The 72,089-nt window shown below is 41.3% G+C and overlaps 1 protein-coding gene and 1 pseudogene across 1 annotated transcript; both read right to left on the minus strand.

Moving 5' to 3' along the window:
- Positions 1 to 8,746: 8,746 nt before the first annotated feature.
- MEX3C (mex-3 RNA binding family member C) lies at positions 8,747 to 29,731 on the minus strand. Its single transcript, XM_065932750.1, has 2 exons — positions 28,600 to 29,731; positions 8,747 to 11,768 (listed from the first exon to the last, which is right to left on the minus strand). The coding sequence occupies exons 1-2, from the start codon at positions 29,381 to 29,383 to the stop codon at positions 10,543 to 10,545; spliced, it is 2,010 nt and encodes a 669-aa protein (XP_065788822.1). The 5' UTR covers positions 29,384 to 29,731; the 3' UTR covers positions 8,747 to 10,542.
- Positions 29,732 to 68,963: 39,232 nt separating this feature from the next.
- On the minus strand, positions 68,964 to 71,129 carry LOC136167401 (AP-3 complex subunit sigma-1-like; annotated as a pseudogene).
- Between the last annotated feature and the right edge of the window lie 960 nt (positions 71,130 to 72,089).

Consider the following 72,089-nt stretch of genomic DNA (forward strand, 5'->3'; position numbering starts at 1 on the left):
CAAGTTGACTGGCTAAATGAGGGCTTGGTTGAATGTTTATTTAATAAACTCAAATATTTTTCTAAAGTAGTGGTTCTCACTTTGCTATACGCCTGAAAATAACTCAATGTTGTAAATCAACTATACTCCAATAGAATGAAATTATTAAAAAAAAAAAAAAGCAGTGGTTCTCAATCGGGGGCAATTTTGCTCTCCAGAGTACCACTGGCGATGTGTGACTGCATTTTGGATCATCACCACTGTGTGTGTGTGTGTGTGTGTGTGTGTGTGTGTGTACAATTGATATCTGATTGGCGGAGGGCAGGCATGCTACTCAACAATGCGCAGGACGGCACCCACCACCCCCACGCCTGGGTCCTGGTTACCCAGCCCCAAATATCCACAGGGCTGAGGCTGAAAGCCCCTGATGTAAAGGGTGAAGCTGAGGCTAGCCCACTCAGATGAGGGGAGTGGGGGAAGCAAATGGGACCCCCAAGTCTCGGATCTGGCAGCAAATGAAATCTCTTGAACACATCCCTGAAAATGGAACCCTCTTCTCAATTAGGACACATCTTAGTGGTTAGCACTCACAGGGTTAAGTCAGGGAAACTGGATTCAGAATTAAAACTCAGTGGACTGATTCAAAGAGCTTTTTGGGAAGCTGCAAATTAAAAGCAGTAAAAAATTAGAGGGTCAGAAAGGGAAAAGCAACTGGGGGTTGAAATGTGGTCCGGGGGCGGGGGGAAGGCATCACATAGCGGTAAAAGAGAGGAGACGTCTCTCCCATTTCTTAAAATTTTCTTTCTAGGGCAAAACAAATTACATACTAAGAGACTGTAAGTAAAGGAAAGTTTCCATGATTCTGGAAAGACTAATGCCTCAGTAGGTCAACAGCTATCTGATTGGGCCAATATCTGCTCATGGCTATGGTCTTAACGAAGAAATTAGAAACCTAAAGTGAAAATCCTGGTTTGACTACAGTTGCAGCCAATTTTGACATTCCAGTTGCTTGTCAGAGCACTTCAGTGCCCAGCCTGAGTCCACAAATCAGTTTTGAAAGAAGACATGATGAGCTTCCATGGTGGTTCAGTGGTGAAGAATCCTCAGTGTAGGAGACACGGGTTCGATCCCTGGTCCGGGAAGATCCCCCATGCTGTGGAGCAACTAGGCCTGTGTCCTAGAACCCAGGAACTACTGAACCCACGTGTCGTCATGACTGAAGCCCATGCAGCCTAGAGCCCATGTTCCCCAAAAAGTGAAGCCACTGCAATGAGCAGCCCTCACACCATAACTAGAGAGTAGACCCCTTTTGCTGGTGAGAGAAAAGTTCAGGTAACAACGAAGACCCATTACAGCCAAAAAAAATCCATAAATAAAATTAAAAAAAAGAAAATGTGGAGCCTTAATCCAGTCCAAGTCCTTCATGCTCATGATAGTTTGAGAATATTTACAAATGAACCCAATTATATTAAGAAGTACTGCTGAAGTTTTTTGATTGGCATGCCCAGGAATTTGAGGACCACTGTGTTCTGTGAAAAATGCTCATGCTGCAGTTATAAGAAACTCATGAGACATTTCCCATGAAATCTTCCTGAAAGTGCTTTTAGATTTGGGGTTTTTTATCTTTATCTTAAGTCAGTTACTTAGATTCTCAAGCTTAAGCTTTTTTTTTTCTCTGCAAAATGGAGATAATAGTTCCTACTCCTAGGGCTGTGGTCAAGATTAACTAAGATTACGCACCAGAGTTCGCTCTGTACTGACTGGGTCACTCAATTAAAGGTCAAACTTTCAAATAGGAAGGTCCTTTACTTTTACTTCATGTTGCTCTCAGCAGCACCTCAGCATTTTCTTTCAGGGTCATGCTGGGTGTTACAAAGAGCCAAAAGAACAAGAAGGATGGTGCCAAGGAGGAAAATGATTTCACAGTGTCTCCGGGTCTTAGTTTCTTACTTGGATTTCATGTAGGTAAATCATTTCCATTTTGTGGAAATAAGGAAAATGAGATTCAAAGTACATAATCTGTCAAGCATAGCAGTAGATGCCCTTTATCGAAGCCAGATAATAAGAGAACTGGAATTGAAATAAAGCCCAAAGCTGGAAAATAGGCTGTGTAGGCCCAGTCCAGGAGCAATTCCCCACTGACCAGGAAAACATGGGAAATGACTGAAAATCAGCCATGATCAGTCGAAAATCACCTGTAAAAGGGGGGCACACCCAATTCCCTTCAGTCCTTTAACTTGAATTTGAAGGGCTCTGAGAGAGACTTGCAGTTCAATTGATTCCATGTTTTACCCAGAAGGGCTTACGTGTGTGTGGGCTCAGTCATGTCCAAGTCTTGTGACTCCATGGTCTATAGCCCACCAGGCTCCTCTGTTCATGGGATTTTTTCCAGGCAAGAATACTGGAGCGGGTTGCCATTTCCTCCTCCACGGGATCTCCCCGACCCTGGGATCGAGACCGAATTTCCTGGGTCTCCTGCACTGGCGGGCGACTCTCTACTACTGAGCCAGCTGGGCAGGGTTCACCTACAGGCCCAGATGGCAGGTGCAGTAGGATCGCAGAAGGCTACTGTTTCCCGGGGAAAGGTCAAAAAAGGAAGGCGCGAGGGCTGAAGGGAGGTGACTGAAAAGGCTGAGAAAAATGGAATAGAAGAGAGACTTTAGAGAGACTTGTCTGCTAGCAGAGAGAGTAAAAGTAAAGGAAACATTTCTGTCATCCTTGACCACAAATAGAATCTTTGATTGAGGGCATAGTTTCCCAAAAGTACTAGGCATCACTTGCTTGGGAAGAGAAAACATAAAATATGATTCTGACTCAAGAGTGCTCACCACAGTCACAGGAAAACAAGATCTCACTGGTTTTCATGCGGCTCAAGAAAAGCCACAGCGACCAGGCCAGGAAAATTAGACACGATTGGAGTTTGTTCTTCGCACTTCCAGTGAGATGGTGGCTCTCTGAGAACGTCCATCTGGGTACTGAAAAGACAAACTTAGGAATGTAGGTCCGGCTTCAAGATAACTGGAACTACCAGAATTAAAGAGAAACACCCTCAGCCATGGCGTTGGGTGACAACATGCAGTTTTCAAGTCCGTATTCAGCAATGTATAGAATAACAAAGGAGAGTTGCTTTTTAATCCATATACAACCCAAAACCCATTCACAGTCCATTCTTGGTTTTTATCAATATGGGAGAAAAAAAAAAGTCCTTAACTGAAGTGTTAAATGTGCTAAGTCGCTTCAGTCATGTCCAACCCTTGGCGACCACCCCATGACCGTAGCCCACCAGCTTCCTCTGTTCGTGGGACTTTTCAGGCAAGGATACTGGAGTGGGGGAGTGGTGGTTTGCCATTTCCTCCTTCAGGGCATCATCCCAACCCAGGGATTGAACCCTGTGCCTCTTACGTCTCCTTCACTGGCTGACGGGTTCTTTACCACTAGCAAGAAAGTAGTTTTAAGAGCCACTTTAAGAGAAAACCCACATAATTACTTTCACACACAAAATTTTTAAAATTTACAGTAAGGTCTTATAGTAGACTCCACCAATGTGGAAGAAATGAAACAGTCCATCTCTCCAGTTTTTCTCTGTGATCTTGCTTTCAGAAAATCTTACTTTATGAAGAATTCCAGTAACAATTTCTTAAGAATAGTAGGTTTGGCTCTTTCTTTAGTTAAGAGGCAAGGTTTACCTACAGGTGCCCAGGTTACCCATATTAAACCATATTAAAAAAATTGTCAATTGTAAAGTAATTAGCCTCCAACTAATAAAAATAAATAGAAAAAAAAATTACCAGAGCTTTTAGAAATTAAAAAAAAAAAATTGTCACCCAATAGTGAACATGAGAGGCTTTATATCTAGGTAATTTACAAATATTTAACATTAGTGAAGTTCATAAGCTATCAAGTATTCCCTCAACCTTTGTGGAAATCTTAGCTCTCAGTTTTAGATTTATCTTTAAAGTACAATGCCTAATTTCCATACGTTAGCATTTTCCATCTATGACTCAAGTAGACTTGAAACCTCTACCCCACTCAGTTCTCTTGTTAAAATGCCTTTGGTAATTCCCTTGAAATTACAGTAACAGATCCTATAAAAAATTCCACCGTAATGTCATGGAATTGATATGAACCTCGGTGTTTTAAAATAGAGAAATACCTATAATTTATTTTCATTTTAAATAATCATTATATTCATATAGTTCCAGGATCACATTTAAAAAAAAAACCTCAAATTTTCATTTTGAATAGAGGTTATTGTTGACTTCTCCAAGAACATTCCGTGGTTGCTTCAGCAGCACGTATACCAAGAAGAATATTCCACTTTAATAGAACTTATCTGTCTCAGCATAGGTCATCTCTGTATTTTGAGCATATTTTTTGTGCATCCTTTAAGATGGTGATTTTTCCCATCTTGGTGTTCAAAATTAATATATGCAGTAAATTATGCATGACACTGCTAGATGCTTTAGGTAAATATTGAAATGTTGCTGGTAGGCACTGAAGAAAAGATTTATATAGTCTTGGCATTAGTTGTCTTTTTTTTAGTTTATTGAAATATTGAAGTATGCTGATTTACAGTATTGTTACTGTCTCTTAAACAAGCAAGATTATTAAGCCAGTTCTTTTCAGTTTTTCACTGCTGTTTTCAGCTGAGTGTCATAGCTAAGATTTTCATACTTAATAAGGTATTTTTGTATACGCTTTTGCAAAATTGAAGATTTGTAATCACAAAGGCAGCAAGGACTCCCTTAGGTGTCAGGTGACAAACATCTCCATTTCCCATGAGCCCTCTAAAACCACCTCGAGGGCCTAAAAATGTAGTTCCTCTCCAACCGTTTTCCTCTTTTGCCTTCTAATCCTGATCTCTGATCATTGAGCTCTGTTTACTGTTAAAGACACCTAGCCAAGAGATACGGAAGGACTCTTGCACTGGGGTGCAAATGCTTCTTATAAACTAGATAAAACATTAATATGGAAACAACATAGAAAATCCCCAAATGGCAAGAAAATGTAACGTTCATACCTTTCAATTATTTCATGTGGTCAGCTGAAGACACTTACTGGGAGTAATTACTCTGTGACACTCAAGTAGGAGGGCCGGCAGTTTAAACAGAACAATTCTTAATTTTATTAAATGGAATCTCCTCATTAGGTTTCTCAATGTCTTTTCCTATTTCATCAGTGCTGCACTACCTATAGTTACTTACCTGCTAATAGAAAATGGTTAAGGTATGGAATAGCCATAAAACAGTATTACTGCAACCACTAAATTATGCTACGAAAGTATACTGACAATGGGAAAGAGGTTCACAAGACACAGGCATACCTTGTTTCATTGCATCTCGCTTTTCTGCACTTTAAAAAAATAAACTCAGGGTTGGTAGCAATCCTGCATTAAGTCTGTCAGCACCGTTTTCCCAACAGCAGTTGCTCACTTTGCGTGTCGCCTTTTGGTAGTTCTTGCAGCACTTCTGTTTCATTATTTTATCCGTTATGATGACCTGTAATCCTTGATGTCACTGCTCTGTTTTGGGGTGCCATGGCCTGTGCCTATAAAAGATGGCAAACCTAACTCATGAATTGCTCCATCAATAAGAATGCTTCCATCTCTCCCACTCTTTGGGCCTCCCTATTCCTGGAGACATAATTTTGAAATTGCGCCAATTAATAACACTACATAAAAAGCTAGAAATGATGTAGTGTGGAAGGCATGTCAAGAGCAGAGACAGGCTGAAAGCCGGCTCCCTTGTGCCAGTTAGTCAAGTTGTGATTCCGAGGGAAAAGTTCTTGAAGGAAAACCAACCAGTCACATTTCCTTAAGTCAAAGCCTAATCCAGAGCAAGGCGCTTTCTTCAATTCTATGAGGGCTAAGCAAGTTACAGAAAAAAACCTCTGAAGCTAGCAAATGTAGGCTCATGGGATTTAAGGGAAGAATCTGTCTCCATAATATCAAAGTGCAAGGTGAATCAGCAAGTGCTGTAGAAGCTAAATAGCAAATTTATCCAGAAAATCTAGCTAAGGTAACCAGCGTGGGTGGCTATACTAAACAGACTTTCAATGTAAACAGCCCTATATTGGAAGAAGATGCCATCTAGGACTTTCCTAGCTAAAGAGAAGTCAATGCCTGGTCTCAAAAAGTTTCAAAGGACAAGCTGACTCTCTCAGTTACTAACGTGGTTGGTGACTTTTAAATTGAAGCTAACACTAATTTACCATTCCAAAAATCGCAGGGTCCTTAAGAATCATCTACATCTGCTCTGCCTGTGCTTTACAATGGTAGCACACTATTTATAGCATGGTTTACTGAATATTTTAAGCCCATCACTGAGACTGACAGCTAGAAAAAAAAGGATTCCTTTCAAAATATCACTGCTCATTGAAAATGCATCTGGTCAACCAAGAACTCTGATGGAAGCTGTACAGTGAGATGAACACAACATTCACTCTGCAGCCCACGCATCAAGGAGTTTCAACTTTCAAGTCTAATTTTTGGATAAACGTATTAGGACTATAGCTGCCATGGATAGTGTGCTCTCTGATGGATCTGGGCAAAGTCGACTGAAAACGTAGAGGGAGTTCTTGATGCCATCAACAACATTCGTGATTCATGGGAACAGGTCAACATACCAACATCAAGAAACTGGAAGCAGTTGAATCCAACCCTCATAGATGATTTTGAGGGATCAAGACTTTAGTGATGGAAACAACTGCAGATGTGGTAGAAACAGCAAGATGGGTGGGATTAGAAGTTAAGCCTTGAGATGTGACTCGGTTGCTGAGGAGTTGCTTATGGATGAGTAAATAAAAAGGTCTCTTCAGATGGAACCCACTCCAGGCAAAGATAACATTAAGGCTGGTGAAATGATGACAAAGGATTAAGAATAGGGCATAAATTTAGTTGATAGAGCAGCATGGGATTTGAGATTTGACTCCAAATTTGAAGGAAGTTCTACTGTGGGTAAAATGCTACTAAACAGCCTTACATGCTACAGAGAAATCTTTTGTGAAAAGAAGGGTTAACTGATGTGGCAAACTATTCTTTTCATAAAATTACAAACTTCAGCAACCACCACCTTAGTCAGCAGCTATTAACATTGAGGCAAGACCCTCCAGCAAAGAGATTATGACCCACTGAGGCTCAGGTACTGGTTAGCATTCTTTATGAACGAAGTATTTTAAAAGTAAGGTAGGTAGTACATTGTTTCTTTGATACAATGCTATTTCAAACTGAACACCAGTATAAATGACTTTTATATGTGGTGGCCTTGAACTGAACAGAGCTATGCCTGTATTATACATACTACTATCCCGCATTATTTGTAAAGAGTTTTGGAACGAGAAAGGGAGAAATTTGAGGGAAGGTTGGTAGCAGATTGAGAACATGTCTTTTTATGCTAACACACCCACTGGTAAGAATAATTTGAAGTATAACATTCATGTACCTATTTTTTAAACCTAACCCTTCTAGCCTTTCTCACTCTTACTAAAAACCTATTTTGCAAGGGGATACTTTTTGATAAAGTCCTTTGTAGAAAGAATCACATATCATTATAACTAAGCTGCTATCTGATCCTCATGTTTGCAGTTCAGCATCTAGCCTCTAAGGCCATGTAAACGAATAATGTCAAGGTCTCAACAAGTTTGTCTAATCCTTGATTATCCACACTGCAGATTGTCCAGTCTGGTGCAACAATTCCCTGGGAACGCTGGTCCATGGGGTTCGTGGAGCCCCTCTCCTGGCACTTCGTTAAACAAGAAAATGGATATAGACATATGAGGAAAGGTAGGTTCAGACGGAGACCTTGGATAAATGTTTATCAGTTTTGCTAACATTAATTCCAGACAAAGTTTTGGCTTCCTCTGGCAAGGAAAGCCTTGGAGATTATTTTCAAGGTCCTCTGAGAGATCTTGACCTTATACTATGTGCAAGTTCAAATTCATATTCACCTCTCAGTCTATGCTGGAATTGTAAAACTACAACATAGTTGAATAATTTGACTTTCATACTTCTGGAGGCTAATCCTAAAATGAGTGAAACAGTTCCACAGGGCAATGATCCTGCCCATCACCAAATCTATACATTCCAGAGTTGTCTAGCACAGCCTGAGAATCTGTTCAAAATTTATGATGGAAAGATTTCCTATGGCTGTGTAATGCCTCTAAGTATTAAGGACAGAATTTTGGTTTTAGTAAAACAATCTAGAAGTGTCTTTATTCTTGCTTTTTACCAAACAGCAACAATTTATTCTAGTCAGCAAAGTCATTTTCATTAATGGAGCAGTATTTTTTTTTATCAACCACAAAGTCTTTCAGAAGGTACTTTAGAATTAAAAGTTAAAAACTTGCACCTTCATATTAGAAAAAATTAGTTTTGGTGATAAAAGGACAATCTGTAACAATGGATAAAAACTAAGTCTAAGTTGAGTTCAGGATGTTAGTTAACATTAATATGTACAAATTACTCACGATTTTATTCATATTAGATTAAGGGTGACTATGTTGTCAACTATATAAACATGCAACTATATAATCTAAAACTAGCCAAATCTCTAGATTTACTATAATGTGACACTATTTAAAGAAAAAAGCTACATTCGGATAGGAGCATAAGCAGCACATTCCACACCTGGAACAGGGGTCACTGGCTAGGGAAGGGGAAAGTCTTGTTAAAGGACGTTTTCAATTCTGGCAAATAGCAGTCTTCCAGTGTAAACTACTGAATACATGAAAAACACCAAGGAGAATACATTCAAGTTAATGGAAACAAGTCTTTATTAAGTAACTTTTAATATCAGAAAAATAAAACTCTTATAATTCTCTTTACAGCAAATATATAATATCAGTGCTTTGGCCATCTTAAGTTAAAGGCCCTTTATCATAAAATATATGGTTTTAAACTTTACTCAAATTGAATTTATAATCCCTATGACGTCCCTACATATACATAACAAAAGAGTGTAGTAAAATTAGCAAATACTAAACTATATTGATAATTTATCATTCTTAGTTTGTGGTTTTTAGAAACAGTACACGCACCTAATATATGTCGATTCCTTGGCTTATTAGTTGCAGTGTACAATGCAACAAAATACAAAATACATGCTTGGTGAACATTCGTTTGTATCTACAAGACGGCAGCTAAAGATTAGGTTTCAATACTGACATTTAACTATTCTACAAGCAATTAGCATTACATCATAATATGCCATCAAGGCAATTTTTTATACTGAAAAAATCAAAATAAAAACCGTTATTTGTAAACTTTTATACGAAATGTAACTCTTCAAGTGGAAATAAAAAATAAAATTTGTCTATTTACTATTCAATACACATAGGATTTCAATTTTTGTTATACTGAGAAAAAAAGCTCTTTTGTGTTGGGAAAATAACGCTTCAAAAAATAATTAGTAGAAAAACCCACCAGTATAATGTTTTATCCGTTCAATGCCAGCAGATTTGGGAACAAACTGAGGATGAAAAGTCACAGACATCCACAGGTGAAATGTAAAAAGTGTATCTTAAAGAAATCTTTCCTTGTGATTGGAAATAAGTTTTGAAATGAAGTAAACTGATTGGAGGTCGTCACAGCTGCTTCTGTAAATATGCTGAGGGCATTGTTACCCCTCTCTCCCTCCCCCTCCCCTAGATTACTAAAAAATAAAAATACATTTATAATGTGCAAGACAAATATGGATTGAACATAAAATGTTTCACATTTTGATCTATAGTCTAAAAATTAATCAATAGCTTGATCAGACTAATGAATGGAATGTTCGTATCCTCAATTATTAGCCAATACAGGTGCACCCCAAAGCCTTTCCTGGAATGGAAAAACCCAGGTGGCCATTTCCACATTCACCGAGGGAGGCAATGGGTAGGAATTCACGATCGACACATCTGCATTCCTGCTCCACTGATCAGACCAGCCGGGAGCACTCTGGGCGAGATGAAGGTCAATGCAGCAGTTTTTGTCCCAAATTATAACCAGTGATTGAGTAAACCGCCATCAGCCCTATTATTACCAATAAGTAACCACAATGCATTAAAAAGTTACTTGCAATCCTGCAGAATTAGGCATAAGTTGTTGTAAAATAAAAAACAAACGGACCTGTTTTGTCAAAACTGGCAGTGTAAAGAAGGCAGCCCTGGAAGTGTCTGAGTCATCTGTAATGCCGCGTACCCTCCATAAACTCTTAATGTGGTTAGGCTTTGGGACCCATCATTTGGAAATCTTAGACGTATACATTTTTCTCATAGGTTCACACAACCTATGATAATCTTCATTCAGCCGAGTTGAACGTCAGCTTTAGCAATTTTTACACAAGCTATGTCTGTCTCTGGGTCTACAGGATAAGATTAATAATTCAAACCAAACTAAGACAAGAGACCACTTAGGTTTAGTGTTACCATAGCAGCCTTTTATAAGTTTACTAACAACTTTAGCCTAATCCCAATAAAGCCTGATAACAGTCATAAGAATTCATTAGGAAGTTTACTGGGGGTACCATTATACCCATGCCTTTACGAGTCCATATAGAGATATAGTATTTATGTATATATATATAGTTAAGAGTGAATTTGGATTGCCTGAGTAACAGCTGTCTGGCAAACTGGACATGATGGCGTTCTCTTTTCACAGATCTTGTTGGCACATTCCATGCAGAAGAGGTTGTGGCCACATGGAACTAGGGCAGCAATAACTTCATTCTCAAAGCAAATCACACAGTCGTGCTTTCGTCTTGATTCTGGAGGTGAGCTAGAGGTGGAGCCACCATTGGAAGAGGAGTAACTATTGGTACCATTAGAAAAAGCAGGGATGTATATTGGAAGGCCAACATGGTTGCCTGTACTAGGTGGGTCGCTCCTAACCCTCCGAGCAAGTGGGTGTTCAATGCTCTCAGGAAATGTAGGAGACAGACGAGGAGTAGATGGCTGACTTCCTCTACGCTGAGTCTTCATGTTACCAGGAGGATCACTCCCAAAGCCAGAGAGTGGGTTAACTGGTTCAAACGGAGTCCAGATAGTTTGAGCGGATGTTGGTAGAGAGTCAAAGGCAGGAGAATCAACTGCAAGGTCTTCTGAGCCTACAGAAGGTAGTGTATCTCCAAACCAAAAGTTTCCTGTGCTAAATGGGCTTGTTGGACTAAAGTCAGCCAGCCTATTGCTTCCAAAGTAGGAATCTGTGGAACCACTTCCCAGGGAACTGGAACTATCATTTCGATAATTGGAGATCATTCTGGCGCGGCTAGGAGGAACGGGATTGGAGGAGAGCCACGCAGAGCCCAGGGTGCCACCTTCAAAGCTGACGTCGGTACCGTTGTAATGGAAGTCATTCTCTTCGTTGAGCTCAATGTAGTTTCCCGTACGCATGGCAATATGCATTTCAATTTCTTCTCGGGCTCGGTCAACATTTTCGGGCATCCCTGTCACTTCAAAGACAGGCTCCTTATCTCTGCTCGGAGTTACTATGTACGTGTGGGTCTGCTGCTGGATTCTTTTGATGGTTGCTCCTTTGGGTCCAACTACCAGTCCTACCACGCGATAGGGCACCCTGACTTGAACAGTGGTCTGACCCGGCAGATTAGGACTGCATGACAACCCTCCCAGGGCAGGGCCATTTTTGTTTCGAGATGCACGAATCATGGAGAAGTGCTCTGCAGCTGACAGGATTTCTCGTTTGGCCATGGCAACATCTTCTTTCCGTCCAGTGACAACAAAAATGGGCTCTTCACCACGAACCGGTGTTTTGATATACGTGTTCGTCTTGGCTCTCAGCGCTTTAATTTTACAACCTGTTAGAAAGAAAATATTTCATTAAGTATCAACATCTACTTCAACAATATTGATAAAGACAAATTACAGAAAGTTCCTTTCAAGACAGCAGTCTGTTTTGGGGCAGTTCTTCTTTCCCTCTGTAAGTTTGAGAGTATTTCTTTATCACAAAAACTTATCACTAAATGCTGGTAAAGTTTTCCTAGTACCACCATGACTCCTGGATCCTGAGGGGTACTTTCCTGGTGATCTCATTCTCAGCAAAGAGGTGACGCCTCCACTGAAGGCCTTCAATGCAGAGGACAGGCTTATAGTTTTCTTCCTCTTGCTATTAGTCATTGCAAATGATGCATGAAATAGGCCAGCCCTATGAGTGGATCTCACTTTCAGAACACTAATAGTTTACTACATTTCAGGGTGTCGGTGGCAAAGAAAAAATATTAACGTACAATGTGAGATGATACCTGTCATCTTATTTCATCTATATAACAACCCTAAAGACAAGACTATTACATTCCTTTTATTGCTAAGGAAAATTAAGCACAGAAATATTGTGTAACGTGTCTAAGTTCACACAGCAAGTAAGAAACAGAGCCAGAATTAAACCTAGTCTGACTTCATAGTCTATAGTCTTTTTCTATTGGTCCTGGAACCTCAAATTCCACAGAACTATACTGCATGATAAAAGTTCTTCAACTGACTTCCACTTAACTGTCTTGTCATTCTACCTCAACATTCTTCTTCCCTCTGTAAAACTCGATTGATGACAATAGCAAAGTGCTCAAAGTGAGCACATCATCTCATTTCTGTTCCATCAGTTGGATTTTAGGCTTAACTAAGAATCAGTTGTCTTTATCCCCATCTGTTTATGCTAACTGAACTCATGCATTAACTAAATTAATAATTACATTTAAAGCAGTGACATATAAACTCAAGACATGGAACTTGTATCAAAATTGATTATTTTTAAAAATTTCAATAATGATGAGTACCTTAAAGAAAAAAAAAAGATGCTGTTGAAGTATGGGTGAGACAACTGTAAACTTCTGGGGTAAAAAAACTGGCGCAGAGTAATTTTGTATTCATTGTGAAGTTCTTGCTAAATTCCAAAGAAACATACTGGAAATTGTATGGAGAATGGTCACTGGATGTGGTTTTACTGAAGGACTATGCTGGTTGGCAGCCCCATTCTCAAATAGAAGTCTTTGGTTCTAAATCCTAAGTATATTTAAGCTGACTAAATAAAATATCTAAGATACATATGTATAGCTACCCAAAGATTACTTTTTGGAGTAATCAGCCAATTACTTTCGAACAGTAATTTAAGATGCCAGATTTACACTAAAGGCATAAGACTCTGGGGTTATGCTTTTCAAAGATCTTAAAGTGAAGCTTGCCAGAACAGATTTCTTCTTGTGACTGTATCATGCTATTCCTAGTTTCTCAAAATAAAGCAGTTAGATGCTACTGAAAAACACACACCACAACCTGAGCAGATCATTTTCTTAAAACTTTTTTTCCCCTGCCCCCAACAAAGTCACAATGTACAAAAACTAATTCTTTCTGGACATGATTCCCAACCTGTGTGACTGCACTAGCACCCTCCACCCCACAGTAACAGGCCTCCTTCCCTCCATGCTCGCCTCACTCCAGTCGGTTCTCTGCCTTCACTTTAGGTAGATGATGCTCTCTAAACAAGCACCGACCAAAGGCTCACTTCTTTGCATAAGGCCTTAATGACTCCCTTGGACTGTCAGGATAAAGTCCAGACAGTGTGGCACATGGAAGGTGACCCTGTGCTTGACGACTACCCTCTCTCGCCTTATCTCTGCGCCCCTCCTTCCCCCTTGCTCACTGCTTAAACTGTGGTGTGCTTCCACCACATGCCGACCCATGCTCCTTGCTTCCACGATCAGAATGTTCCTTTATCCACGCCCCTTTGCTACCAGCTCTGCTGAATTCCTGATGGCCCTTCAGACTTTAGTTTATTAGGTGCCTCATTCTCTGCGAAGTTTCTGCTGCTTTCCCTGAGTCAGGTTTACCCTAACCTGAAGGTTATATCTGAGAAGACCAGGGGGGTGGGGGTGGGTTGGGTGGCACAGCTAAAAGCAAAACTGCAAGGAATGCACGTAGTGGAGGAACCAGAGGAGCTAAGCAGGGCAGGGTGACAGAGTGGGTTGGGGGCTATCAAGAAATTACTACAATTAGTCTAGTTACGCTACTATAAAACACAAAGGTTATTACAGAGCGCTGCTGTAAGTTTATATCTACAATGAACTACAAGATTACATTGACAATGTGACTTCTGCGTATAGGAAAATCTATACCTGCCTCTGCTCCACCACAGAAAGTGACTTGGAAGACCATAAAACTTCCACATCCACTTATCATTCACGCAGGCTGAATCTAGGAAACTCCCTCACTCAGCAGAGGAGGTGTTGCTTGAGGCCGAGAACGACAATCATTTCCATTGGCCAGTGTGTGACTGATGGAGAGACTCCTAGGAAAGTCTGAAGGGGTGGTGAGAACGCCTAATTCTTCCTATTGCACCCTCAGAGGAGTTACTATCGTTATGTGGATACATGAGCTTCTTCTCGGCACTACAACCTAACAAGAAGGCAGTCTGTTAGAATCACACGTTTCTAACAAAGAGGGCCCTGATCATCCTAGAGAAAAACACTTTGGAAACTCTATTAAGGACGAAGGGAGAGTTAGTGTGAGGGTCTAGCCTTCTCAACCCTTACGGCAGTGAACATTAGAAAGCTAAATGAAGAAACTTCTCGAAATGCTTCTGAGACAATAAGCAATTGTCAGATGAACCTTAGTAGAATACTCTGCTTGATATACCCAGTAGCTGTAATATTGGAGGGGGGCATGGCAACCCACCCCAGTATTCTTGCCTGGAGAATCCCCATGGACAGAGGAGCCTGGTGGGCTACAGTTCATGGGGCTGTAGAGAGTTGGACACAACTGAGCGAAAAACCTGCCCATGCCTAAGTCAGATACTCCTGAGCCTATGGTTGTTACTAATGAGTATGTGTCTGACAGTCTCACTAGGAAGACAGAGAAGGCAGAATGTGGACCACCTCTAAGATAGGGGTGTAAGATAGCCTACCCTGCCCAAAAGGCCTACTTACCAAAAACAAGGTAAAAAAAAAAATTACTTACAATTCACATCACAAATGGCTAATTTCTCTTACACAGGTACCCATACACTTACCCTTGTATCTCAACACACCAAAACCACAAAAAAAATAGGTAAAAGAGCTCATAGAAAAGGAAACATATAAAAGGCTCTGAATACGAAAATTCCCATTTTCATGTGAACTGAGGTATCATTTCCCACCTATAACACTGTCAAATATCAAACAGCGCTAGTGAGAGTGGGAAAAAGCCGTCACATTTAGCTGCAGAGTGCTGTCCATCAAAATTACAGCCCTGTATCCTCCTGCCCCTGCAGTCCCACCCACGGGAGCAAGTCTGCAGGAATACTTGCCCAGGCACGAACAACCTCTGTACTCCTGCTTGTATTAGCGGGAAGTTGGTTCAGCTATGTAAGGGAATACTTTGCAGCCATGAAACTGGGAGACTAAGGGAGACAGGTAGGGGGGTGACTTAACTTCCCTGGTATACTTTTAAATTCGTACAAATTTTGGAACCATACGAATGTGTTATTTTTTTTTAAAGAAATGTTATTAAATTAGAAAATTTTAAAAATTAGAGATGAAGAAGTGACAGATTTTACTAGACTAAATAAGCACATCGATCAGACTTTTGACTAGTTCTGAGATTTAGATTTAAAAAAATTATGAACAGCAGGGTAAATGATTTCATAACCTCAAAGTTGAATAAGGCATTTTAAGTCTAACAGGTAGGGACTAACAATTGTTTTCTCATAGCTACAAATAAATATATGGCAAGTTGTATACCAGACTGTGTAGAGATTAAGAACCAGGACAGCACTGATGACTTTCATGGTTACCATTTTATTTTGATTTGGAAGTAAATTCCCCCAATAAAGTCTCTAACTTACCTCCCTCCTGTAGGAACCCATTTCCCCTTTCTGTATCACTGTGACTAGGGCTGTGATTCACCTTAAAACTCTTTAGCTGCAGCCAGAATTCTGGTCTTCTCACTTCCTGGTATAGCAAATAGTTGGGTCTGGCTTCTCCAGGGTAAAGAGTCTCTCCCACCACTGCCTGAGCAGTTAAAAGGGAGAGGGCCTCTGTTGCTGGGATAGGAGTTTAAAGAAAAGGAATTGAAATGGTCTTGAGTATTTCTCAAACCATGGTCTGCAGTATCAATTTAATAGGTTCCAAATGTTTTGATGAAATATGTGTACATTGACTGCAAAATAAAATGTTCTTTTGATGGGGAGTGAGGGGGGGGGGGAATGTCACAGAAAAGCTTAAAAGCACCTAGACTAGACCTTTAAGACTGCTTTTTAATTCCATGAAACATGTGGAATGATATACTTAGAAGAATCAGATATAGAATTATAGTCTGCAATGCAGATATAATTACAGTCCAAATCAATTCACCTTAAAACAGGAAGATTATCCAGATCACAGGGGTGGGCCTGACCTAATCACAAGTTTACAAACAGGCTTCAGAAGTAGTCAGATGTGCTCTGGCTTTTCTGGAAGAAAGCAACCTATGCTTGACCTGCCCGTGGAGGCCTCATGGCAAGGAACTGTAGGTGGCCTCTGGGAGCTGAGAGCTAGGAGGAAAATGGAGGCCTCAATCTAGAAACCTTGTTCTGTTCTTTACTTTTATTATCTGCTTTAGTTTTCTAATGCTGCCATAACAAGTTACCTCACACAGTGCTTTCAATGTCACAATTTTTTTATTTTACACTTCTGACATGGGTTTCAACAGGGCTAAAATCAAGGCGTTTGCAGGACTGTGTTCCTCTCTGGAAGCTCCAGGGAAGAGCCTGCTCACTTGGCTTACTGGTAGAATTGAGTTGTCATCATCACAGGACTGAGCGCCCGGTGCTCTTGCTGACTGTCTGCTGAAGGCCATTCCCCACCGCAGGAGGTCACCAACACAGCCTGTGGCCCTGTCGCTCCATCTTCAGTCAGCAATGGGGACTGAGCCCTTCTCGTATCTGACCTAGCTGGGAAGTTCTTCTGCACTGAAGGACTCATGTGGTTACACCGGGCCCAGCTAATCTCAGATAACCGTTACACCTCAAGGTCCATACTCTACATCTGCACAGTCAGGGTTTCCAGGGATAGAGGGTAGAGGCATCTTCAGGGAAAGGGGGTTTATTCTGCCTACCACAACACCAATTTTCCGTTCCTCCAATCTTATCCATTCTTCCAGGCTCCTGGCTTTTAAGCAAAGGAAAAGTATTGGATTCAGAAAAATCTGAAACCCTAACCCAAGAATAGTGACCCACTGTCCAGAGCAGTAGCGAGATACAAGTACAAGAAAAGTTTGGGGATCACAGGCACTGAAGTAGGGTGAAGGGGTAAACTACTGACAAAAATCAAAACAGGTCGAAAATAAAATATAAGCCAGGGTGTTGATGCAGACAGGGTGTTTATGTTAAGAGATGAGTGATTTGGTAAGAAACTGACAAGTGAACCTGGTCTCCACTTGTCCTATGGGATGTGGCTAAGTGTTCCTAGCTAAACCATTCCTTCGGCCCAGAACATCCACCAGCCTGATGCTTCAACTTACCAATTCAAGTATCAAGTTCCCTAGAAAGGTGCAGGTGGCTAATTCCAGGTGATATACAGAAACTACAATAATTTCTGCTCTCCAGGAGCTGACAATGTAGAAAGGAAATAGTCATGAAAACAATACTGATATAAGGCACCTGCTTTAATGAAAACAGGCATACAAAGCAATGTAAGCACAGAAAAAGGCAGGGCTTTACTGCTTCCAGTGGAGAAGGAAATGGCACCCCACTCCAGTGTTCTTGCCTGGAGAATCCCAGGGACGGTAGAGCCTGGTGGGCTGCCGTCTGTGGGGTCGCAGAGTCGGGAACGACTGAAGCGACTTGGTTTGGCCTTATTGTTTACAGAAGATGAAAGAAGGCTTCAAATGCATTTGAACTTAGGTTTGAAGAAAGTAGTTCTGCCAGGTGGAAAGGAAGAGTCAAGAGAACTGCAAGTGCCAAAGCAGGAATCAAGAGCCCAAGATGGCAGCCTGGATACCACACCTGGCTCAGTGCTGTGGGAGCTTTAGGTCAGATGGGGGATGATTTAGTTTAACAAAGGCATGGGAGTTAAAATTCTGTCTGGTAGGTGCAAAGAACTTGTTTTGTTTTTAAAGAAAGGAACCCCAAATGCTATGGGAAGTGTTGCTGATTTTCGACAGAGGGTTTTGTTTTCCAGAAATCAAATTCATTATATTTTCCACTCATTTCATAAATTAGCTACAAATATAAGGTGATTTAAGAAAGCTAAAACCCTTATAAACACACCAAAACTAAGGTCTATATATTTTCACTTTGGGTCATCCTCAGGTATATCTTTCTTCAGAAATTTTCTCCAAGAGGTTTTATTTTAAAAGGGAAATGAGTGTACATGCACATACACAAACATACCTGCTTTAATAAAAGTAGGGAGGGGAGAGTGAAGCAGTTCTTTTTATCTTCAAGAAAAGTAGAATGCTGGGCTTGATATTAAAAATTACCTCCCCATCCCAACTCCCTTTCCCCATCTTTCTCCTAACTAAGTGGCATCACCTACCTTCTCCCAGACTTCATCATCTCCTAAATGTGCCTGGCTCCTCCTGTCTCTACTCAGATATTTTCCGAAATAATCTGGAAAATCCTCCTAGCACTCCCCCCTCACCCTGTATCTTCTGAGTAACAAACACAGTCATTTGGAAAAGATGAGACTGTGTGTTGAAGGCTCTATGAACTCAAGAATAATAAAAATATAGATATGACTATTACTATTACAGTTACAGCTTACCAATACTATTCCAAGGTCTAGTTTAAAGGAAATGTAAGGAGCAAAAAACTGATTATCTGCTGGACTGGGCTCTAATCTACCACTAGTTTGCTTGTGGTTTTAATGTTAGGTCATTCAACCTCTAGGTCCTTTCCAATGCTTTTATTTTTGACCAAGTCCCTCTTCTCCTGGGACATACAAAATCACTTCTTTCTGAAAGCTATAAAGCACATGGGACAATCTCACATGTATACACATCTATTCTTCCTTTCCTCAAGAAAAGTAGGTTGAGTAACAGCTGGAAGCACACGACTTTGAACAGACCATCACTAGCCACCTTTGTGAGCTCTAGCAGGCCACTAACCCTCTCTCTCTCCTTGGTGTGTGCTGAGTTGCTTCAGCCATGTCTGATTCTTGGCGATCCCATGTACCACAGCAGGCCGGCCCCTCTGTCCATGGGTGTCTCAGGCAAGAGGACTGCAGTGGGTTGCCCTGTCCTCCTCCAGGGGATCTTTCTGACCTAAGGACTGAATCTACATTTCTTATGCTTTCCTGCATTAGCAGGCAGGTTTTCTTTACCACCCGCCCTGAGGTCCACCTGGGTGTCACCTTGGAAGCCCAGAAACTATAATGAAAGTTACTCCTCTCACTTGGTTGTTGCAAAGATTAAATGAAATAACGTATTAACAATACTCATCACAGTGCCTATTATTCAAGTAGGTGCTCAGTAAAGGACAGCTTTTTAGGCTATCAAGCCCCTCTCCCCTCTCCACCCCCACCACTTCAAGTGTTTCATAAGTAAATGGAGCCAAAAGGATTGCCTTTGAAATAATAAACCTGTAATGCATTTTCCAGTTTTCAAAACTTTCCTATATTTTCATTTAACCACCATAACAGAGTGATGAATAGCTTAAAAGCTTTAGGAAATATAGGAAACAAACTGAAAGAGATTAGAAGGATCTCCCAGCTAGAAAGCCAGATCTCAACACAAGTTGTCTCCACACTCCTCCATACTATTTTTCTCTAAAAACATTAGAGAAACACATTATTTTATATGTATATTTCATGATATATTAGAATTAACAAGGGGGGATCAAATTCTTTAATGATTGTACATATAAATAAGACCCTTTTCCTCTTGGAATAATCTTGACAGACTATTCAAAAGCGCCTACAATTTTATAGGGACTCGATTTTTCAGTATTATTAGCTTCAAGGACTGGTGAATATCAGATAAATCGAGTAAGAGAGTGTTTCTTACACACACAACTTAACTCGACATTTAAATAAACTGTTTAGATAACAGTGTAATAGATTCCTAAATGTACAATACAGAAATAGCTTTCCTTTCCCTGCTCAAGGGTCCTTCTTGTAGCCCCAGTCAAAAATTGCTGAAATTTTCTGTTAAGAATACAGTTTCACATTAGACATCACTTCGTCAACACTTCTGTTTCATTTATGTGACTTTTTAGATTTGCTTATTACCAGTATTCATACGGACATATAATGCCCTAAATCAAGTAGCATCTAGAACAAACAGATCCAAACAACTTTTGGTTGACTGACTCCTCAGGTAAAGGGTTAGAGATAAAGGCAAGAGGGAAGAAAACCTCACAATATGAAAACTATAATGATAAATACTAAAATGGCAAGTCTGTAGTCCAATAGTTCAGTTCAATAAAATAAATAGCAAGTATCTGCTATGTTTCAGGTAATTTAACTGAGATTAAGATGACTGAGATTCAGTTCTGCCCTCACTGACCTGTATCCAACTTCAAGCATCAAAAGGATCTGCTGACTATATGTGTTCATGTACAGATACTGATCTATCATTTTCTTTTCTTATACTGTTGGCTGGTGGCGGTGTTCAAGTCCTCTATATCCTCGCTGCTTTGTCTGCTTGTTCTACCACTTATAGAGTTGGGAGCATTGAAATCTCTGATTCTATTAGCTTGAGACCCTGGGTAAGTTACTTACATCTCCATAGACCTGTTTCCTTATCTGTATGGTGCAATAAGAATGGATCAAATGAGATGACATACAACTTGACACATTTAAATGTAATTATTTTTAAAGAAAAACTCAAATGAATCGATTTTCTCTAGGAAGTTAAAAACATTAAAAAAAACCTTTAAGTCCTAAAGATAAAACTTATATTTAGATTATTAAAAATGTTTAAGATATTAATTTTACAAAAAAAACTGGGAGGAGATATGTCGAAGTCAATCTAACTGGTAATTTTAAATCTGGTTTACTTTCACATGATTTTAGGCGCTCTTCTTGGACAAAGATAAGAATATAAGGGTTACAGGAGATAATCTAGTCCAATCTCACTTTATTTGTGGAGAAAACTGAAGCCAAGAATTGTCCAAAGTTATAAACTAATGACCCCGAAATACCCCAATTCCCTAAACACGCCACTTTCTCAACCTGCCTTCTTTTCCCAGTTGATTCTTAGAAGCGGAGAATTCCCAAAATATATGAGGTAATTTTAAAAACAGAGGTTTAACTAAATTTAAAATCCCCCCTCTCCTTTTTCACTTAGTTTAGATAAGAGGATCCACATATGCAACAAAAAAAGGGCTCCCATTTGGCCTTTCACTAAACCTGTGACACCCAGAAGAGGGTGTAAATTGGTGATGAGAGGTAGAACAATTTTCCTAACTGGGGATTTTAAAATTATGTTCATGTCCATTAGTGAAGTTGCTCAGTCATGTCTGACTCTTTGCGACCCCATGGACTGTAGCCTACCAGGCTCCTCCCTCCATGGGATTCTCCAGGCGAGAATACTGGAGTGGGTTGCCATTTCCTTCTCCAGGGGATCTTCCTGACTCAGGGATTGAACCCAGGTCTCCTGCATTGCAAGCGGACGCTTTAACCTCTGAGCTACCAGGGAAGCCCATTAGAGGATGTTAATAGAAACTTAGAGTTACTTCTGTTTGGGAACCATATAACGGAATCAGATTCATCTGTAAATGATTCTCTTTCAGACTATAGACTGGATGGAACAAGTTTTTCCCCCAAGAGGAAACTGAGACTCAGTCCACGGTCACAGGCAACAAATGGTAACACCATGTCTCTAACAAGTTTAACTCCAAGTTCAATGTCCTTACTGCAGGTACTGGTAGAAAGGTAGAAGATAAGCCAAAGGCAAGGGGACAGTGGTATGGAAAGGAGGTCAGCCCAAAGGGTAAACATTTTACACTGGTAACCTTCTAGAAGTTTGCAACTATTCCCTCCCCACTCTTCTCTAACTGTGTTTAAGATGAAGCTTTATGCTTATCTTCAAGTATATCTGCAGTTCATTAAATAATTTTCTTTACTATTTTAAGGCCCAGTCTTATTTTATTTCATGATACCACTTTACTTATGGTCAAACCAGGTTTCCCTGCATAAAATGAACTGCAGTTTCTGCTCACTGGACAAAGGCAACAAGCCATGCCCACATGAATTGTTCTTAAATCCTGAACCCTGGCATGAAAGAGGCAGTACAATTACGCAGTGTAACTTAGAATTCTCAGAATCAATCACTGAAATAAAGACTCAAAAGGATTCAAAATAACACCTCGCTGTACATATTCAATTTAGTATAGCTTGGCTTGATATTACTAATGTTAGAAAATCATTTTAAAAGCTTAAATATCAGATGTAATCATTATAAATGTCAATAGAGTACCTAATGGTAATACGGGGAGAATAGTTAAAGAGTAAACATGCAACATGGTATAGTAGCCATTGGGAAAGATTAAGATGCAGTTTGATAAACATATCATTTTAGAATCACCTGAAGATCAATGAGGTTTTAAAATAGATTATTCATAATCTCTTTGGAGTTTCCTAAAGGAGTTTTGTGTTTTTGTTTTTTTTGACCACAGCATGTGGGTTGTGGGATCAGATGAGCCCTCTGTAGTGGGAGCCCAGAGTCTTAACCACTGGACTGCCAGGGAAGTTCCTCAAGGAGTTTTAAACTGCAAACACACTTCCTATTTAGTATCTTATGAACATTTTTATCTCTTTATTTTCATTTTGAGTTTAAATTACAAATGCTATTAAGGCATAAATTACATTAAAAAAATTCTGTCACAATCCCATAGACTTTAAAAAATAATACTGTGATAGTCATCATGGCTGTTCATGAATATTCTGGCTCTCTCCTGTGGGCACATGATTGCAATGCAATTTCTCAACACACTTGAAGTTAACAGTGGCCAGATAACTTGTTCTGATTAATGAAATATGAGTGGATGTGATCACCACGTTACTTCAGGTCTAACATTTAAAGACTGTTGTGTGCTATGCCACTGTCTCATCCTTCAGGCACAGAAAGGAAGACCAGCCAACACTTGAGATGGTGGCAGCTTTGTTGGTCTAAGACCCTGAATGACCAAAATGAGCAGAGCCCCTGTGAAAAAGAAATAAGTCACTGGTCATTTTAATACTGAGATGTTGGGGTTCTTTGTCATTACAGCATCATTTATGCCTATCTGGATAGAAGTTCCATGTGTCTAAAAGGCATTTAGGTATCAGTTCCTTTCAGTTCTGTCACATTAGAAGGATACAGTAATGTGTGAAACTGTCTGCTAAAGCAGAGAAAAGGTGAATGAGATTAACAATTAATTTCAGATTTAACTTAACAACAGTAGTATGTACTTTATCACTTAGTTTCATATATGTCAATTTATTTGTTTACAATTCACAGTCCCTAGAGATACTGTAGATATACCTATACCCAGCTGAAGAAGAGGAATCTAGATCCTAGGGAGTTTAAGTGATTTGTCCAGGGCCACAAAGTGACTTACTGTCACAGAGTAATCAGAATTTAGGAAGTTTAACTTCTGATTGCTATCTCTTTCCAACACATCACAGCTGAGCAAGGACTGCTACGGGCAATATGGGACAGTTTTCAACATGTATTTTTATAGTAAAACATATATTCTAAAATAATTTTTGTCTTCAATTTAAGACACAAGCAACAAATTCTTCCATCTGTGCAAATATTAAACTCATTCAAAACCAGATCCACAAAATATTAAGCACGATCTTATAACTAAATTCCACCTTTCCTTGAAAATGTAAGATGTAAGAACTGTCTAGAATTCCAACCCACAGACATTACTGGAAATCTTCCTTGAGGAAATCTCTATAGGTCTCACATACTTGACTCCCTGCATCAGTTTTAGGTCACTGGCATTTCTACCAGGGGGCAGAAAACACACCCTTGAATTACCACTTTATTTTCCACTTCCTCCTTAGTGAATCAAAATAGTTTATTAGCTCAATAAGGCAGGAAGAAAAGGCAGTGGATTCCCCACCCATTTGCAAAACAATTAAGGTTCCAGAGCTAATATTAATTATTATTTGGATCTTAAAGTCTAAAAAAATGACAATGTTTAATTTTTAAAGCTAGCATGTATATACATACAAATTAACTTTCTGAATTATAAATGATAGCGAATTTCTAGTTAGACATAATAGAAGTAGAATGTTAGAACAATACTTGTGCCTTCTGGACACCAAAATCTTATTAAGTAAATTAATTTGGATAGTGATGATGATATTTTAAGCTATGCGTATTAGAAACACAGTATCCTAAATCATGTTTGGGATTGAAATTGACCCAAAATATTATTCCTGAGCAAAATGCTTAATACTGAGGCAGCAATGTAGAATTGAGAACTTTATCCCCATTATCAAACAACTGGTCTAACCCCAAGATCCACTACCTGAGCAAGATACCTATTAGCACCTCAGTTTCTATGTCTGTAAAATGGGGATAACCACCTACCAGAGTTAAACACCAGGTAATACAGTACCTGAAACTGAGAATGCCAACAACCCTCCTCCCAAAAGAAAAAGCCACTGTGCTTTAGCATCATTCTGAAACTATTTCTCCTCATGAAATAGATATTTCTTCTTAAACAGGGAATTTATGTACAATACCAAACTTTCTCTTTTTAGAACCTGAAAACTTGTTCCACCCTAGGAAACTGGGGAAAATTTTCCCAAGGATGTGTCATATTACCTGTTTTAAAAAGTGGCAATATACACAATCACTGGAGATCAATGGAAACAGTAGCTCAATAAAGAAAAAAAATTTCTAAGGAGGTCTAGCTCAGTAATAGCCAAACCAGGGTACAAGAAAAGTCATTGGAGTGCAGGAAAAAAAATCAAAACACTCCAATTTCCATCTTTAACTCATCCTTTTAAATTGTTTACATGTTTTAAAAATGTATAGCATATCAGCATATGTATTATTCATAAATATTCATATTGAGATTATCAACTTAAATATTTTTTTTTTTAATCAACTTAAATATTTTTTTGACAGAGCGTACAACAAAAGAGGCTTCCCCAATGGCTCAGCAACAAAGAATCTGCCTGCAAGGAAACGCAGGTTCCATCCCTGGGTCAGGAAGATCCTCTGGTATAGGGAATGGCAACCCACTGTAGTATTCTTTCCCGAAAAATCCTATGACAGGGAAGCCTGGTGGGCTACAGTCCAAAAAGGTCGCAAAGAGTCAGACACAACTGAGCTACTGAGAGGGCGCGTGCGCACGCACACGCACGCGCGCACACACACACACACACACACACACAGCCAGAAACAGCTTTTCTCAACTAGGTTAGAGAACACACATATACCATCAAGGAAATCACTCATGAAAATAGTTAAAGATGTACATTAATCTTAAACTGTACTATAAAACCTTGGGTTACAAGTCTTTAAAACAAATGAACTTATGACATTCAATATTTATTTATACTATCGCTAAGTAGAGTTGTACTTTAATTCATTTTTCAGTCTAACTGGTTCTCAATGACTATACAAATTGGAGCAAAGTCCACTGACTTAAATTAAATGTCCTGTTAACCACTGTGAATGTATCTTGCAGGTACTACATTTTAAAAAAGTTAGGTCTTAAATCTGTTGTCAGGTTTACTTTTGCTGTCTATATTCCAGAACTTCTTTGATTATCAACAACCCTCTTTAGTGCCTGACTTTATTTTACAGTACTGTTGGTTTCAAAATGAGATGCAAACTTAAAAAGGAGGACCAATTTAATATTTGCAAATGATTTAACCTTCAACATTTGCTGCTGGGGATTATAAATATGAGATCAACACTGCCAACTTTCATTGCTATCAAAAGCAGTAGTTTGTTTTTCTGAAAGACACTGAAACTAGAGGCCATCTACAGGAGTTGCTAGTCTCTATGACTCAGAATTCCATTTGTCCTACTCTCTGCTTCAGAGCTGAAGTCACAGATGTCTCCATCTGTGACATAATTATTTCCAAAACCAATTAAGAGATGTCAAACAGAAAATTATGACTTCAGGTAATGAATAAAAATGGCAGGAAGGGATAATTCTTAAGGAGGAAAATTCTGTTCCAAAGCAAAAAGTAAATGAAATGATTTGCCCCGTTTATTCACTTAGGGAAAGGGAAAATTATCACACTGTAAAAGGATGCAAACATTAGAAGTTGCCTGGTCCTTTGTGCAAGTGGGAAAATAACTTTACAGGTTTTATAATGGTGCAGCTGAGGTTGGGGGTGGCAAAGGGGTCAATGATCCACTAGTTGAATGGTTCAGAACAGGAAAAGGGTAAAACTTTTTGCTCTTAAGATAAGATAATCTTGAGAATGATGACATACTTTTAACAGTACCGTCAACTCTGGGAAAATATTAAGTGCAAAAGAACAGTCAGCAATTTGTCTCTATGTCCTAAGACATAAATAGACTCACATTTCCTTATTAACTAATAAGCTCTGCCTTAAGAGGAAAAACTTAAGACTTTATTTCATTGCTATAATTTGGTGCAAGATAAAAACCTGGAATTCAGTTTACTTTTAAATAATAGACTGGTATAAAGGTAATTGTCTGCCTAATTAAGGGCCATTTTACCGTGCTTTAAAGGGTATAATACAGAAGACAAAAATTCATATTAAACTAAAAGCTATCAGTATCTTGTCCCTTAGTAAAACTGGCCTCTAAGCGTTTTCCTTTGTTGTCCTAAACTGTCACCATAAGCAAACTGAAGTAACTTGTGCTGAGGAAATTCCAGCCTAGCAGGGCCTGCACACACACCTTGCCATCACCTGTTCCCCACTCTGTTAAGTATCAGACTCTAAGTATCAAAACAAACAGTTCCCGTCACAGCTTTCCAGCCATGCCTAGAGATTATTTCTCCACACCCTTCCTCACCGTGTCCCTCAGTCTTTCTTCCACCTTCCATTTGTTAAAGTCCTATCCATTCTCCAAGGGCCCCCCACAGCTGATGCATGTACAGACTTTGTCACACACTACAGTTAAGGACATTAATTACAGATTAGTGCCACTCCGCTGTTTTTAGTAGACTGTTGGCCTCTTAAGGGTGGCAAGTTAGTTGGAACTAATCTCACATTCCCAACTGCCATAAACTCAAATGCCTGGCAGAATGTAAGCTTGATATATAGCAATTCCCAGATGCTGTTAATGGAATAACCAACTCATTCTGGATCTATAATTTGAGATGTTATAATTTTATCCTATGTGAGGTGAAACAGTTCTTTCCGGGACTGGCATCTTCAGTACTGCAAAAACAAAACAACAAAACAAACCAAAAAAACCCAAAAAGGCAGGCAAAATTTATTCACCAAACTATGGGAATAAACTCTTAAGGGAATGGCATCAGCTTTGAACACTGTCTTTAAGTACCAGGCAGTCTGAAATATGCTATCTCCTCCATCCAGATTTCAGATGGATGGATTTTTCATATTAAAATCCTAGGGGTAAGAAATGAGCCAACTCTGATATTTGAAACCACCATTTCGACAGACCTTATTTATGTGTACTTTAGACCACTTGGGAAAGATGAGATCATTTAAGCAGCAGCGCCATCATTTCTTTTTATTTGACCCCAACAATGCTCTCAACCTAACAGTAGACAGACATGCATCAACCAGGTTCAATCATATTGTATAAGTCAGCTGCAGAGAATATTCACTCCTTCAATAAAGGGGGGGGGAAGCTACACTAAAGAGCATAGGACCTTCCCTAAAAATGTCGGATAGAGAGGTACTCTGGGCATCCCCTTCCCCCACCTTCACAAATCTACTCCTGGAATCTGAGACATAGGTCCTTTGTCTGAACAATGTGGGAGGAGTCTGTCTGCAGTACTGGTGTGCTGGCAAGTGAGGAGAATCTACTGAAAACTGTATGAACGCACAAAGTTCCTTAACTCAATTACTTTACTGTCCAATTTTCCTTCATTGTGTACCCTAAAGCGTTCTAAAAGGTAGCCACTCTCTCCTTTCGAGAGTTAAAATGTATCGAAAATAATACCGTAAGATCGATCAACAGAGTTAGCTAAGAAGCTAAGTTTCTGAACAGCGAGGTGGGGGGGTGGTGGTGGCGGTAAGAACGACCACTTGAACATCCCCTCGTCCCTCGCGAATGAGCTCCCCCCCCCCACCCCAAGTCTCCATTTCTGTCAATTTCTTCTTCCTAGCAAGTCGTTGAAAGGCAGGCTGAGAGCTTTTTATAAAGACAGTAGTCGGCTGTGCAAACTTGCTATCTCGAAGCTTTTCGTGCACGACACCGAATCCACCGACCCGACCTTTTACCACCTTAGGTTGTTTCTGGTGCCACGCCAGCCGGGGTGTTCCAGGAATATAGCCCGAGTCAAGGGGACACCGCCGGGCTGGGTGGCTCGAGAAACTTATCGCCTTGTACCGTGCAGGAGGAGAGGGATACCGTGGGGGGGAGGGGGGCGGTTCGCAAGGTGACCCATCTTCTCGTCTCTTAGCCCCTCGGCTTCCTCCCATACCCCTTCCCGGTGGACCTAGGGGCCTCGCCAGGTTCGCCTTTCCAGCCCCAAGCTCCTTTCCTTCGTCTCCCCACTCATGCCCGGGGCCCAGCCCGGTTGGACAGCCCCCCCGCCAACCCCCTACTGGCACTCACCCTGGCGACCGACAATCTCGGCGACATGCTCGGAGCTGGGCACCGGGACGCACTCGGTGGTGTTAACGCTCTTCCTCCGGAGCAGGGCCGCCTGCTCCCCGTTCAGGGCGGCCGCCGCCGCCGCCGCCGCCCCGCAGCCGCCGGGGCCGTAGGCGTGGGACAGCATCGCCGCCATCATGCCCTGGGCATCGTCCCCTCCGTAGAGCACCCCCGCTGCCGCCGCCGCCGCGGCCGCCTCCCGGGCATCGAAGCCGGCGGGGGGCAGCAGCACCGACCCCAGGGACCCGCCCGGGATCGGCTGGGTCTGAGAGGCGGCGGCCGCGGGCGGCGACAGCAGCAGAAGGGACGGCCGGCCCTCCTCCTCTGCCTCCTCCAGCTCCTCCTCCTCTAGCAGGTCTCCGTCCAGCTCCGCGTCCTCCCCCTCCTCCTCCTCGTCGTCGTCGTCGTCGTCGTCCTCCTCCTCCTCCAGCTCCAGCTCGGCCGCCTCCGAGACCCCGGGTCGGCCGGGCGGCGCCCGCTCCTCGGGTGACGGCCCCGCCGCCCGCCGGGCCGGGCCCTGCGCCGCCGCGGCCCGGATCGCCGGGGAGCCGGGCTCCGCCGGGCTGGGGTCATCGAGGCCCAGGGCGGCCAGGCGTTCCCTCAGCAGGAGCCCGTCCCCCTCGAGCTCCGGGCCGCCCGCGGGGGGCGGCGGCGGCGGCGGCAGCGGCGGCGGCGGTGGGGGCGGCTGCGGCAGCGGGGCCGGGGCCGCCGCCAGGGCCAGGGCCGCGGAGCTGCCGCTCGGCATCGCGGCGGCGCGCTGTCAATGGCGGCGGCGGCGGCGGCGGCGGCGGCGGCCGCGTCAGGCGCGGCGGGCGGCGAGCCCCATGGCGGACAGGGCCCCGGCCCGGCTCAGCGCGCAAACACTTTTCCCCAGGGGAGGCGGCGGGGCCGAGCGACCCGGGCTAAGCAGCGCCAGGGCCGCCCGGAGAGCGGAGAGGGCGGGGTGGAGGGGCAGGGGAAGGAGGCAGAGGCAGGTAACTAGGTGGGTGGGTGGGGACGGCAGCGGGGCGGGCAGACGGAGGTTCGGCCGCGGCTCCCCTCTCAGGGATTCTTTTGTTTCATGGCCTTAACCAGCCCCCGGCGCGCGCGGCGGCGGCGGCGGCGGCGACGCCCCACGCCGCTCTCCGAATGAAGCCGGCGCGCTCTGATTGGCCGCTTTTAATCTCCGGGAGCCCGCCCTCTCCTCCCCGCGGCCTTCTAACTCCTGTCCCTAGCCCCACCCCACCACCCGGTTCTTGGGCCCCGCCCCGCTCCTCCCCAGAGCTTTCTGATTGGGTGACTGGGACGAGCCCGCCCCTCAAAGCCTTCTCCGTCCGTCCTCTGCCCTCCCCCCCCACCCCGCCCTCCCCGTTCCCTACTGGCTCACGAGGAGACGGACTGTAATTGTTCGCTTTATACGTCACTCTTTGTGACGTACAGGGTGGAGGCGGGGCGAAAGCAAGGCCGCAGAGGGCTGAAGCTGGAAGCCTTCTGAAGGGGGTTCTCGCGCAGGCGCGTGCAGTCCAAGCGCACACCTGGCTGTCTGCGGTCCTGGGCATCCCTTGGGGCCCACCTGGGTGGGGTCTTTCAGCTCCCAGTGGGGGCGGCTTTGGAGGTGTAGCGTAGGCATGGGCCCGGAGGGCATGGTTGAAGAGGTGATTTCCCTCTTTCAGAGTAAGGGCCTAGGGAGAGTCATTGAAGGAGGAGCCAGTGAGGTGTCCTCCTATCCAGCCGCGGGGGTGGTTTCCTGAGCCGCGTGGCTCCTGGGCCTTCCTTGCACCACCCCGGGAAGCTCCTCCTTCCCGGGCGGGGCCCTCCCACGCCCTGTCGGCTCGCCTCCCAATACCAGCCCGGTTGGTTCCATCAGGAGCCTTCAATGCTAAACTCCAGTTCTTTGGGGGCTTTTCTTCCTCCAAGACGTTCTTCGCACAGTATTGTCCGGGTGACACCACACAGTGGCTCTCTTTTAGAGGGATTTATTTTTAAATGGTTTGTTAAAAACAAATCTTATTACTTTCCTTCATCTCGGGCTATGACTGTCATCCCCCACTCCCTTGCTCCCCTCCCCCCAGCCCCCGTTAGAATCTCCTCAGGGAGTCTTCCCCAGGTTACTCTTAATCACCAGCGTTGTCTTATGAAGGTAGAGTGTGAACATGTAATTTTAAGGTTTCTAGTGTCACCGTTATAAAAGAAGAAGCAATTTTAATAAATATGAGTTCAGTGTATTCCAAATATCATTTCAAGATGCGATCGATATAAAGTTACTAATGTATCTTATAGTTTTTTTCACGCTCAATCTTTGAAAATGGTATTTTGCATTAGCATAGCTCAATATTCACTTCATGCTGGCCATATTTCAAGTACAAGATAGTAGTGTTAGACTTCTTGAATTCTGAATTATAAATTGATACCCTATTTTGGATTTATTATGTCTTGTTCCCTGAAACTCGTTTCTTATGATGAGCTTGAATGAGTGCCTACTTTTCTAAATTGCCTGAGGTGCTACAAAGACAGTCTAAGAGAAGGCTAAGGTATGTGTTCTGTTGCTCTATTTTATGCTCTTCTATCCGTGTACACAATTCTACTTCAATTTAACCACCCCTCTGGGAACTGGAGTATTTCCTGCCATATCAATAGCCAGAGTGTCACAGTTATCAGCAATTCCAGCTCTCCAGGGCAACCAGGAAGCAGAACCGCCAACTGTTAGGCTGCAGCCACTCCCTATGGTGAGCCCTGAGGAAAAGCTCAGGGTACTAGCTCCAGATAGGTAACATGCATGAATGGAATGATCTCAGTGAGCCCAGACTCTTGCATCTTCCTGTACATAGAAAAGTGCTAAATTCCTTAACTTGAGGTATCTGGTTTTCTTTAATTCACAAAAGTACTTCTGATGTTCAGACTACCTGCCCTTTGTTGCAAGCTTCTATATAACTTGACTCCTCACTGGCCCCCCTCCTGCCTCCCTGGAGCAGTTCTCTCAGGGTCACTTGAGATGACCTGTCTCCTAAGCTTGAAGTCCTAAAATTTCCCACTGAATAAAATATAACTCTCAACTTTTAGGTTGTGACTATTTTTCAGGTCAACACTTCCAATCAAAGGTATAGAGCATTTTATCTAGCACTAACCTTTTCTGTTACTCCACTGTATCCCTAGTCTTTCAATCACCCTATAAGTTGCCTCTCTAACAACTCATTTATAGCAGTGGCCTCTGGAGCAGTGATTTCAGTCTTGGTTATATAGCAAAGTCAAGAAAGGCTTTTTAAAAAGGTAAATGAAGAGAAAGAAGGAGAAAGTCTTAGATTTTGTTATAAAGTGCATCTAGAGTGGGAACCTGGACATGCTTTTTAAAAACTACACAGGGTTGAGTGTACTGATCCAGGGTGTGAGTTTGAGGTTTACAGAAGAAAATCTTGCTATTTACTGAAAAGTGATCTTCTTCTCCCCTACCTTCCCAATTCAGAGACAGAAATGTCAACCCACTCCCGAATTCTTGCCTGGAGAATTCCTTTGACAGAAGAGCCTGGTGGGCCACAGCCCACAGGATCGCAAGGAGTCAGACACAACTGACGCGACTTAGCATGCACACACCTTCCCAATTAGGTACTATTTTCACGGATTTACTATGTTTATACCCTTTTAGTGATATATCCCAAGGACATAATATTTTGTGGCATCTTAGTAAAGGTGCTGAATATATTTAAAAAAAATTTACCAGTGAATAGCTTGTGTAACTAGACATTTACTTATAGAATATGCAGCTATGTTTGCAGTCTGATATTTCTGTTTAAGCAATAATCATTATTTGAAGGATAGATTTTTCTAGCAGAACAAATCTCATTTCAAGGGAGAAACTAAAACACATAGTGGCTACTCCCAGGATATTTTTGTCAGGAGGAAATGCATAGCAGAATTACAAATGAAACTCAGAAGTTCCTTTCCCTGCCTCTTTTCATGACTTGTCATTTATTGCTCACATTCACTTCCCAAGAACTCAAAGCAAAAGCTGTAGCAAAAGCGATAGCTCCTCATAGTTTTCTTTCAAGAGGGGGGAGTTGTAGATAAGATCCATTCAGCTAAGATTATTTTTTTTAACGCTAAGTGGTTTAATTTATGTGTTTTTAACATAAAAATTGCTTCCTGCTTCAGTCTCATGTAATAAATGAAGTTTCCTAAGTTCCTATAGACAAATGTATACATTCATGCATTAATTTACATTTGATCAATATTGTGATTTATGAACAAGGTAGGAATTATTGAAGTTCAGAGACCTTCCCTTTTGGGTCTAAATTTATTGTCTTATATTAAATTTTGTTTATGAAGCAAGTTTAAGATTTGGTTTTGGATCTAAATACATGACTGAGTCTCTTCCATTTAAATCCACTAAACAGGCTATTCCCCTCCACCCTCTCACAACCACACAGCATTAATTTGCACCTGATTTAGTTTTCCCTTTCATTGTCTGCTGTTGTTTAGGACATAGGTTCATACACTGGGACAGAGGGGTTGCTTTAAAGATCCTGGGACTAAAAGAAAGTACAGAAATGGCTACATTTTATCAACTAGCAGGCTGACTGCTAAAACTTTATCAACTAGCAGGCTGACTGCTAAAACCTGATTGTAAGGATGTTAAGGTTGGAACAATTGCAAACTAAACAGACCTCCACAAAGATGTTTGTCCTAGTAAGGAGAAATTTAGATAATAACTTTGAAGCCATGTTGTAAAAGCAACCACAAAAGTGGGGTGAAAGACTTGGCTGACACTGTCACCTAGAACCCCCAAAGAAACATCTGCTCTGTTTTAATCAGAATGAATTTCTTTAGGGTAGAATGTCCCTTAAAGAGCCTCTTCATGAAAGTGAAAGAGGAGAGTGAAAAAGTTGGCTTAAAACTCAACATTCAAAAAACTCAGATCATGGTATCTGGTCCCATCACTTCGTGGCAAATAGGTGGGAAAACAATGGAAACAGTGACAGACTTTATTTTCTTGAGCTCCAAAATCCCTGAAGTTGGTGACTGCAGCCATGAAATTTAAAGATGCTTGCTCCTTGGTAGAAAAGCTATGACAAATCTAGACAGCATATTAAAAAGCAGAGACATTACTTTACTCACAAAGGTCCATCTAGTCACAGCTATGGTTTTTCCAGTAGTCATACGTATATGAATGTGAGAGTTGGACCATAAAGGAAGTTGAGCACCAAAGAGCTGATGCTTTTGAATGGTGGTATTGGAGAAGACTCTTGAGAGTCCCTTGGACAGCAAGGAGGTCAAACCAGTCCATCCTAAAGGAAATCAGTCCTGAATATTCATTGGAAGGACTGATGCTGAAGCTGAAACTCCAATACTTTGGCCATCTGATGAGAAGTGACTCATTTGAAAAGACCCTGGGACAGATTGAAGGCAGAAGGAGAAGGGAATGACAGAGGATGAGATGGCTGGATGACATCACTGACTTGATGACCATGAGTTTGAGCAAGCTCCGGGAGTTGGTGGTAGACAGGGAAGCCTGGCATGCTGCAGTCCATGGGGTCACAAAGAGTTAGACATGACTGAGCGACTGAACTGAACTGAGGATGTCCCCTGAGAACAGGAATACCCTGCTCCATGGTAAGTCTTACTCAATGAACATATCACTCTCCTGCTTCAATAGCTTCCAACTGTTTAGGAATAAAGTCTCCTACATGAAATTCCTAGGCCTTCCACATGCTGGGACATTCTTCTAAGTGCTTGAAATTGTTATTTAAACACACTCAAATCTCTGCTATATTAACAGAAACTCTTCCTTTGATACTGCATCTGCCTCTTGTGACCACTTGGTTCTCTCCTCCAAATCAGCTTCTCCAATAACTGCCTGCTCTCCTTTACTGCATAATGTAGAGTGCCTGTGGCCTCTTGCTGCTTCATTGAAATATCCTTATATTATCATTGTACCCAATAAGCACTTCTTGTCCTTATTCCGCTTCACCTTTCCATGTCAGGATTGGACACCAATGACTGTTCCTCAAAGCTCTGTCTTCCTTTGCCTGCCTTCTGCCTTCCTTCCTGCTCCATATTCCTGCTTCAGTCTTCTTCACAGGCTTAGTGTCCCAATCTCTCCTGAGGTATTTATTGAGGATTTGTCTTGGGCCTGCTTTCTGCTTACACCATACTCTCCACCTAAACATCTTATCCTTTCCTAAGATTTCTTCTTCCTTATTGACAAGTTCCAGACCTCTTGTCACTCCCGATCTCTCAATTGAGCTTCAGACCTAGAAATCCAGTGTTTTAGGTATGTTTCCAGTGGGCAATTAAAATTCAGCTCAAATTTCCAAACGGAAATCTCAGTTAAAATGTTTTTTAGCTTCATTTTGGATAGCACAACTCATCTACTCCTTTCTTCTGGCCCTGAGCCTGGTGGCCATTCTTGACTTCTCTTTCAACCTCCATAGCCAGTCAAGGCCAGATCTTGGCCTTGATTCATACCTCTGAACTCTCAAATACATCTATCTTTCTCCATCTTTACCACTATTACCGTGGTCTAGGCCACTGTCATTTAGACCATGAACTATTGCAATAGTCCCCCAAACAATATCTTTATATCCAGCCTTGCTTTCCTGCAGTATATTTTTCATGCTGCAGCTGGCATGATTTTAATTCAAGTTTACTCTACCCACTTCCCTGTTGTTGTCCTTAGGATAACACCCCGGTTTCTTAACATCACTTAGAAAGTTTTCTGCATCTGGGTCCTGTTTAACTCTTTAGCCTCATCTCCTGCTGTTCTTCCTCTTGCATTCTTGACCTCAACCATAGAGACATTCTAGGAGCCATTCCTGTATTCTGTATACATACTCCCATTATGCCTCAGGGCCTTGAGTATGGCTCTCTTCTGCTCACTCTCAGCTTAGCTAACTCCTACTTGCCTTTCAGAGCTCAGCTTATGTGTCACTTCCTCTAGGATGTTCTCCCTAACCACCTAGGTAAGGTTAGGTGACCTTGTAATAGGCACCAATTGCATCCTGCATGTCCCTAGCCACACTCTGCCTACTTGCTTAATTGTCTCTTTTCTGTTTTCATCCTAATAAAGCCAGTACCTACATAGTCCCTGGTGCATAGGAGAGGCCAGTATGTACTTACTAACTGACGTTTCTTCCAAATAAACTCAATACGTTAGCTACTTTGAGCTTTTGACCATTTTTTCAAAGATGTAGTGTAGTCTCCCATCTTTGGGCCTTTGCTTGTGCTATTTTTTCTGCCCTGATTGCTCTCACCTTTTATCTCCACCCTCCCCATCTCTACCTGTTTTAAGGCCTCAGCTTAGAATGTTGACTTCTTTTGACATATTTTCCTAATCACTACAATCAAGGGTAGTCCTTCTCTCCCTCTCCCCTGGAAAATGCACATGAAGGTGACATTGTGCTTATGTCTTCTGAATGCTTAACAACTCCCCTTTACAGTCTATCCATGGATCTTTTGGGATTGCTCAGACCTGTGACTCAGACTAGCTAGATATTCACTAAGCCACTTCCTCTTCTTCCTGAGCACACAGCCAGACTACATTTCCTGGCTGCTGTTGCAAACTGGGGCCGCCATAGACCCAGTTTTACCAAGGGTGCGACAATTGCAGACCTAGCCCTGAAGAATCCCTCACACAGTATCTTCCACATCCTCTTCCCATCTGTGATGCAGATGAGTATGATGACCACATGTTAAAAGTGGCAGAGTCACGAGATAAAAGGTACATCACCACATGGGGGGAAAGGTGCCCTGCAATCTGATTTGGTGTTTTAAACTTGGCGTGAAATAAAAAAAATTTTTTTTTACTGAGTTTGAGGTATTATATACTTTTGTGTACATTTGTTGCAGTGGTTAACCTATCTTAATTAATATAAAATGCTAAGTTAACAGGGAACTCAGCTCACTATTCTGTAATAACCTAAATGGGAAAAGGATTTGAAAAAGAATACTTACTTACATGGGTATAATTGAATCGCTTTGCTATACTCCTGTAACTAACACATTGATGATCAACTATAGTCCAATATTAGATAAAAATTAAAAAACAATACTGGGTTGAAAACCTGTGGTTTGGTGTATACCATGGAGCTCAACCTGGTGCTCTGTGACCTAGAGGGGTGGGATGGTGTGGGGAGGGAGGCTCACGAGGGAGGGGACATATGTATACTTATGACTGATTCACATTGTTGTACGGCGGAAATCAACATAGCATTGTAAAGTGATTATCCTCTAATTTAAAGAAATCAGAAAAAAAACCCCTGTGGTTTGTAAGGAAAAAGTAAAATGAGCAGTGATTAAGGGGTTAAGAGGGGAAAAAGGATAAACGTGTGGGGCACAGAGGATTTTTAAGGCAGTGAAATTATTCTGTATGTAATCACAATGGTGGATACATGTCATAATATGTTTGTCAAGACTCATAGAAGATAGAGTACCAAGAGAACACTGCTGGCTTTGGGTGATGACGATGTATCAGTGCAGGCTGCAGATTGTAGCAAATGTCCTTCTGGTACAGACTAGTGATAGTGGGGGAGGTCATGCTCTGGGAAGCCAGGGCATGTGTGGAACTTTTTGTACTTTCTGCTCAGTTTTGTTGTGACCCTAAAACTGATATTAAACAATAAAATCTATTTAAGCAAAAAATACACAAAAACATAAATGTTTGTCAATTGATGGCACTTAATTTGAGCTATTCATTTGCTCTGGTCACAAATTGCCTGGGACTATCTCACTTTGTAGCCTCTGTGTGTGTGTTTCCATGTGCGCACTAAGTCACTTCAGTTGTGTCCAACTCTTTGCGACCCTATGGACTGTAGCCTGCCAGACTCCTCTGTCCATGGGATTCTCTAGGCAGGAATACTGGAGTGGGTTGCCTTGCCCTTCTCCAGAGGATCTTCCCCACCCAGGGATCAAACTTGAGTCTTTTTTTTTTTTTTTCCATTTATTTTTATTAGTTGGAGGCTAATTACTTTACAATATTGTAGTGGTTTTTTGCCATCCATTGACATGAATCAGTCATGGATTTACATGTATTCCCCATCCTGATCCCCCCTCCCACCTCCCTCTCTACCCGATCCCTCTGGGTCTTCCCAGTGCACCAGGCCTGAGCACTTGTCTCATGCATCCAACCTGCCACGCGTCAGGATGGCTGCTATCTAAAAGTCTACAAGCAATAAATGCTGGAGAGGGTGTGGAGAAAAGGGAAACCTCTTACACTGTTGGTGGGAATGTAAACTAGTACAGCCCCTATGGAGAACAGTATGGAGATTTCTTAAAAAACTGGAAATAGAATTGCCATTTGACCAAACTTGAGTCTTTTATGTCTCCTGCATTGGCAGGCAGGTTCTTTAACACTAGCACCACCTGGGAAGCCACTTTGTAGCCTAGAGCCTGATAATATTTATTGTCAATCCACCAAGATGACATAGCAATCATAAATTTATATGTACTAAATAACAGAGCTTAAAAGTATATGGAAAACAAATGAATTAACAAAAACAGAAAATCTGATAAGGCTAAAAGGAGAAATAGATAAATTTACAATTGTAACTGGGGCCTTCCCTTTCCATCAATTGATAGTGCTATTAGACAGAAAATTAGCAAAAATATAGAAGGACTGAGTAATACCATCAGCCAACAGAATCTAATGAATATTGATAGATTGCTGCATACAACAGTATGATATGCATTGCTTTCAAGTGCCCATACAACATAGACTATATCCTAGTCTGTAAAACTAATTTCAGCAGATTTAGAAGAAATGAAATCATATACAGTATGCTCTCTGATAATAATAGAATCAAACTAGAAATCACTAACAAAGAAAACAAAAGAATATCAAAATACCTGGAAATTATACACTTCTAAAAATGCATTGAACTGAAGAAAAATGAAAATAAAACATACCAAAATTTGTGGGACACAGCTAAAGCAGAGATGAGAGAATAATTTATGGCACTAAATGGTTATATTAGACAAGAGAAAGATTTAAAGTCAATAATCTAAATTCTTATCTAAAAAAAGAACAAAATAAGCCCAAAAAGCAGAAAGAAGGAACTAGTAAATAGCTGGAATCACTTACATTGAAAATAGGAAAACAGGAAAATCAAATCAAGAAACTGATTCTTGCCCAAAATTCAATAAAATTGATAAATCTTTAGTAAGAATGACAAATTTGAGAGAAAACACAAATCAACAGTATCATTAATGAAACAGACAATAGCACTATAGATTCTACAACCATCAACAGGATAAAGGAGAATACTGCAAATAATTTTATATTTAAAAATTTGACAGCTTGGAAGAAGTGGGCCAGTTCCTCAAAATCCGCAAACTATCAAAATTCAACCAAGACAATTAAAGTAATTGAACTCTTGAAAAGGAAAGGAAAAGATCCTTTCAGGAAATCTCCCAAACCTAATGGTTTCACTGGAAAATCCTACTAAATACTTAAAGAGGAATATAAGACCATGTTATACAATACCACCTAGTAAATAGAAGGGGAGGGAATACTTTGCAATCACTTTTGAGGTCAGTAGAGATGCTAAAACCAAAGACAATTCAAAGAAAACAAAGCTACTGACAAAATCTCTCATGAGCAAAGACGAAAAGGTCTCAACAAAATATTATCAAAATCTAACAACACATAATAAGAATAGTATACCACTACCAAGTGGCATTTCTTTCATGTATGTAAGGCTGTTCCAATACTTAATGGGGTAGTAAAGGTGGCTTAGTGGTAAAGAATCAGGCTGTCAGTGCAGGAGACTTGGGTTCAATCCTTGGGTCAGGAAGATCCCCTAAAGGAGGAATGGCTACCTGCTCCAGTATTCTTGCCGGGGAAATCCCCTGGACAGAGGAGCCTGGCTGGCTACAGTTCATGGAGTTGTATAAGAGTCAGACATGACTTAGCGACTGAACAACAGCAAACATAAGTTCACACAAAAATTTGTACAAGCACCAAGAGAATAAAATATAAAGGAAATTAAAAAAAAAAAAAAACTTGTACAGGAATGTTTGTTGCGGCATTATTCATAATGACCAAAGAGTAGAAACAACCCAAACATTCTCAACTGATGGATGGACAAACAAAGTGTGGTATATTCACACAATGGAATATTATTCAGCCATAAAAAGAAAGAAGTACTGAGACATGCTACAACACAGATGAACCTTATAAACATTAGGCTAAGTTAAAGAAGTCACTTGCAAAAGGTCACATATTGTATAAATCTATTTATATAAATACTCAGAATAGGCAAATACATAAAAATCAGAAAGCAGATTAGTGGCTGCTAGGGTCTAGAGAGTGAGAAAAGGAGTGGCAGTCGAGGAGTCTATTTTTGGAGTAATTAAAATGTTCTGAGATTAGTGGTGATGGTTCGAAAACCTTGTGAATGTACTAAAAACTATGAACTTATATGTTTAAATGTGTGGATTATCATAGTATGTTATTTATATCTTAAAAAGTCAATGAATGTAATCTACCATATCAACTGTCCAAAGAAGAAAAATCATATTATCCTATCAATTGGTGCAGAAAAAGCACATCACAAAATCCCATACCCATTCATGATAAAAAACTCTCAGAAAACAAAAAATGGAGAGAAACTTCTCCTTGATTTACAAAAAGACTTTAGCCACCATTATAATTAATGACAAAAGACTGAATACTTATACCCTAAAATAAAAAATGAGGCAAAAATGTCCACTCTTACCACTCTCATTTGACACAGTACTAGGAGTTTTAACCAGAGATGTAAAGCAAGAAGAAGAGATTTAAAAAATACACAGACTGGAAAGGAACAAATATTTATTTATATGTTTGAATTATCAAATATAAATAAAAAGTGGAAGAGAATGTGAGTGAAAAATTTCAAGCTTCAAAATAAAAGGAGAAAAATCACCAGCATTGATCTCCAGGTTATATGGAACTGATTCTAAAAAGCTCAATGTAAAACAGTAGCTATGGCAAAAAAGTAGAGTCAAGAAAAGCAAAAAAAAAAAACAAAAAAAAAACAACCAGCCCAAAACCCCAAAAACCAGGGACTTCCCTGGTGGTCCAGTGGTTAAGACTTCACCTTCCAATACAGGTGGTGTGATTTCAATCCCTGCTGGGGGAGCTAAGATTCCCACATGCTTGGAGGTGGCGGGGGTGAGGGTAGGGGAAGGAACATAAACAATAGGAGCAGTATTGTAACACGTTCGATAAAGACTTTAAAAATGAAAATGAAAGTGAAAGTCGCTCAGTTGTGTCTGACTCTTTGCGACCCAATGGACTATACAGTCCATGGAATTCTCCAGGCCAGAATACTGGAGTGGGTAGCTTTCCCCTTTTCCAGGGTTTCTTCCCAACCCAGGGATCGAACTGAGGTCTCCCACAGTGCAGGTGGATTCTTTATTAACTGAGGTATAAGAAGAAATGATCCACATCAAAAAACAAAAAATAGCCAAAGAAGAAGAAGAAAAAAGCCATAACATATAGGTACCAAAAAGTTGAGAAAGATAGAGAAGAATCTAATTGGCCAAACTGTTAAGGCCATTGAAACAGAAGGATATGCTATAGCATATAACACACAAAAAGATGTAAAACAGTAAAAATTCATTAGAAAAGTAAAACTAGAGAAACTAAAGAAGAAAAGGAAGTGCAAGTTGTATAAAACAGGGAAAGAGAAAAACAATGAGATGAATTTGGAATCTATAAATAAATATTAGTTGATTGAGAAGCTAAGGAAAATGTCTATAAGGTTAAAAAAATCTGATAGTACATTGCAAATTAACAACATGATTTGAATACATCTTAAATTTATGTTTAATAATAAACCATGTAAAGAAATTTGATTAGTAAGTATATAAGTAATTGCATTCTTTTTTCTTAAATTTCTACCCTTATTTTGGACGGCATTAACATGGCTTACTCTCTTGTGGTCTCCACTTTTGATTATCTATCCATTTTAAAAGCAGAATGATTCTGAAAGGATGGTTTTTCTAACTTCCGCAGTCTGTCAATTCAGAATTCAGCATCTCACCACTAAGTTCTAACCCACTGGAGCACAATGCAGTTTTGAATAGGGTGGTCAGGGTAGATCAATTGAAAGGGTGATGTCTGAGCAAAGACTTGGAGGTTAAAGAGTTGGCCAAGTGGAAATCTGGGGGGAGCATGTTCCAGGAAGAGTCTCACATCTAGTGCAAAGGTCTGAATTGGGAGTAGATCACACAGACCTTTGTAGGCTGTTTAATAGGCTTTAATTTTATATGTGAAATGAGAAGTCATTGCTGAATTTTCAGCAAAGTGATGTTTTCAAAGGCGTGGAGGATCTTTGCTGTAGGAGGCATGAATAGGAGTGGGGTCATAAGGAACCGTAGGATTTGGGATGTATTTTTGAAGAAAGTGCAAACTGACTCCAAGATCTTGACCCGCCGGAGAAGCCAGAAAGATGATGATGCCATCAGAAGGGGTTGTTGCAAGCAGACCAAGTCTGGGCTGAGTGTAGGGTTTCATGACCTGGGTGGCCTCTCTTGCGGCTTGAGTCCAAAGTCTTCATCTCTGATTTGATGTTTCTCATGATCCTTCCTGCCAGTTCTCTTCGTCTTTGCAACCTTCGAAGTCTTAGCTTTAGGGAGAAGGAGCAGCCTAGTTTTCTAGACAGCCTGTTGGCTGGTTCCTCTTCCTCAGTACTTCATTATAAATCTGCTAAACATTCTCCCTGTGGGACAGTGGTCCTAGAGAGGATATAAATGACTCCTGGTTGGAAAAAGAAAAAAACCCTACTAATACTTTCAAATTTTCCTTAAAATTTTTTCATAAGATTAATTTAAAAAATATTTTTCTTAAAATAGTATTTTGCAATAATTTAACTTTTATTTTTAATATTTATATATATTTATTTTTGGCTGTGCTGTGTCTTCGTTGATGCACACAGGCTTTTTTCTAGTTGTGGTGAGCAGGGAGTCTACTCTCTAGTTGCAACGTGCGGGCTTCTCATTGCAGTGGCTTCTCTTGTTGCAGACACAAGCTCTGGGGCATGCTAGCCTCAGTAGTTGCAGCTTCTGGGCTTCTAGAGCATAGGCTCAGTCATTGTGGTACATGGGCTCCATTGCTCTGAGGCATGTGGGATCTTCCCAGATCAGGGATTGAACTGGTGTCTCCTGCATTGGCAGGCGGATTCTTTGCCACTGAGCCACCAGGGAAGCCCCTAATTTAACTTCTAGAAGCAATTTAAAGCTCATTTTGCAATACTAGAGGGTTAAATTTCTGTCGGTAAGGAGAATAGGGAAGCATCTCTTCTTCCAGTTCTTAGCAAAATATTTGAATCTTGACTGTGAAAAATTCCTCTTAAGGATGAGCATGGAATACACTTTCCCTATCAATCGAATCTGACTTCTTTTTTCTTATTTTTGCAAAAATGAGTGTTTAATAAAAATTAATATATTTAATTTAATAAGATAAAAACAGTCATTTTACTTTTCTGTTTTATTTATTTATTTTTAATTGAAGGATAATTTCTTTACAGTATTGTGTTGATTTCTACCAAACATCAAGATGAATCAGTCATAAGTTTTAGCCAAAGGTCCGTAGCCAAAGGTTCATAGCCTAAGGTCCATCTAGTCAAAGCTATGGTTTTTCCAGTAGTCATATATACGGATGTGAGAGTTGGACTATTAAAAAAAGCTGAGTGCCGAAGAATTGATGCTTTTGAACTGTGATGTTGGAGATGACTCTTGAGTGTCCCTTGGACTGCAAGAAAATCCAACCAGTCCATGCTAAAGGAATATTTATTGGAAGGACTATTTATTGGAAGGTCCTGAATATTCACTGGACGGACTGATGCTGAAACTGAAGCTCCAATACTTTGGCCACCTGATGTGAATAACTGACTCATTGGAAAAGACTCTGATGCTGGGAAAGATTGAAGGCAGGAGAAGGACACAACAGAGGATGAGATGGTTGGATGGCATCACTGACTTGATGGACATGAGTTTGAGCAAGCTCCGGGAGTTGGTGGGGGACAGGAAAGCCTGGCTGCTGCAGTCCATGGAGTTGCAGTCAAACACGACTGAGTGACTGAACTGATTTCGTTGATTTCTACCAGACATCAAGATGAATCAGCCATAGGTTTACCCATGTCCCCATTGACTTCTTTATTTTAGGTCATGTGCCGGAGTTGTTGAGTTTACAATGGACAGAATGAATTTTGAAATACACCAACTATCCACTAGGACTTGGCTTGAAGCCATGAAGTTATTTTATTCAGGTCCCTGTGTAATTGTGATAGAGGCATTGGTCCCCACAGTCAAATTTGCACTAAAGTCATTGCACAGCAAAACCTCCCCAAGGCTACATTTTTATGTTTCATTTTCAGACTGTTGGTGCCAATGGAGCAATTAAAATTCGTGAATAATGTCTGTTTCTCCCTTGATAAATAATGTGAATGGCCGGCAGTCTGTTCATATTCATGGCAAGGGATTTAACAGGCTATTGTGTTAGTAACAATGTGGATGCAAATTATAAACATTTATCATTCCAAAGTTTCATACAGTTTTCAAAGCAATATCAGTTGAAACAGATGCTCTAAAACCCCCAAATAAAACAATATTCAGATGATTTTCCCACACTCTCCAAAACCATTTTGTCTCTCAGTGACTTCTATTTATTATATCAAATAATATTGTAAAATCTACTAAAAAGTGATGAGTAATGGATAAAAAGTTTAATGCAATGTCGTCTAAAATTGATTTCCTATCTCTGTAGATGCTATGAGCTATTACTATATCAATAACACCTTACGTATGCTGGAATATAATATGTTCCCTCTGCCTATTTATCAGCATGTTTATTAGGAGGTGAACTACTTATTGCTAGTGAAAATTTCCTGATATAATTATCTATTTATTTCAGAAATTTACAACTGATACTATCTTCACTCCTGAATCACTCATCCTAACAGGAAATGTCAAAGATTGAAATCTTAAAATTGAATGGATATTTTTCCAAGAGGGGAAAACTCTTTAAGAATCATTATTTAACACAGCTCTTAAATAATAATGTTAACATTATTTAACATTGCTCTTAACACAGCAGGTTGGAGGAGACAGACAGGGATCAACAAGTATTTCTTTTTTTTTTTAATTAAAAAATTTTTTATTGGCTGTGCTGTGACTTGTGGGATTTTAGTTCCTTGACTAAGGATTGAACTTGCATCCCCTGCCATGGATGTGCAGAGTCCTGACTATTGGACCACCAGGAAATTCCTGACTAATTTCTTCTTATGAGGCCTTGGACTGAGCATGTGGGGATACAAAGAAACATAAACTGTGGCCTTGACCTCAAGAGGCTCATAATCTAGTCAGGATAGTCAAAAGTTAGAAATCTGGCAAGATAGTCAAAAGTTGAAACGTGCGTGGGCAGAGAAGATGTAATCTATTAAATAATAAATTAAATGGATGTTGGAGAAGCATATTTTAGGTATTTTGAGAAGGAATATTGTTTTTGTGATAATCAAGAAAGACCTTATGGAAGAAGTGGAATTAGGTAGAGATTCAGGAGAGGTGAGCTCTGAAGAGCTGAAAAGCAGGAGGTAGGCAGCGTGTTGGTGAAAAACATTCCACATGAAGGAATAAGAGAAGCCCTCAGTCTTGGGAGTAGTGGTGGTAGGATCGTGGGGTGAGTAGACAAGTCTGATTGAAGTGAGTGATAAATCTGTGGCGATGAGCAAAAGCACAGCCTGGTAACATGGAAAAGGTGAAGGCATTTAGACTCCACTGTGAGGCCCCTCTACTGTGGAAAGGTTGGTTTCTTGTGTTAGGATTCAGGCAGAATGGAGATAAAGTCCCTGCTCCACCACATATGAACAGTATTTTACTTAGTGATTTAACTTCTTTGAACATCAGTTTGCCTTCTTGCCAATGGAGATCATATCCACCAAACAGATGTCAGGGCTGCATAAATAACATTTCACCATCACATTGGCTGTCACCCGTCCCCAGTAAGTGGGTGGGGCGGGGAGGCCAAAATAAGTGCTTGTGAGGAGGAAAATGACATCATTAAAGGGACGGGCGTGGTGCTTGGGAAATGCCAGTTTTGTGATGGTGTGCAGGGTGAACTGAAGAAGAGGCACATGTGTGTACTGGAGGTGAGAGGAAGCAGGAAACCAAGCTTATTAGGCCATACACAAAGAGACAGGGTCCTAACTAGCAATTTTAGCTATGGCCAAGCCAGTAGAAATGATGAAGTGACTGTCAGAAGGGAGGAATGAAGGGATTTGGTGAAAATAGGGCCAAAGGTAGAAAATGAAATCCAGAAGAAAAATTGATTTCAGGATGAAGATAGAAGTATCAAACTAGTAGAAGAAAGTATTGTTTTAAAACCTTCCAATGAATGTTTCCGCTTTGTTTTGCTTTGTCTGCTCAGTACCTGCTCTTTCCTTTGGGTTAGCTGCTTTCTTCTCTCTCTGAACATGTCTTTATCTGGAAAATCAGAGCCCTTTATTGTCTTGGCACGATGGTTGGTCTGGAGATCAGGCCAGCCAGAGTCCTTCCTTAGGATTTTTCTACCTGAAGATAAATCCACTTGACCTGAGTATAGAAACTAGCAGGATCTCTAGAGAAAGCTGATGGTAGGAATGCAGGAACCCAAATGGAAAGCATAGGAAATCAGAGGAGAAGCAGAAGGATGGATTGGAGGTTTGGTAATGTTGATACTAGTTTCATTTCCCAAGATCCACAGGGTTGCCCTGATTTTGGTAGAATCTCTTTTAAAATTTCTGTGAACTACAATCCTTCTAACAAACCCCTTTCTGTTTAAGCTAGGTTAGGCAACAGAAATACCAATAGATGTGACTGTGCAAAAGTTAATGTTTCTGCAAGCCAAAATATTTTAAAATTAAGTCAAATAAACTAGATAACATTTGCAACAAATACAATATGTGAGAAAAGGTAACTATTCTTATTGCATGGAGAGAGATTACATATCAATAAAAAAATGTTACTGTTCCAGGAAAAAAGTGAGCAGAGGTCATGAGCAGACCATCTGCAGATGAAGAAATACAAAAAGTGAATAAGTAAGAATCTGCTTCAATAACAAGCACAGAAATATAAATCAAATCAGCATCCATTGATAGATGACTAGATAAAGAAGATGTGGCATATATAGGGCAAAAATAGAGACACTGAAGTAGAGAATGGACTTGGGGACACTGGGAAAAGAAGAGGGTGGGCTGAATTGAGAGAGTGGCATTGACATATATGAAAGTAAAAGTGTTAGTCACTCAGTCGAGCTGGACTCTTTGTGACCCCATAGACTGTAGCCCTCCAGGTTCCTCTGTCCGTGAAATTCTCCAGGCAAGGATACTGGAGTGCATTGCCATTCCCTTCTCCAGGGGATCTTCCCGACCCAGGGATCAAACCTGGGTCTCCTACATTGCAGGCAGATTCTTCACCACTGAGCCATCGGGGAAGCCCGTATATACATGTTTACACCACCATGTATAAGATAGGCAACTAGTGGGAAGATGCTGGATGGCACAGGGAGCTCAGGTCGGTGCTCTGTGAGGACCTAGAAAGGTGGGATGGGGGGGTGGGAGGGAGGCTCGGGAGGGAGGGGATGTATGCACGTTTATAGCTGATTCACATTGTTGTACACCAGGAACTAACACAACATTGCTATACACCAGAAACTAACGCAACATACGAGGGCACGTATGTATGCCTATGGCTGATTCCTGCTGATATTTGGCAGAAACCAACAAAATTCTGTAAAGCAATTATCCTTCAATTAAAAAATAAATAAACTAAAAAACAAATCAAAAGGGCTAGATATGCTCTTCATTAATCAAATTGCAAGGTGAGAAATATGGTAAAAATGCTTGCATAAATGTATGTGTTTGTATTACTCTACATTTCTTGAGGGCTTTTCTGCTTTATGTGTTAAGACCCTTTAAAATGTTCATAACTTTTGTTTGAAATATTATTCTAGGAATGACCCTAAGGGTATACTCAAAGGTGTACATAGGTACTCAAAGGTCTACTCAAAAGGTTACATATCTTTGAGTACATATACTCAAAATATACATATCCGGGATTGTTAACTGCAGTGATATTAGCCTAACTGTAAATGTCTAATTGGGTGATGGTTTGATAAATAATGAGGAATGGGAAGTCATATGATGAAATATTATGAGCCAATGTAAATCCCAGTTTTGGAAAATATTCCTTGACATGGGAAATGCTCATAACATTAATGGAAATCAAGTAGAATGCAAAATGATGATATGGTCCCAATTATTATTATTTTATGTATATGTGTATGTATATATGTTTTAGGTTGTGAAATGGGACTTTTTGTATTATCTGGAATTTTCTCGGCCACAGCCCAAAGCTGAGTAATTGATACAAAGTATCCTTACATACTCAAGAAGGGGGTTAGACACAGTCCCACAGTATTTACATTAAAAAACAAAAGCAAAAAGGAATGAAATGTGTAGTCACTGTTACTATAAGGAACAGTCTGTGAGATTTCTCAGAAAGGATTATTTGAAGTGAATTTTTTAGGGTAGCATGTGCTTTTTGGCATAGACCCTGGTGCCTGATGCTGCCTTGGAGGTATCTGAAGGTGGGAAGCTGCTTGGAGCAGTCCACGATGGTAGGATAAGAGATGGGAGTAGCAGCGTCCTCAGGCCTTCCTTTCCCCCTTGGATTCTTCCAGGGGTTGAGTGGGGTGGGGCGAGGAGAAGGAAAGATCAGACCATTCGTTACTTCCTCCTCTGCTCTGAGTCCCTGAACTACAGAGAGGCCAGGGCTCAGGGAATAGGGAAGCACTGACTTGATGGAGAGTGAACGAGACCTTTTCATTCCTGCACGAGAAACAGTTCCCCTCCCTGAAGGTGACAGAAAGAAAAGCTATGGGCTGTGTTTGGGTTGTGGCTAAGGGCAGAGAATGGAGAAATGCAAACTGGAAGGAAACGGTAGGAAAAAATGTCAAGCCGCTTCATCTTTGTACACCACTGTGTCCATTCTATGAAGTCATCACTCCTAATCACATCCATCCATCTTGGAAAAAAAAAAAAATCAGTATGTTATCTGAAGTCATTTCTGAGTGGTTAGAGCAGAGGGCCTTCTTAAATGCCTTCTTTATATTTTCTTCTATATTTTTCAAATTTTCCAAAATAAAACACGTATACTTTTATAAGAATAAGAAAAGACATAAAAAAAAATGGAGAGGAAATGGCTCAAAAGAGAAGAACCAAGACCAAAGTTTTAAAAGGAGATGAATTATCTCCCACTTAGTCTAACAAGTATGTTATTTCTGGATTTCTCTTGAGATGTCTTTAAATTTCTCCGTCTTTTCATAGTCATGTCACCACATGAGTGCTGAACCTTCCTCGTCCACCTTAGAAGACTGCAGTGACTTCATAATTGCTGTTTTCCTCCTAGCAACCACCACATGACTGATGGACCAAAATCTCTAAACATTTTCTCCTCTTTGGATTCTCTCATTGCTTCCTGACTGTTCCAAGATGGCCTTCCAGCTTCAATCAAGAACAGTGCATTCATAGTTCCTTTGTAGTAGGACAGTTTCTTTACAGTAGGCTAAGCCAATCCCTCCTTGGGCTCTTGTCAATTTCTAACATCCAAAGTGTCCTTTCAGTGTATTCAAATTGCAACTGTTTCCTGGGGCTGATCTTAGTTCCCCCCTTTCAGTCATTTCAGGAGGCAAGAGGCACTTGCTTTGAAGGTTGGTTACATGGTAAATAGAATTCTCTACTTTTCTGTGCATGTAAATTGGATTTACCTGATGACATAAATTCTGCAGGTGATGGGGCCGTGCAGCGTGCTTTTGTGTGTATGTCCTTACGTCACTTACTGCATTCTTTAGCACATAATAATTTCAGAAAATATTGTTGCATTGATTGAATTTAAGTAGTCATCACAAAAGTAATCTGTTAATTCATCACTAGAACAACTAGAATTCTGGTACTTAAAATAGCCCATTCAGTTCCTTTCTTGAATTTTGGAAACAACTTTCTAAATAATCTTTCTTTTCATCTGTGATATATGGTCATGTGAAAGTAATTTGACATCATAATATCTAAAATATAAAATAAGAGAGTGGATTTAGAGAAAGTAACCGGTATTTAGACCCATTCGTATTTGTATTCGAAATTTAAAATGAATTAGTACTTTCATATTATAGTTGTCATTTAAAAATTAGTTTTTTTGAGCCTCCTAACAATAGTCACTGAAAACATAGAAAACGTTTTCACCTTTTTGCTTACTTGGAAAAAGATTTTTCTCTTGATCTTTCTGAACAGATTCAAAGAAAAAAAATAGAGGCTCCTACTTGTTTTCTCCACACTTAGTATTTTATTTGTAAGTAAATTTACCCTTGTATTCCCAGGTGCCTCACTGGTAAAGAGTCCATCTGCCAATGCAGGAGATGCAGGATACACGGGTTCAATCCCTGGGCCGGGAAGATCCCCTGGATAAGGAAATGGCCACCCACTCCAGTATTCTTACCTGGAAAATGCCATGGAGACAGGAGCCTGGAAGGCTCCAGTCTGTGGGGTCCCAAAGCCTCAGATGTGACTGAACAACTTAGCACGCACACTTACCCTGGCTCAGTGCTAGGCAAGGGCGAATTAGCTTACAAAAGGGAAGATGGAATTGGACATAGACAAAGGTCAAGTTTCCTCTTATGGATACAAGGCAGCCATGTCCAATGGAACTGACACACACAATACTTTTTGTGGGCTGGGTATTTCAGAGGCCATGATATATAGTATTACATTTGATTTGACTTCATTAACAAACATAGTACTGATTACAATACTGATCTACGTTAGCTTTTTCAAGTTTCTTTTTTTTTTTTTTATTCCTTATTTGACCTCACATTGAAACCCATGGACACATTTTCTTTAGTTCCCACCCCCTTCTACTGGAATCCCCAACTCCATCATCCTCAGTAGCGGCAGTGCTGTAGACCAGGCCTGTCGGCTGGGTTGAAGATCTCTGGAGGACCTTAAACCCAGAGGCAGCTTGACTCTTGCATCCCCAACCCTTCTGAACTCTCCTGCCTGTACAGCCTGCTTTCACCTCCCAGAGTCACATCCTTTCTACACCCTTTTCTTAAAAGTTAAGCTCTCTAGACTTCCGCCGTATCCCTACCATGGGGTTGGCAGGCTGCAGAAGGTGAAAGCCTGGCTGTTCCTCCTGATGGCAGAGGCAGAGGTATGTTCACAGCTGGAACTCAGAACTCATTTAACCAGAGAAACCACGGAAACCAAGGTGTTTTGTTAGCTAGGTTCTAGAGTACACGCAGAGCCCCAGATGAGGTATGGAAGTCAGACGCCCTCGTGTGAGTTCTCCTGGGCATCTACCTACTCCTTTGGGGCTGTTTCCTTAGGAGAATGGTTTTGCGTTCCAAGTCACTGATGATAAACTCTCTGTGTAGAGGGGGCCCAAGGGGCAGAGGTTTAAACTGTTGGCTGGCTGTGAACCCAGGCAGGGATGGGTCCCTTTGAGGGACTCAGCCCTCTTTACCACGACTCCAGGCTCAAGACTTCTGAGCAACTAGGGAAATGAGGAGGCAATTTAAAAGGAGCACCGGAAAGAGAAATAACTAAACTTGAGTGGGCAGAGGGTGCCCAAGAACTTGGTGCAAGGACTGTGGATGGGGCAGGTGGTTTGGGAAAAGTACAGGTGAAGGTTTCCAGAAGGGCTTTTGGCCGGGTCCCTAGAGATGGTAACAGTGTTATATTGTTAAGTTAGTTTCTATGTACTTGTATCAGAGACTGTTGGGAAGGTTATCACAAAAAAGACAAGTGGAGCCAAGAATTCTATCTTCAGTTCTCTAAGAAATGGAGGCCAGGGGTAGAGTTATCTTGTGTACGGCAGGCATTCTGCTGTTCAGTTGGAACAAAATAAATTTGTAGCTACAGTCAAGGACACCCCAACCTGGAGGCAATAGGAGGTGAAAGCAGGAATCCTTATAAAATGATGAAAGAACGAGAGCCACCGAAAAGCAGGAGGAAGGGTCATCACGGTCATTTATGACTGACTTCCCCCATAGGAGAAAGAGAGGTCCGGGGCACCGGGATCCAGACACTGAGATGCAAGTCTCTCATCTAGGTTTAGCAAATAATTTACTGATCTGGTGACTCTTTTGATTGTGTCCTAGGGGGATGGTGCTTTGATATACCCCTTGGTGTTTAGGAGAGGCAGAGGTATATTTATGTTAGTGGTAAAAAACCTGCCTGCCAATGCAGGGGAAACGCAAGAGACACGGGTTCCATCCCTGAGTTGGGAAGATCCCCTGGAGAAGGTAATGGCAACCTGCCCCAGGATTCTTGCCTGGAAAATTCCATGGACAGAGGAGCCTGGTGGGCTACAGTCTACGGGGTTTCAGAAGAGTCAGACACGGCTGAGCACACACACACGTGCAGAGTATATCAGCCCTCAATGAGTGTTCCTGACAGCCTAAATAAAATGAAGTAAAATAGAAATAATATATAGTGAAACTATACTTTGGGGTTCAGACAAAAGGCAAAAGGAATTATTGTTGTAAAACTGAAGATACACTGTGGTGGTATCGAAGCTGATTTTAGCCTTTGCTGTTTATCATCTTAGCTGTTGAATGGGCCCATCCAGTCTTTTCCTTCAGGGGAACGGAATAGAATTGGGAAGAGACACCAACCTTTACTGTGACAGTATAACATTTATTTTATGGTCTTTCAAAGTGGTCTGCAGGGGGCTTCCCTAGTGGTCCAGTGTTAAGAATCTGCCTTGCAGTGCAGAGGATACTGGCTCAAACCCTGATCTGGGAGGATCCCACGTGCTGTGGCGCCACTAAGCCCGTGAGCCTGAGGGCCCGTGCTCCACAGCAAGAGAAGCCACTGCGATGAGGAGCCTGCACATCACAACTAGAGAGTAGCCCCTGCCCACTGCAACTAGAGAAAGCCCGTGGACAGCAAGGAAGATCCAGCACAGCCAAAAATAGCAAAAATGCTTTAAAAGTGGCCTCGTGGGGCTCTGAGCCTTCTCTCCTGACTGAGAATGTGGCGGATATTAAGGTAGAGGATGAGTTGATGTCAGAATCTCAAAAGTGATGGAGTTGGTGGTGGTGTTGGTGGTGGTGTTGGGTGCGTGTGTCCGTGCGTGCCAAGTCGGGAGGGCTTTTTGATGGGAGGTATAATGTTTCTTCTAGCCATTGACCCCTAAAGCTGGAAGGAGTTGTCCCAAGTGTTGGGAGCATGGCTGCAGAAATTGGCCTGACTATCGCCTCTAGAATTCAGCCGAATGCTACCTTTCGGCACATGGGTTGGAGGTGGAAGGCAGACTAGTTTGCTCTAGTCTAGGTGGATTACAACAGACAAAAATGTACGCAGATAAAGTACACACTTCATCAATGCCAAATGCTCTTACTCACCAAAAGCACCACTTACCATCCTTTATTTACTTGTTTCTGGCTGCACTGGTTTTGGTGCTGCACGTGGGTCTTCTCCAGTGGCACTGAGTGGGGGCTACTCTCTAGTTGCCATGTGCAACAGAGCCATGGCCTCAGAACACGGGCCATGTTTCTGAGTCTGGGCTTCAGTAGTTGTGATGCACAAGCTTAGTTGCTCCATGGCATGTGGGATCTTCCTGGACCAGGGATCGAACCCGTGTCCCTTGAATTGGCAGGTGGATTCTTAGCCATTGGACCACCTGAGAAATCCCTCCTTTTCTTCATTTCTACTGTCGTTACCTTAGTACAGGCCCTCATGAACTTCTGCCTGGGGTTTTGCAGTGGCCTTCTGCCTGAGCTCATTCCAGCTTCATCCTTGTAAAATCCATCTTCCCTGCGGCAACTACGTAAGATATCTTTTGCAGTGGCCTTCTGCCTGAGCTCATTCCAGCTTCATCCTTGTAAAATCCATCTTCCCTGCGGCAACTACATAAGATATCCGCAGTGCAAGCCTAGCTGTATTAGTACAATACGTTCCGCCCACCCTGACCTCTCCAGGTTCTCACTTTTCTTTTTCCACTGCATCGGTCAACAAAAGCTTATTATTTCACCCACAGACCAAGTCCAGGCACTTGCATCAGTAGCTATGACAGCTTTGATAATGAGAAAGAGAGATGGTTAGTGTCCACTGATTTAATCTTTAAGATCGTCTTCAACACTTTATTTCCTGTAAGATGAAGCAGAAGTTTTTCAGGTTGTCATACACTGCCCTCCTTACCTTTTAAACTCCACCCTCCCTTCCCCTATCCCCCACAACTAAAACTCCATAAGAATCACTGCTTCAGCCAGATTTTTCTATAATATAGTAACCTGCAAATCTTTCTCCAATGGTGGTTTGCTTGTATAGACCATTCTGCCTACAGAGCCCTTCACTTCTTTTCTGTCCATTCGCTTGAACCAACCCTCAAGGGATTCTAATTCATACTGATTTTTTGCTCTTCTATCATCTATGTCTTTGTTTGCACAACTTAAAAAAATCATTTATCACATATTGCTTTATATTGATATTTGATTCTTTATGCGTAGGTCCTACCTCTGTCACCAGATTTTAAGCTCTGTGGGGGATAAGGTTCAATTTTCAAGCCTCTGAGTGTACCTAGCTCATTGTTTTGCCTTAGGTGGGTCCCCCGCATGTGTTTGTAGAATTCTTTCTACAGGACCCATCTCTTGAGCCATGATAGCCCCATATTTTGGTGAATTTTCAATAAAAGGGTTCAAAGAAGACAAAGTCAATAAATTTAAGTTTCCAAATGTAAAAGTTAATTGAGGTTAGATTCCTCAAGTCCCACAAAGGGGATAATCACTTTTGTAAGGTGCTTAGCAATAGTCTTAAGTTCTCCTGAGCAAGTCCTGGGAATTTGTAACTTTTGTGTCAATGAAAATTATAATTACTGAGTATAATAACAATGTTGTGGAAATCATGAATATTATGACTCATACATCTATAAAATTGCTATTTCAAGGTGCATGAAAGATAGAAGCTCAGAACAAAGGAGAACAAGAAAAACTTTGGAACTAGATTTCTGGTGGCAATAAAGATGTTACTGAAATTCCCTGGAGTTCCAGTGGTTAGGACTCTACACTCCCACACTGCAAGGAGCACAGATCTGATCCCTGGTCAGGGATCCTACATGCTATATGGTTTGGCCAAAAAGGAAAGAAAAAAAAAAAAAAAAAAGCAGTTACTTTAAAATTCTGGAATTTTAATTTTTCTTTCTCTATATATTCTTATTTATTTTTGAGTGTTTCACCTTAAACTGGAGTTCATGAACAAAGAAACTCTTCTGTTATTTTCATATATTTTATTTTTCTGCTTCTAAGATTCTGTCCTCCATCTGTTTTCATGGCTTTATTACAATTTTAATGAACTTTTCAGTCAATCCCCTGATCATCTTGACCCATTAGGCATTTTTCTTCTAAAGGTTTTAGACAAAAGTTCCATTTCATTTATCTTCCCATAAAATTTAGTGTTCTTTCCATTGTAGGTGGCATTTTGTACTTGACTTGGCAAAAAAGGAATTTATTGGCTCATCTTAATTGAAAGTGTAGGGCTAGATCAAGTTTCAGGCACAGCTGAAGTAAATGGCAAAGAGATGTCATAACTGGTTTCTCACCATCTTTGTTTTCTGCCAAGTGTTGCATTTACCCCTGTGCTTACTCTCTCAGTCTGACTCTTTGTGACCCCATGGACTGTCGTAGCCTGCCAGACCCCTCTGTCCATGAGGATTCTCCAGGCAAGAATACTGGAGTGGGTTCCACGCCCTCCTCCAGGGGATCTTCCCAATCCAGGGATCTAACCCCAGGTCTTCCGCATTGCGGGCAGATTCTTTACCATCTGAGCCACCAGGGAAGCCCTTAATTCTAGGCAAGGGAGTAGCAAGAGTTTGGGTTCTAAATCTCCTCTAGTTTTAAGACAGTGGGAACGAGTGATGCTCCTTCCCTAGAAGTCCCACAGATGGATCTCATTGGCTCTCAGTGGTTTTGTGCCCACCCATAAATCAATCGCCATGACCTTGATTTACTTGATTGGGATGAAGAGGGACGGTAGGCACCACCTGGCCTCAAGGGTGTAAACTGCTCCACCCGAGTCTGATGGACTGCCAATGAGGGTGAATTGGCATTAATCTTTGTAGAAACCCATCTACTGAACTGTCAGGAGCCGTCGACCTTGGTGACCGCTTCTTCTCTAAATCATCGGTTTCTTTGACTTTTGTGATGCTTCAGTCTCCTGGTCCCTCTTTTATCTTGCCACTCTCTCTCTGGCTGTTAAATGTTCAAGCTTCTTAAGGGTGGGTCCTAGGCACTCTTCTAACTGGCTTCTATTTGAGGTGATTTCATTCATAGGCAATGCTTCAATGACCACCCAAAACCTGAGGATTTGACATTTCCTCTGAAACCCAGAGGAAAGTTTGCACCGGCTTCTTTGTCCAACTGCCCACTGAATTTTCTATTTGATTTCTCTTAAGGTCATTTCAGACCACAATGTTCAAAACCACATCCCCTGTCCCCCAAATAAACATGTCCTGAGCATGGTGTTTTCTGTTGTGATGAACTGAATCTATCTGGTTGAGCAAGTCAGAAATCTTTAACAAGGACCTCAACCTCTCTCCTGGTTGCTTAGCGGATCTATGAACAAATCCTACAAGTTTTGCTTCCTCACTATCTCGCAAATCCTTCCATTTCTCACCATCTTTATTGCCACCTCCTGAGCCCAAGCCATTATCTTCAATCATCTAATTACTATACATTTTCTCAACTCACAATGTGTTTCTGCCTCTTTTCAGTCTGTTTTTGTTTTGCCTTTACAGTGCATTTCTTCAAAGTGCAAATTCAGTGACTTTCCATTGTCTTAAGATACAGAACAAAATCCCTACTCTGGTCTACAAACCTTGGCTGGTACGCCTCCTTCCTAGCTCCTCATCACCGTGACTCTCCAAACTCCCCTCTTGCCATGCCATTATAGCAGCATTCTTTTACTTTCTTGACACATCATGGTAGACACAGAAAAGGCCCTCCAGAGATGTTCACAGCTTACTCACCAAGACATCTGAATGTGACTTTATATGGAAAAGGAACTTTGTAGATGTGATCAAGTTAGGGGTCTTGAGATAGGAAAATCATCCTCTATTATCCAGGTAGTCCCAGGATAATCAGAAGGGTCCTTATAAGAGCAAAGCAGGAGAACTGAAGGCAGGGAAGGACGTGTGATGGTGGAAGCAGAGGTCAGAGTGGCATGAGGAGGGGACTGTGCATCAAGGAACACCAGTGGGGACTTCCCTGATGGTCCAGTGGTCAAGACTCTGTGCTTGCAATACAGGGGTCACGGGTTCTATCCCTGGTCGGGAAACTAAGATCCCACATGCCCGGCAGTACAGCCAAAAAATAAATATAATTACAATAAGAATAAGGAAATAATTTTTTAAAAAGGAACACAGGTAGTCTTTGGTAACTGGAGGAGGCAGAAGACAACCCTTCCTCTAGTAGGCAGACAACCTTATTGACACCTCAATTTTAAGGCTTCAGAACTGTAAAATAAGAAATTTGATTCAAGTGATTGGAATGGTGATAATTTGTTACAGTACCAAGAATAAATGGATACACACATCCCTGAGCTGAAAAATCTTCGATTTGTCCTTCCAGATTATTCTCCACCGTTCTTTGTTCTGCTCTGTGCCCCGAGGCTGACCTGCTCTGCCTCAATGAGATCTCTTAACTTCCGCTGTGGCTGGGCTTAGCCAATGGGAGATACCCCCAGGAGGCTGGAGGGCAGAAGGAATGTGAAGTTGGGCCATATATCTCCCTTCCTGCCACCCTGTCGGGTCTCTGTGGGCTGGTTGCACCCCTTTCTACTGAAGATCACAGCTCCTGTTACATGGCCCTACGTGTCTGCCTACTCCAGATTCCAATAACTGCCTCATTCTCTTGTGCCTTTACGCTGGGGTGGTGGTTGCTAACAGTTCCCTGCAAGTGGCTGCACCATTCTGTACTATCTTCCCTATACCCTGGCCTCATCTTGTAAACACTCCTTAAATTTCCTGGTTCAGAGGCTGTGTCTTTCCCCACAGGAGGCTGACTAAAACAGGCCTTATTATCTTCTGCTCTGCCTCAGGGCCTTGGTACATGCTTCTGTCTTTGTCAGGAAATCCTTTCTTCCTATCTGTGACCTCTTCCTGGATTAATCTTTAGAGTCTTAAACAGTACTTCCCTTAGAGAAAGTCAGATATTACACCATCACCTAGCACTATATATCTATAGTTCTTATCACTTACAGTTGCTTATGAGTTCTTTTGATTACTGTTTCTCTTTCCTTCTGGAGTCACATTATCCTATATGGTGGCCACTAGCTACATGTGATTATGGAGCATTAGGAAGTGGCTAGCTTCACTGACTAATTGAATTTTAATGATTAACTTTGATTAAATTTTCGGATGGTAAAGAATCTGCCTGCAATAAAGGAGACCCTAGTTTGATCCACGAGTATGGGAGATACCCTGGAGAAGACAAAGGCAACCCATTCCAGTATCCTTGCCTAGAGAATTTCATGGACAGACCATAGGGTTGCAAATAGCTGGACACAACTGAGCTACTAACACTTTGATTAATTTAGATTTAGGAACTATTAATAAAGTTAATTAATCAGAGAGCTTTTAAGAATATTTATAAAATCTTAAGGCATGGAAACCTACTTTATTAATGAATATTTATGAAATATAAATAGAGGTACGATTTTTCCTGACAAAAATTTAGTGTCTGAATAGAGATGGGCCATAAAAAAAAAAGAACAACACTAGATTTCAAAGACTTAGTACAAAACAATGTAAAATATATAATTAATAATTTTAAATATTGATTACATATTGAAATGGTAATATTGGGATCTGATGAATCAAATTAAATATATTATCAGAATCAGTGTCACTTGTCTCTTATTACCTTTTCTAAACATGGAAACTAAAAAATTTGGAATTCCATGTGCAACTCACATTGCTATTTCTCTTGGTAAGTGCTTCTCCAGGCTAGAGAGCATAAAGTTCAAGAGGGCAGTTTTCTCACCCTTGTTTCTCTTTGCATCCTGCCTGATGCTTCTTAGATGATGCTCCTCAAATATTTAATGCATGAGTGAACAAATGGAAATGTGTTCTTAGGCTAACAGTGCAGAGTAGCCTTAGGGAGCATCTTACCTTGAGTAGCAACAGATTTCTGGTCTGCATCCCTATGTAACTTAAGAGTCAAAGTTTTAGGGACAATGCTGGTAAGACCTTTACATGTTTTGTCTTCTGGGAGTTAAGATCCTACAGCTTGATAAGGATAGCTGTTGCAAAATAGACCTTATCTAGTGATGAGATGGTGTGTATATTAGTAGCAGTGGAACAAACTTTGCTGCACTTGACAGGAAGCCAAGTTTTAAGGTGGTTTTGAGAGAGATGAGAGTGAGCTGTACTAAAGTCTCCTGGCGCTCATATTCAAAAGTAAACCAGGGACTTCCCTGGTGGTCCAGTGGTTAAGAATCTGCCTGCCAGTGCCGGGAACATAGGTTCGATCCCTGGTCCAGGAAGATCCCATGTGCTTATGGAGCAACTAAGCCCGTGCACTTCAACTATGGAAATCCACGCTCTGGAGCCTGGCCTCTGCAACAAGAGAAATCACGAAAATAAGCCTGAGCACAGCAACTAGAGAGTAGCCCCTGGTTGCTACATCTTTGTTGCCCATGCATGGCAGCGAAGACCCTGCAGAGCCTAAATAAATAAATTAATTAATTAAAAAAAGAATAAATCAGGGCTGCTCCCTGCGAGCCATGCTCCCTTTCCCACAGTGGCCGTGTTTCCTTTTTTTATTTCCTTTAGGCTCTGGTTTCTCCCAGCCTAATCTCATAGGGTATCTTACCAAGAGCCTGCTTCCAACCAGGGCTGCTTATTTTGTGGACAGTAGACTTTTACTTCTCTGAATGGACTCTTCAAAAGGAGATGTGGCAACTTGCTGCGGTGAGAAATAGGCCATTTGATTTTTGTTGGAAGGACATCAATCATATTAATCAGACCTCTGCACTGTGGGTCACACATCTCCATCTTTTCAGCCCCAAGCACCTCTTTTCAACTGGAAAAATGTCACCCTGCCAGGCAAGCTGGTCTCTGATGTTGAGTCCTTTTATCTTTGAGAAGGTAGACACAGGCAAGATAGCAACTTCATGACTTTATGATTAAGGTCCCTTGAATGTTCACTCTGCCTGTCTGGGTATTTTGTAAGTTCTGAGTCATAGGGGGGTTTGAAAGGGGACTTCCCTTGCTGGTCCAGCCCTGCTGCTCTGCCATCTCCCTGCATTTTTCGCAGATCTCACACAAGCTGAATTCAGCAGCTTATTTTCATTCATTCCGTCTTTACGCTTCCTTCAGAGCAATGACCTACTTAAGTTAAAGGGAAATACAAACCTCCAAGGAGATTTGCTGACAGCTGTTTTCCTGGGTAGAATTAGGTTGGGCATGTGTCTGAGAGAAGCTTATGAACTCTAAGAATCATCTTGGCTGAGAATGGAAGTGGAAAAGAAGGAATTGAAGGTTTTAAAGAAAAATGTTAGACACAAGTACTCCTGAGGAGGTGATGGGAGACTGGCAAAGGCAGGGAGGTTTGGGTAAGAGTTTCTCAAGGACAGGTCTAAGCTGGAGTTTCCACGTTCTCTTTAGTTCCCTCTCTCAGTTTCTTGCTCAGAAGCTCTATCTACTCCTCAAGTCATAGAGCTTCAGTGTCCAGACAGCAGATAGAGCCAAGTCAGTATTAGAAATAAAACACACTTTTGGAAGGCAGTAAATCATAGGGCAGTTTGGAAGGTAATTTAAAGACAAAAGATCACAGTGGAAACAGCTTTGGATCGAGAGTGGGAACACTTAAATTTTTACCATGAATTTGCCAGGAACTGGCTGTGTATGTTAAACACGTCATTTTGACTCTAAGCCTCAGTTTTCTCATCTGTAAAATCTGTGGTTCAGACTACATCATGATTAAGATGCCTTCAGTTATTAAATTCCTTGAAGCATATAAAATGATTTACCTACTGGCTCACTAGCTGATAATCACTTTCACTTAGTAAAGTTGTTAAAAAGTAGACTGACTTATGTTTTATCCTTTTTCTTTCTTTCGATGGAGGTAGTTGAAGGATGGCCGAAAGATCGAAGATCCACATAAGCCCCAAACTGGACAACGGGCTCTGATTCATGGATGGCTGATAGGGTGTGGACTTATGGTGCCCTCTGGTATGAATCTTCAGCCTCATCATTCCAAGCATCCGGTCCCATGAGCTAATCCTTTTCTCATCTGTTTGGTGCATGAGAGAACCAACCAACAGCCCAGAATCTCCTGGTTGAAACCTACGGTGCAGTTTGCATGTTGTTTTCATTCAACTGTAACCGCATGAGTAGAGTAATCTCTGTATAATATTTGATGTTAAATTCCACACCATACCATCTGGTGTATATTAGATCAGCTGGCAAAACTGGTTATAGAAGATCAAAGTAGTCTTAGGTCAGTTTATAAGCTTAAAATTAAGTGTTACAGAATTTAGCTTTAAAAGAGACTGGAATCCACCTACTCTAATACTCACACTTTAGAGATAAAGTGAAGGGGCAATGACTTGCCCAAGGTTACAAGTGAATAGCATAAAATCAGGACTTGATTCTCAAGTCTGTATTCTTTCTACTATAATCTATTGCTTACATAAGAACCTGAGTATATGTTAAATGCAATTAATCTTTTGTAAGATGAGTATTTTTAAGCACATTTTTGTTAATTTTAAATATGCAGTGCAGGCACTACAAAATTTAAAAGACACAGAGGGTTTACAATGAGAATTCAGTCTCCCATCCATTACCATCTCTAACCACTTAGTCGTTTTCCTCTTTGATCAACCTGGAGTTTATTTTAGTATAAGGTGTGTGGTAGGGATCTAACTATTTTCTTTCAGATTATGATCCAGTTATCTTAATGCTGATAAGGTGTGTTTCCCTTATTTGTGCTTATGTTTTGGAATTTTCATGTTTGTTCTTGCTTGTTTTTTTTGCTTGTGTATGAACTTGAGAATCAGCTTGCACACTAAAAAAAAAAAATACTGCTTTTTAAAAAATGGGATCCTATTAAATTTATAGATTGATTGAAGGGAGGTTTGATAGAGTTATAAAGTCTGCTGCAGAGCTTCAAGACATATTTTCCTCTCTGATAAAAAGAAACGTGATAAAAGATACTTTTCCTTCTGCCTTTTGAGGTGGTTCTGTGAGGGTGTGGTGGTCACACCTCTAAATATCACATATTACCTCACAGTTTATACTCAAATAGGTTCCAGTTATACTGGCCTCCTTGCTATTTCTTCAACTCAGCTAGCATGTTCTCTCTGTGTGGAACATGTCCTTAGTTCAGATATCTGCATGGCTCACTCACCTCCCTTGGGTGTTTATGCAAACGTCAACACCTCACTGAGCCTACCCCTTGACTACTCCATTTAAAATCACTGTTGCCTACATCCCCAGCTCTTCCAACTTTCCATTTCACTTATCTAATATCCTAGGTAATTTTTGTGTATGCACAGTTGATCAGTCGTGTCTGATTCTTTGCAACCCCATGGACTGTAGCCCACCAGGCTTCTCTGTCCATGGAGAAGAATTTCTAGGCAAGAATTATGGAGTGGGTTGCCATCTCCCTTTTCCAGGGGATCTTCCTGACCCAAGGACTGATCCCAAGTCTCCTGCGTCTCCTGCATTGGCAAGTGGATTATTTACCACTATGCCACCTGGAAAGTCCTTAATTTACTTAATCATTATGCTTATTATTTATTGTCTGTCTTCATTACTAAAATGTAAGCCTCAAGAGGGCAGAGATTTTTGCCCGTTATATTCACTGCCATATTCCAAATGCCTAAAACTGTGCCTGGCATATAGCAAGTGTTCAATAAATATTAATTAAAGTAAAGAAAGTATCTATCTAGTAAGTGATTTTATTAAGACTAGACATTGCATTTTTTCAGTATGAAATATTTTTTTCAGCACCTATGGAAATAATCATAAGACTCTTTTCTCTTTTCATTCCCAGACTTGGTAAATTATATATTATATTTTGTAATAGTAGACTATCTTTGCATTCCTGAAATCAGTCCCACTTAGTCTTGGAGACCCAGGGATCAAACCCAAGTCTCCTGCTTGGCAGGCGGATTTTTTACCACTGTGCCGCTATGTTTTGAAGAATAACTGAGTTAATAAAGACATGCTAAGTGCCCATTTGAATGCAGAGTTCCAAAGAATAGCAAGAAAAGATAAGAAAACCTTCATCAGTGATCAATGCAAAGAAATAGAGGAAAACAATAGAATGGGAAAGACTTGAGATCTCTTCAAGAAAATTAGAGATACCAAGGGAACATTTTATGCAAAGATGGGCACAATAAAGGACAAAAATCGTATGGACCTAACAGAAGCAGAAGATATTAAGAAGAGGTGGCAAGAATACAGAGAAGAACTATACCAAAAAATCTTCATGACCCAGATAACCATGATGGTGTGATCACTCACCTAGAGCCCGACATCGTGGAATGTGAAGTCAAGAGGGCCTTAGGAAGCATCACTATGAACAAAGTTAGCAGAGGTGATGAAATTCCAGTTGAGCTATTTCAGATCCTACAAGATGATGCTGTGAAAGTGCTGCACTCAATATGCCAGCAAATTTGGAAAACTCAGCAGTGGCCACAGGACTGGAAAAGGTCAGTTTTCATTCCAATCCCAAAGAAAGGCAATGCCAAAGAATGCTCAAACTACCTCACAATTGTACCCATCTCACACGCTAGTGAAGTAATGCTCAAAATCCTCCAAGCCAGGCTTCAACAGTACATGAACCATGAGCTTCCAGATGTTCAAGCTGGATTTAGAAAATGCAGAGGAACTAGAGATCAAATTGCCAACATCTGCTGGATCATCAAAAAAGCAAGAGAGTTCCAGAAAAACATATATTTCTGCTTTATTGACTATGCCAAAGCCTTTGACTGTGTGGATCACAACAAACTATGGAAAATTCTTGAAGAGATGGGAATACCAGACCACCTGACCTGCCTCCAGAGAAAGCTGTATGCAGGTCAAAAAGAAACAGTTATAATTGGACATGAAACAACAGACTGGTTGCAAATTGGGAAAGGAGTACATCAAGGTTGTATATTGTCACCCTGCTTATTTAACTTATATGCAGAGTACATCATGAGAAACACTGGGCTGGAAGAAGCACAAGCTGGAATCAAGATTGCTGGGAGAAATATCAATAACCTCAGATATGCAGATGACATCACTTTTATGGCAGAAAGCGAAGAACTAAAGAGCCTCTTGATGAAAGTGAAAGAAGAGAGTGAAAAAGTTGGCTTAAAGCTCAACGTTCAGAAAACTAAGATCATGGCATCCGTTCCCATCACTTCATGGCAAATAGATGGAGAAACAGTGGAAACTGTCAGACTTTATTTTCTTGGGCTCCAAAATCACTGCAGATGGTGACTACAGCCATGAAATTAAAAGGTACTTGCTCTTTGGAAGAAAAGCTATGACCAACCTAGACAGCATATTAAAAAGCAGAGACATTACTTTGCCAACAAAGATCTGTCTAGTCAAAGTTATGGTTTTTGCAGTAGTCATGTGTGGATGAGAGAGTTGGACTATAAAGAAAGCTGAGCACCGAAGAATTGATGCTTTTGAATTGCAGTGTTGGAAAAGACTCTTGAGAGTCCCTTGGACTGCAAGGAGATCCAACCGGTCAATTTTAAAGGAAATGAGTCCTGAATATTCATTGGAAAGACTGACGTTGAAACTGAAGCTCCAGTACTTTGACCACCTGATGCGAAGAGATGACTCGGAAAAAACCCTGATGCTGGGAAAGATTGAAGGCAGAAGGCAAAGGGGATGACAGAGGATGAGATGGTTGGATGGCATCATTGACTCAATGGACTTGAGTTTGAGCAAGCTCTGGGAGATGGTGAAGGACAGGGAAGCCTGGTGTGGTGCTGTCCATGGGGTCGCAAAGAGTCAGACACGACTGAGAAACTAGATAGCAACAACAACAGCAGGAACATGTTACTATCTTTACTATGACTTTATACCACATATTCTGTGCCTGGCTTTGTAGAAACCATGATGAGTATCACACCAATGATAAGTTTTATTCCTTAAGTTATTGATGGTCTGTTTGGAGCATCAGAGAAACAAATATACAGTTCTATCTGTGTGCTAGGAATGTGGATGGAGGTGTGCATGGGGCCACAGGCAGTTCAGGGGAGCACAGTGTTGGTTCTGAGAACCCTGAGTGATCGGGGCCAGGAAAATCCATGGATCCCCCATGAAGGCAGAGGGAATGACCCGTGGGGAGGTGGGAAACTGAGACACTGTATATTCCAGAACCGTTTGCCGAAGTGTGAGGCATGAACTGATGTGAGATGAGGGAGATAAGGCTGGGTCTGGATGTTGGAGGCCTTTGTTGTCCAGAATAAGAGTTGATCTGATCTGTACCTTTCTTAAAGTTAAGAACCCCACTTCCCCAAGATTTAAAACCTTTTGAGGTATTCTAGAATGGGAAGCCACATAGTGAAACCAACACATACACGCATGAATGAGTGAGTAAACAAATGCCTTAAAAATCTTACTTTAATGGGAGAATGATGAATTGACCTGAATTTCCTGTAGAGTGGTGGCTCTCAGCTGGATGATTCTGCCCTCCCTGGGGACATTTCTCAGTGTCAGGAGACATGCTTGGTTGTTGCAATCAGGGTGGGAAGTGCTACTGGCACATTGCGAGTGGAAGCCAGGGATGTTGCTAAAAGTTCAAGGACATACACAGGACAGTCCCCAGTGATACAAAACCATCAGGTCTAAAGTGTCAATAATGCTGATACTGAGAAACCTTGCTTAAAACCTGAGAAATAAGGCTAGAGGAGAAGGAGGTTCTGAGCACCTTCATGCATATCTTTAATAACATGACAAGTATTTTGGAACTCATTGCACAGGCCGTTAGGAAGCTAATGAAGGTTTTTGAGTAGAGAGCTATGGTGAAGGTTGTGTTCCGGAGGATTAATGTCTGTGTGGAGGGAACTGAAGGATTTCAGGACGTTGCGCAGCCAAATAGGCCCCTTTGGTGTATTGATTATTTTGAACTGAAGGTACTTGAAAAACGTCAAATGAAGGGAGAGGTTTGCTCTGAACTCCTCTTATCTACCTCAAGACAGATCTTCCAAGAGGAACTCAATAGTGATAGATCCCCTGTGGGGAGTTTTGTCCTCCAGGGAGGATTGAGTCATTGCAAGAGAGGAAATAAGAAGTTGACACCACACCTAGACAAACTTTATCACAAACTAGCATACTTCCCATCAAACTTCATAGCAAATAGAAGGGGAAGAAGTAGAAACAGTGAGAGATTTCCTTTTCTTTGGCTCCAAAATCACTGCAGACAGTGACCGCAGCCGTGAAATTAAAAGACACTTGCTCCTTGGAAGAAAAGCTATGACAAACTTAGACAGCATACTAAAAAGCAGAGACACTATTTGCCAACAAAGGTCTGTCTAGTCAAAGCTATGGTCTTTCCAGTAGTCATGTACAGATGTGAGCATTGGACCATAAAGAAGGCTGAGCACCGAAGAATTGATGCTTTTGAGTTGCAGTGCTGGAGGAGACTATTGAGAGCCCCTTGGACTGCAAGGAGAGCAAACCAGTCAATCCTAAAGGAAATTAACCTTGAATATTCATTGGAAGGACTGATGCTGAAGCTGAAGCTCCATTTCTTTGACCATCTGATGTGAAGAGCCAATTCATTACAGAAGACCCTGATGCTGGGAAAGATTGAGGGCAGGAGGAGAAGGGGATGGCAGAGGATGAGATGGTTGGATGGCATCATTGACTCAGTGGGCATGAGTTTGAGCCAACTCTGGGAGATAGTGAAGGATAGAGAAGCCTGGTGTGCTGCAGTCCATGGGGTCACAAAGAATTGGACATGACTTAGCAACTGAACAAAGAATGATCATACCTCTCATCTATTCTTCGAAGGGCCCATTTATCTTTCTTAAACATCATTTACTCTCTTTCAAATTGCCTGCATTCTCCCTCCCCTTTTGCTATTAAGGTGATATAAAGCTCTTAAATCTCACTGATTCTTTGAATATTCACTCTCCCCCTCCCCGTGATGTCTTCATGCACATAATATTAAGAATTAATATATTTGTATCTTTTTCTCCTGTTAGTCTGCGTGTTGTCAGTTTATTTCGTAGATTTCCCTAATGAAACTAGCAGGATCGAGGGAAAGTCTTTCCTCCCATACAGGACACCAGAGGGTAGGAGGGATCGGAGGCAGAGAATTGTGTAGGAGGTTATTGTGATGGTTAAAACTCTAATGGTAAACCCAAGTGCTTGGGAGAAAATGGAGAGGAAAATAATAAAAATTGATGGACATTAAAAAAACTTGGAGAGGAAAATAGTGTGGGAGAAGAGAATGTGCTTTTTTTAAAGAAAGCATTCATTTTAGGTTAACAGTACAATTCATGCAGAAATATCTCCTATGCAGACAGCTGTGTCAACTGAAAAAAAAACAGAACAAAACAAAACTCCACACCCTAAACCTGAGAATTAGGCTTTAAAAAAACATTTATTTATTTATTTTTGGCTGCATTGGGTCTTCATTGCTGTGCTTGGGCTTTCTCTAGTTGTAGTGAGCAGAGATGCTCTCCAGTTGGCGCGCCTGGGCTTCTCACTGCTGTGGCTTCTCTTGTTGCGGAGCACAGGCTCTGGGCTAGTAGTTGGCGTGTATGCGCTTAGTTGCCCCGCAGTATATGGGAGCTTGCTGGACCGAGGATCGAACTCATGCCCCTTGCTTTGGCAGGCAGATGATTCTCAACCTCTGGACGACCAGGGTAGTCCGGGAATTGTGTTTTATTTGAAGGACTTTCTGAAGACTTAAGCCCAGGTGGCCATCTCTCCCCTAGCTCTGAGGGACTGCTCCAAAGAGTAAGGGAGAAATCAGGATATATAGGAATTTTTGCAACAAAAACCAGGTAGTTGGAACATTGAAAGATTACTGTTAATGAAAGAAAAGCCAGACATTTCAAGTCAATGACTTTAGCACTTTCTTACGTACGTGAAGATGCAAGCGTCTGGGTTCTCTGAGATTATTCCTCTGATAGGCACCTGGACTATCTGGGCCATTCTGTTTTTGGTATTCTGTTTTGTCCGTCCTGAATCTCCTGGGGGTTTCACAGTGGTGGGGGAGGGCTGAGGTTACAGTGGCTGAGGGTTTGATGTCAGCAGCCTCTTTTGTTTCTAGATATGGCAGGTGACATTTTCATCTTCTGATATGTGCTTAGGAAAGAAGGTTATAGGAGTCATCAGGCTAGAAGTGACCAGCAAAATAGCAGCAGGCTAATTCTTTGGGCAGAAAGGGGTGGCAAGAGAAAAACAGTAGACTAAGAACTGAAGGCAATTCATGTCATGATATCTCTTCTCTTGTTCTGTTTTACTTTTTCCTTAAAGCTCCCATTTCTCAACAGTGTTGTAAATAGGAAGAATGGAGACAGGTGCTATTTCCAGCTAGCCTGACTCTGTTGGTATTCAAGATCCTTAAGTGACTGTTCATGACATTGATTAGCCAGGTGTTTCCTGAAGGTTGACTCCCGTCTGAGGATTTATCACTGAAAATTAGCCTGCTCATCAATGTTTCTAGTTACTTTGGTCCTCCTCCAGGCTAGATGGTAGATTTGTAATCACAAACGGAACATGGCCTGGATCCTTTCCTTTCCCACTGTGTGTACCTGCATGCCTGAGGTGTTGGCATTCTGTAGATTATATATATATATTTTACTTTATAAGTCCGGTTACATTGTAGTTTATTTAAACTAAGAGACAAAGGTCATAATGTTTTCATGCAATACTTACTTCGTTTTTTAAATAACAATTATTGTAACAAATAACAGACATCATTAAGGAATGCTGCAATTGTGATCCATACAAAACATCAACATTTTGGGTTGTACAATTTAAAGAAATGTACAACATTTGGGTTGTACAATTTAAAGAAATGTCCTGAACACTTTTGGAAATACTGTAATAGCCAATACATAGAGGCATGCTTTAGGTGGCCACAGGAATGCCGTTTAGAAAATAAAGAAAAAAAAATCACACTGGAACTACTTCATTTCTTCAAAACCACTGAGCAAGAAAAGTAACATTGAACTTCCATACTGACTTTACATTATGTCTATACAGTACCTTGACTTAAATCCAAGAGTAAAAGTTAAGACTCTCCTCTATTTTTCGTAAACAACTGCATGATAAACTTAGATGATTTTTTCCCCTAGATTTTACCTGGGAGTGGCCTTTTAAATTTTTTCTTTAAAAGAGAGCAGGTTTGGCACTTTTATACTGATGTCACCAGTGTCAATATTTCTTGGGATCTCAGGAAGATTCACATTCTTTACAGCTAATACATCACGGGCTGGAGCTCCCGCTAAGCCAGCCTCAGATTGCTCCAGTTTATTTTGTGCATCAATTTGTGTAACAATATCATTCATGTTGGTCTCCAATGCCATTCCCCCATCACCATTTCTGCAAGAATATTGTGAACCTTGTCTACATGGAAAATTAAATCCAGTTCACAGACGTTTTCAAAACACTTGTCTAATGTTTCCACAAATACTTGAATTAGATCTAAAATACCAAGTTTACTTTCTGAAGAATCCACACAGAAGACAAAATATATTGTTGCATAATGTCTATAAATCAGTTTGTTGTCAGATCCTCCGATTAATAATCCTCCTTCTAGGAAGTTACAAACATTTTCATCTCTCTTAGATACCAAATGGAATGTCTCCCTAGTGATTTGCTGTTGTGTATCTTCACTCTGCGATTCTGAGTCAGGGTTGGGCTGGATTCTCCCCACCCCTACTCCGGCACCTCTCTAGAGGTGCTCTGTAGATTGTATTTTAAAAAATCTCTTATTTGGCCATGTCCCATGGCTTGGAGGACCTTAGTTCCCTGACCAGGGATTGAACCCCCCACTTAGACAGTGAAATCATGGCGTCTTAACTACTGGACCATCAGGGAATTCTTTTGAACCTTGGTTACTGCTTCCCTGTTGTGTCTCCTGTGTCTCACCAGTATATTTCTCTCCCACAGAGCATATTATTAACCACAGAATTCTACAGTCTCTGCAAATCGACAACTTGATCTGGGTGGATAGCAATGCAAGGAAGAAGGAAAGGGTATTAAGGAAAATAAAAGACAAATGTATTTGGTTAAAAAAAGAGTGAGTGAGTGAATGCTAGTCTCTCAGTCGTGTCTGACTCTATGTAACACCACGGACTGTAGCCTTCCAGGCTCTTCTATCCATGGACTTCTCCAGGCAAGAATACTGGAGTGGATTGCCATTTCCTTCATAAAAAAAGAGCGAAGCCATTAAGATGACTTTATAGTCAAGAATTACACAGACCCTTAAGAAGGAAGGAAATCCCACCATTTGTGATAGCATGGATGGCCCTGGGGGATGTTACGCTAAGTGAAATAAGCCAACACAGAAAGACAAATATGTATGATCTCACTTATAGGCGGAATATGACGTAGTTAAACTCACAGAAGCAGAGAGCAGAGCGGTAACCACCAGAGGCTCGGTGCAGGGGGAAACGGAGGTGATGGTCAAAGCGTACAACGTGTCACTATTTTAATGGCTGTTACTTATTTACTCAAACTTTAGTTTTCTTTTTTTAAAAAAATTCTTTCTCTGTGAGAAACCAGGCTGCAGTGAACAACTTTCTGTGTAGATCATTTTACACATATGTAACAAGTACCACTAGAGAATACATTCCTAAAAACTGAATTGCTGGGTCCAAGGGTGTGTGCGTTTGTAGTTTTGATAGACAGTGCAAACAACCTTCCATAGAGATATACTCAGATTAACCTCCCACAATGTACAGGGTTGTTCTCATGCTTAAACTTATTTTTTTGTCCTTCTGATAGAGAAATCATAGCTTCTTGAACTTTTCTTTTTACAACGTGACCAAACATCTTTTCATATGTTCAAGAGACATCTTAAAAATTAGCATTCTTGGATTTCCCTGGTGGTTCAGTGGCTAAGACTCCGAGTTCCCAATGCAGGGGGCTCAGGTTTGATTCCTGGTGGGGGAACAAGTTCCCACAGGCCACAACAAAGAGTTCGCATGCCACAACTAAAAATCCTGCATGCCACAACAAAGATCCTGCTTGCCACAACTAAGGCCCGGTGCAGCCAAATAAATTAATTAATTAAAAAAAAAACTTTGTAAAAATATTCACATTCTTAAAGCTCCTTAGTCTTGTGAATCCTTGGCAAGGTTCAGCTTGTCCATAGGTCAGCTGAGTCAGTAGCTTCCGCTTATTGGGCTGGACCCCAGCTTTCCTTCCTCTTGGTGATGTTTACTGAACCGACGGGCCACACGTTCCCTCTCCTTGTGGCTCTGAAGGAGCTCCCCCTGCACAGAGGGTATCTTGGCCTCCCCTGGCCTTTCTACCATCCTCTGCTGATGCAGTCCCTTCTCACTCACTAGCATCACCTGCCTCAGACGGCCGATCTGTGGACGCCACAGTCGCAGCCCTGGCCTCTCCTGCACTGACCCAACCTTTACCTCTGACTTTCTAGGCTGCCTGTTGTCATCCAGGCCCATCTGGAGTCCATGCTTTCCTAGCCTGACTCTGGTCACCTACCCTCAATGCAGCTGATGCTCAGAATAACTCCCCGTAGTGATGACCTCTATCCCTTCTTTGGGATTGTGCTATATCTACCCAGGACTGTTGTCTTGGTCAGTTGCTGCTATAACAAAATACCATAGACCAGGTAGCTTATAAATGACCTAAGTTTATTTCTCACAATTCTAGAAGCTGGAAAATCCAAGATCAGGCACTGACTGACTGGGTGTCTGTCAAGGGCCCATTTCCTGGTTCAGAGATGGCTGTCTTTCCCCTGAGTCCTCACGGGGAAGAAAGGGTAAAGGAGCTCTCTGAAGTCTCTTTTCGAGCCCATGGACTATAGTCCGCCAGGCTCCTCTGTCCATGGGATTCTCCAGGCAAGAATACTGGAGTGGGTTGCCGTTCCCTTCTCCAGGGGATCTTCTCAATCCAGGGATCAAACCCTGGTCTCCTGCATTGCAGGCAGATTCTTACTGTCTGAGCCACCAGTGCCCCTTATGAAAACACTAATCCCAATTATGAGGGCTCCATCCTTATTACCTGTTTTTCTCCAAAGGCTCCACCTCCTAACACCAGCTCATTGGAGATTAAGTTTCAACATATGAATTTTGGCGGTAGACAGGGTGGGGGTGGACACACATATTTAGTCCATAGCAATTGTGCTGTATGTTAAGTGATTTGCAGGAATTCTCTCTTTAAGTGTGTGTGTGTGTGTGTGTGTGTGTGTGATCAGTCCTATCTGACTCTTTGCGACCCAAGGACTGTAGCACTCTAGGCTCCTCTGTCCA

Source organism: Muntiacus reevesi, chromosome 4 (assembly GCF_963930625.1).
Source record: "Muntiacus reevesi chromosome 4, mMunRee1.1, whole genome shotgun sequence".
Classification (NCBI taxonomy): Eukaryota; Metazoa; Chordata; class Mammalia; order Artiodactyla; family Cervidae; genus Muntiacus; species Muntiacus reevesi.

What these genes read in the sequence shown, in the direction of transcription:
- MEX3C (XM_065932750.1), bottom strand. Translation starts at nt 29,383, where the DNA reads ATGCCGAGCGGCAGCTCCGCGGCCCTGGCCCTGGCGGCGGCCCCGGCC. An exon ending in CGAGATTGTCGGTCGCCAGG is followed by an intron (nt 11,769 to 28,599) that starts GTGAGTGCCAGT and finishes TCTTTCTAACAG; the next exon opens with GTTGTAAAATTAAAGCGCTG.